Source organism: Rhinolophus sinicus, linkage group LG09, assembly GCF_036562045.2.
Source record: "Rhinolophus sinicus isolate RSC01 linkage group LG09, ASM3656204v1, whole genome shotgun sequence".
In the NCBI taxonomy this organism is placed as follows: domain Eukaryota; kingdom Metazoa; phylum Chordata; class Mammalia; order Chiroptera; family Rhinolophidae; genus Rhinolophus; species Rhinolophus sinicus.
The window spans coordinates 19,129,533-19,193,606 of record NC_133758.1 but is presented as its reverse complement, the minus strand read 5'-3'; the positions used below and the strand labels follow the sequence as shown (position 1 = coordinate 19,193,606).

General features: G+C 44.2%; 3 protein-coding genes and 1 long non-coding RNA gene across 49 annotated transcripts; 1 reads left to right on the top strand and 3 right to left on the bottom strand.

The window, feature by feature from the left end:
- Positions 1 to 3,680: 3,680 nt before the first annotated feature.
- CFAP53 (cilia and flagella associated protein 53) lies at positions 3,681 to 30,453 on the bottom strand. The gene is made up of 8 exons (XM_019721721.2): positions 30,320 to 30,453; positions 26,172 to 26,401; positions 25,512 to 25,685; positions 18,281 to 18,584; positions 14,338 to 14,556; positions 9,183 to 9,399; positions 7,291 to 7,393; positions 3,681 to 6,911 (listed from the first exon to the last, which is right to left on the bottom strand). The coding sequence occupies exons 1-8, from the start codon at positions 30,386 to 30,388 to the stop codon at positions 6,683 to 6,685; spliced, it is 1,545 nt and encodes a 514-aa protein (XP_019577280.2). The 5' UTR covers positions 30,389 to 30,453; the 3' UTR covers positions 3,681 to 6,682.
- Positions 28,510 to 46,828, bottom strand: MBD1 (methyl-CpG binding domain protein 1). Of its 46 annotated transcripts, none has more exons than XM_019721595.2 (17): positions 46,628 to 46,779; positions 45,296 to 45,430; positions 41,983 to 42,097; positions 41,718 to 41,884; positions 41,549 to 41,631; positions 41,337 to 41,377; positions 40,811 to 40,957; positions 40,584 to 40,712; positions 40,329 to 40,403; positions 40,091 to 40,207; positions 39,940 to 40,008; positions 39,171 to 39,338; positions 38,538 to 38,837; positions 38,307 to 38,444; positions 37,854 to 37,979; positions 37,706 to 37,767; positions 28,510 to 31,739 (listed from the first exon to the last, which is right to left on the bottom strand). In XM_019721595.2, exons 2-17 carry the CDS (start codon positions 45,403 to 45,405, stop codon positions 31,667 to 31,669), a joined length of 1,920 nt encoding a protein of 639 aa, XP_019577154.1. In that variant the 5' UTR covers positions 45,406 to 45,430; positions 46,628 to 46,779; the 3' UTR covers positions 28,510 to 31,666. The 46 variants fall into 46 exon arrangements, with proteins under 46 accessions (XP_019577154.1, XP_019577222.1, XP_074196096.1 ...); XM_074339973.1 differs by lacking the exon at positions 28,510 to 31,739 and adding an exon at positions 32,548 to 33,485 and having other exon boundaries at positions 38,307 to 38,399; positions 46,628 to 46,785; XM_019721535.2 differs by lacking the exon at positions 28,510 to 31,739 and adding an exon at positions 32,548 to 33,492.
- Positions 46,829 to 48,900: 2,072 nt separating this feature from the next.
- On the bottom strand, positions 48,901 to 54,982 carry CXXC1 (CXXC finger protein 1). The gene is made up of 15 exons (XM_019721732.2): positions 54,291 to 54,982; positions 53,325 to 53,443; positions 53,123 to 53,223; positions 52,602 to 52,837; positions 52,331 to 52,510; positions 51,897 to 51,920; positions 51,574 to 51,819; positions 51,301 to 51,408; positions 50,979 to 51,163; positions 50,473 to 50,680; positions 50,287 to 50,397; positions 50,107 to 50,156; positions 49,864 to 49,960; positions 49,398 to 49,550; positions 48,901 to 49,319 (listed from the first exon to the last, which is right to left on the bottom strand). The coding sequence occupies exons 1-15, from the start codon at positions 54,291 to 54,293 to the stop codon at positions 49,173 to 49,175; spliced, it is 1,968 nt and encodes a 655-aa protein (XP_019577291.1). The 5' UTR covers positions 54,294 to 54,982; the 3' UTR covers positions 48,901 to 49,172.
- A 75-nt stretch (positions 54,983 to 55,057) lies between these two features.
- Positions 55,058 to 63,133, top strand: LOC141573143 (uncharacterized). Its single transcript, XR_012498750.1, has 2 exons — positions 55,058 to 55,317; positions 57,404 to 63,133. It is a non-coding gene; the product is annotated as an uncharacterized LOC141573143 (long non-coding RNA).
- Positions 63,134 to 64,074: the final 941 nt, after the last annotated feature.

The window sequence follows — 64,074 nt, the reverse complement described above, 5'->3', positions numbered from 1 at the left end:
CTCTATTATATAAAGTTTGGTTGTCATGATTGAGCTAATTAATTAGAACTGAAAGATAGAGGGAAAGGTCAATCTGAAACAGAAAAGTCAGAATGACTCAGGAAATGCAGTGCTGTTTATGAGCGTAGAAAGCAATTCAAATGAACTGTTAACAAACTGTTGCCACATGGAGGCCTTGCCAGGTTTTCATTAACATCTTGGTAAAGTCACCGGTAGTTAACACACTGGTAACTTCTAAGCAAATCAAAGGTTAAAGTGAGTGAAAATACTTTGTCCTTTTAAACAGTATTAAACATAGTTTCTCACTGTCTTGTTTATAACACAGTGGTAGGGCCTGCCAAGGACAAGGGAGTTGTGCCTCCATTTATTCGATTGTGCCTGGAGGGTGGGCACTCAACTGTGGGCTGCATTAAATGAAGTATAATGCACCGATTAAAGGAGGTGATGGTCCCACTCTGCTCTGCTCTGCAGACCTCTTCTGGACGGCTTTTACCTAGTTCTGAGCATCCTGTTCTAATACAAGCCTGGGAAAGTGAGGTGTGACCACCAGAGGGCAAGCTGGTGAAGAACGGTCTAGAGTAGATGGACAAATGAGAGAGGCGTGTACCTGGAAAATAAATGGAGCGAGATATCATAGAAGCCTCCAAATATTAGATTTAGTCTGTAAAGCACCAGAAACCAGCACCATGACCAATGGTAGGTATGTCGGGGAGGTTGGTTTAAAAAAAAAATTCAGTGGAATTATAAAACCCGTACAGAAAAGAGTACAAATCTTAAATGTACGCTTGAAGAATTTTCTCAAGGTGAACACACTGAATAACCACCACTCAAGTCAAGAAACAGAACATTAACACCCAGAAGTGCCCCTCCAGTCACTCTCCCCAAAAGAGTTAGAAATCCCGATTTCAAACACCAACATTTTGTTTTGCTGCTTTCGAGCTTTTCGCCCTCATAGCACATGTTGTTCTATGCCTGACTTATTTTGTTCATTATGTCCGTGAGGCTTGTCTATGCTGTCAAACACAGCGAAGTTCATTCTCATTATGTACAGCATTTTCCATCCTATCTGGATGGGCATTTGGACTATTTCTAACTTGGGGCTATTAGGAACAGCAACACTATAAACAATTTCATACCTGTCGTTTGCTGGACACACACACACACACACACACACACACACACACACACGCTTTTCTATTGGGTAAATACCTAAGAGTGGAATTTCTGGATCACAAGGTACATGTATTTTCAACTTTAGTAGATACTACCTAATATATCCCAAAGTGAGTGTGTAAATTTGTACTCTTACTATCAGTGTATGCGGGTTCCAATTGCTCTGCATCCTCACCAACACCTGACGTGCGCGTCTTTTTCATGTCACCCATTCCGTGAGTGTGTAGTTATTGCACGGTAGTTTTTACTTCATTTCCATGACGAGCAATAATGTTGAGCAGCATCTCTTCCTCTGTTTAGTGGCCATTTTCCTATTTTCTTTTGTAAAGTGTCAGCATAAGTCTTTTGTCCATTTTTCTGCTGGGTTATCTTTTTCTTATTGATTGTAGCCATTGTTTATATATGCTAGAAAAGACTCCTTTGTTGAATAGGTTTTGCAAAAATCTTCTCAAGGAGAAAGATTTCAGTCTGATACAAATCATCTCCCTATCACTGAAGAGTTCAAGGAGGGTACAGGTAGGCACACATTAGGGGTACTGGGGGAGAGAATCCTGCACTGAGTGGGTGGGTGGGCTAGATAATAATGCCCAGGTATTATAACATTTCATACTTCATCAAATCATTTACACAGATCATTACTTGACTTCATTTGACCCTTTATACAACCTGGCAAAAGAACACTCATGTCTCTGCTCATTTTCAAATACCTGTTGCATGTTTAAGTTTGGCTTCCCAGGGTCTGCTCTAAGCCAGTGTAGTGGTCATTGTGATTGAGCGAGTAAGGCCTCCACCTTTTCTTGCTGATGGAGCGAGAAGGTTGGGGAACACAACCGAAGTTTAGGCCCTGTGCAAATCTGTCCCAGCCCTTACTTTCTGCATGTGCAGGCCTCACATCTGGCCAAGGACCAGCAGACTGCCAGGGCCTGTGCAGGTCTCTCCTGAGCATGAACACACGGGAGCTCATCAAAGCCCACTATGGCTGTCATGTCCCCCCAAATCTTCCTGTTAAATTTCCGGCTGGTCTGTCTGTTGCTTGCCCCGACCAGTATCATGACCTCAGGCTAGCTGTGATGTTGGCCTTCCCTGATGGCCAAGACCGCCGCTATTTTGACAATGCCCCAAGCAGGGATTTTGCCAAATTCTGCTCCCAATCAAGTCAACCCCCTCTGGCATGGCAGCGGGGCTACAGGTCCTCACAACCTGCCCTGCCCTGGTAGAGCTGCTGCTCCATGCAGCTCAGGGGGATACGGAAAAACATGCCACAGACGCCCACCATTCTAACCAAGCTTTAGCAGATTTTCTCGAATAAATGCTTCTAAGTTTATTGCATGCCTTTGGTCAATTTCCAGAGTTTTGAAATGGCTGTTTTTGACAATGCTTCCCATTGTATCATTGCCTTTTGAGGAGACGATTTGCAGAGCTCCTACTCAGCCATTCCAAAGTTTCCTCCTCTCCCATTGAAGGAGACTTCCTAGAAGGCCCATATAACACTTAATATCTTTGGCCAGAATTTAGGCACCTGGACACACACTGTCTGAAAGGGAGTATAAGAAGGTAGTCTTTATTTGCACGGCAGTGTGCCCAGCCACTCACACACATTCACAGATACACACACATGTGAACATGCGCACAGTAAGCAAAACAAAAACTAAATCGTGCTAATTCAAGAGAGGAGAGGAGAGGAAATGGAGAATTGGTAGGCAATGAAGAGCGCCACACTGTGATTTATAGATAGGAAAAATAAATATGGTAAAGATGACCACATCCCTGAACAATCTAGAAACCCAATGCAATCTGAATGGAAAGACTAGTGGAATAACCAAACGATACTAATATTGATCTGGGAAAAAATGATATGATAGCTATGAAAAAAAATTTACAAAGAAGACCAAAGACGTGAAATCAGTCCTTCTAGGAAATAAAATATCCAGGCCCTTTACAGCTTTCTGCTCTGCCACCAATAGGGCAGAAAAACAAGGGAAAATGTTTGCATCCATATGATGAAAGGCTAGTTTTCTTTACACAAAAATAAGTCTGAGAAAGACGAACAGCATAATTTAACACTGATGTAATTTTTACTTTTTGTGTCTTAAAAATTGCTTTCACCATCCTAGTACCACACTCATTGGTAGAGAGTTATACTAAACTGGGGTCAGCAAAAGGCACTGGATGGAGAGGCCATGATTTCCAGTAATTTACTCATCACAGAGTACAAAAAAATAACCCAAATCCAAAATGAATAACAGAAGTACATTACTATGCACCCCTTAGAAATTAAAACAATTATAAGGAAATTTTATGAACTGCTTCATGTGTTTAAATTAGACAACTTAGATGAAGTAGGAAAATTCCTAGAAAAATACATAATGATGTTAAGAGCTAAAATTCTGAAACTTCTGGAAGAAAACATGAGAATATCTTTGTGACCTTGGGTTAAGCAAAGATTTCTTAGATACGTCACCAAACGTATGGTCTAAAAAAGAAAGAAAAAGAAGATAGACCTCATCAAAATTTAAAACTTTTGCTCTTTAAAAGACACCATTAAGAAAATGAAAAGACAAGCCTCAGACTGGGGAAAAATATTTGCCAGTCATCTAACCGATAAAGAATTTATATCCCGAATATATAAGAACTCTTATAAATCAGTAATCAGAAGACAAACCAACCCAATTAGAAAATGGGGGAAATATTTGAACAGACACTTCACAAAACAAGATCTATAACAAAGGGTTAATACACTCATGAAAAAATGATCAACATCGTTAGTCATTAGAGAAATGCAATTTAAGAAATAAAACATATGTTCCTAGCAGCCATACCTGGAAATAACCCACATGTCCCTCAATTAGTGAATGATTAATAAAATGGGGTATCTTCATAAAATGAAATATTACAACAATAAAGAGGAATGAACTATCAATGCATTCAATATCATACACAGACCTCAAAAACATGCTAAGTGAAAGAAGCCAGACACAAGCAACTACATAGTGTATAATTCCATTAATAGGAAATTTCAAGAAAAGGCAAAAAACTATAAAGGCAGGAAACCTATCAGTGGCTGCGTGGCACCAGGTAAAGGAGCGGGGATTTACTATAAACGTACAAGTGAACTTTTGCAGGATGATACATGTGTTCTAAAACTGGATTGTGACGGTGGTAACACAACTCTCTAAACTTATCAAAAATCACTTACAGTGGGTAAATTTTATGATATGGAAATTATACCTCAATATAGCTGTTAAAAGTGAGTCTAAAAGAATAAATTTAAGTTGTCTAAAAATTTTACATAGAACATAGGCTAGAAATAAAAGTTTTATTTAGAAAAGACTGTCCTGCGGAAAGCTTCTCTGAATGTTTTGTGGGGAATGATGTAATAAATAATGTGAACATGTAGAAGAAAGGTGAGTACATCCCAAAAGGTATTGTAATCAATACAATGAAAAATTGGATTTCAGGATCAAGTGGGGGTAACAGAGGGTTAAACAAAGGCAGCTGGCTTCCATTATTTAGGGTTTCTCGGAGTCTAGATAGTTCTACGTGTCTAATGACTCTCCAAGAAAGGGATCTAGACTGTAGACTTTTCCAAATTTCTCTTTCTTGGAATATCTCCAAAACAGGTATACCACACAACACACTTCCATGTATGAAATACGCTTTGCAGAGCAGAACCCAGGGATAGAATCCCAAGCAGAATACTGACCAGAACTACCCAGTAATTTCCTAATTTCTTTGAACTCATTTGGCTGAGAACACTTCAAAATTAACAGCTTGAGGGGTGTAAACTGTTTCCCAGCACAAATGCAGTTTACTCATCTGTTGCTCAGATCTTAAGTATGGAGATTCTATTTGACTTCCTTTCTACGTCTACATTCAGCACATCCATCCATCAGCAAATCTAGGTGGTTCTACTTTCAAAACAGTGACAGAATCTGACCTCTCCCTCGGTGCCCCTAATACTACTCTGATCCCAGATACCTGTATTAGTTACTTAGCAGGGATCTAACAAAATACCCCAAAACTTAGTGGCTTAAAATCATAATAAATATTTATTATCCCTCTTAGTTTCTGGGGGTCAGGTATTCGAGAACTTCTTAACTGAGCACTCAAGATGTCAGTCAAGGGCTACAGTCATCTTAAGGCTCAACAGGTGTGGGAGCTAAAGGGTCTTCTTCCAAGGTGGCTCACTCACATGGCTAGCAAGGTAGGTCGCCTCTTGATGAGACTTCAGTGCCTTACATGGGCCTCTCCAGAAGGCTTCTTGAGCATCCAATCCTTACAACATGGCAGCTGGCTGGCTTCCCTCAGAGGAAGCAATCCAAGAGACAAAGATGGAAGCTGCAGTGTCTTTTATGACCCAGACTTGGAAGTTATACCCTGTTGCTTCTGCAGTATTCTATTGGTCACATAGGGCAGGCACGATGTAGGATGGAAGGGGACTACACTAGGGCAGAAATACAGAAGGAGAGGGTCATTGGGGTCCATCTTGGAGGCTGGCTGCCACACTACCATCACCCTCACCTGGGTTACTGCGATCACTTCTCAACTGAATCCCTGTTGCTGTCTCCCTGAAGTCTATTCTCTACACACAGCAGCCAGCAACCCTCTTACAGCACGCCATGTTTCTCCTCTGTTCAAAACCCTCTACGTTTCCTATAGCCACGTCAAAGCCAGTCTTTACCATGACTCCAAGGCCTTACATCATCTGGCCCCCACTACTTTCCTGATTAATCTTCTACCTCTCCCTCTTCACTCACGCTCTCCTCACTCACTCTCCTCCAGCACAAGTACTACACCTCAAATGCACAAGCAGACTTTTCCCCTGGTACCACTGCACTGGCTCTTTCCTCTGCCTCGGATGTTTTCCCCCCAGCTAATCACATGGCTGGTTCATTCAAATATCAACTGGTCAAAAAGGTTTTTTCTGACCACTGCATATAAAATAAAATAGGACTCCTGCCATTTCCTGCTTTACAGCTTTTAACATATATCTTCTGGTTTCCTCCACTAGGATGTAAGCTCTGTGAAATCAAGAGGTTTGTTTTGCTTTGAAGTCTCAGGATCCAGAACAGTGTCTGGCACGTGAGAGGCACTCAGTAAATATTTGTTTAATGACTGTATAAGTGGGTTAATTAAAGTGGCCGACAGTTCCAGCTCGCCTGCAAAAATGCCCTGCTAATATTGTGAGTCACGTCTATGAGAGAGAAGAGAAAGGAGGCAAGAGGACACGGGCATATGGGTAGAGAGATACAAGAAAGTGTAGCTATTAATAAAAAGAACAAGAAAGGTAGGCAAGGGGGTAAGTCAGGAAAATAACTGTGTGCTATGAGGTAGATCATTCACATTTGTAAGTCTATGAAATCGATAAAGAGGAATATTTAATTTGATGTATCATTATGCAAATTCAGAGGAGAAAAAAACAGTTTATCCATGGGTTAAAAGGAACATAGAATCAAACATAAATAGTTAAAAGTGTGAAAACACTGAAAAAAATGTGATGTTTACGAAACTATGGTGGCAGCGTATTGGGGCATGCCCTCCTCATGGGATGGATGTTTCGAGGCAGCACTTGATGGGTGGACAGAATCTCCTGGATCTTTTCCTGGCAAATCTTGTTTGCTGCTATCCCTGCTTCCAACTCTCGGCGTTCCTCTTCCTTCTGGGCTTCCCGGGCCTGCTGCTGGTAAGACATTTGCATCTGAAGTTGCTTCCTGTACTCCTGGGCTAACCCAGAGCGTCTAAAGTGTTGGAAATGTCAAAAGATAAAGTTATAAAAGTAAGCATTTGGATTTATTTTGGGCATTACAATTAAAAGGTAATTTGTGATGTCAAATTTAAATACCCATTAAAATCAGGGTGAATGGGGAATAGATGAAAAATTCAATCATGTGTTTATTACACAATAATAATTAAGATAATCTTAGAACAAATGTTGATTTTTAGGGAGGGAATATTTCAAAATATTCACTGCAATGCGGAGAGCGTCCTGGGCCTTTCTCCATCCCCTTTCTCACTCCTCTTCAACATTGGATAAAACTGGGAACAGGCTAGCCTGCCAGTTTTCTAGCCCTTTTTTTGTTTAGGTAGTAAATAATAATAAAGAAAACAAAGTCATACCTTGCAAAATTCTCCTTCTCTTCACGATTAAGCTCTTTCAGACCTTCATTTATGACTTCCTGCTCCATAGCACGTTGTTCCTGTTCTTTTGCTTTTCGTTGCACTAGGGAAGACAGTAATTTTTGCTAAGCGACTTTTTCAGACAAGACTTGCTGACATCTTTCTGGGCATCAATGCCATATTGTTTTTGGAAAGGCAGAGCTTAGAATTACTGGGCTGGATCGCCATTGAGGACAGAATAGGGTTTTACGTCATATGTGCTGTGATCTACATATGTCTCTTAATCATTTTTTTGTGGAGTATCTACAACTAGCTTTTTTCAAACCAGATTATCACTCTTAGAACAGTCCTTACCTTTCTTTTCTTGAAGACAAATAGTTCTGTTGCCATTTTTTACGTTAATGAGATATTTCATGCAAATATTAAAGAAAGCCTTAAAAGGCTTTTATAAATTAAATAAGAAAAACTGAACTATACCAGTAGGAAAAAATGAGGGGGGAAAAAAAACCCACAACAGATTTCACAAAAGAATAAACACAACCGGGCAATATACATCTGAAATGTAGCTATCTTTGGTCCCAAAATCCACTTACAGGAATTTATCTTAAATAATCATACATGAGCCAAAAAAAAATTATTTACAGAGATAATAACCTGCAATGCTAAAGTAGTAGTAAAAAGATTCAAAACAATCTGAAAGTCAATTAGTTATGTTTAGGTAAAATAAATTACGGTCCATTTTTATAATGGATTTTTAAGCAGCATTACAAATCTTATACTTGAAGAAAAATGACCTAGAATAATGTTTATGATAAGTGGAAAATTCAGGATGTTAAACAATATATACAACATGATCCTGACTTGTGAAGAGAAATTATACACATAGAAAAAATACTGGAAGGAAATACGCAAAGTTGTAGCAGCTATTCCTGGGTTAATGGAATTATGGTTGATCTTGTTTCCTTGTTTATAAATGGTCCCAAATATTTAAATTTTGTAGGTTTCCTCTATATATTCTAAAACATTTATCATAAGGGAATACAGAAATCTTTTCAGCTTATTAGTGTTCTTCTCATTTTCCTAAAACTCCATCTAATGCTGACTTAATTTCCAAGTGCTGTTTCAATTCCTGGAGTGGAGAATTAATCAATGGAACCAAGAGGACTTTTGTCTTATGAAGACGACTAATGTGGAGTCTAATGGGACCCTAACAGTAAATCTATCCGTCTACTGCCTCTCTGGTTCACTGGGCTGGACGTGGAATGGCGGAAACCTGGAGGTGGCTGTTCATCCTACAAGTACTTCCCTTTGTAACCAAAACCTGAGGGAATACAATTGTGTGCTGAGACATCAGCAAGACGCAGGGAGAGCTCCAGAAAGAGGATTTATTATGAGTAGGGGAACACAGAGGGCCTCTCAAGGAATGAGACGTTTGAGCTGTCTCGAAGGATGTACAGAATTTCTCAAGGTCAAAAGCATAAAAGGCAGAGGAAACTACCCAAGCAAAAGTATGCACGTAGGGAGGTATGGAGATACCTGCAGAAAGAAAAGAGGAACAGATAAAAAGGGGGTTTGGGGAGGAGAGATGTGTGTCTCTGCCCTACCTTCTCACTGTCCTTTACAATGACTAAGGCACAGAGACCAAAGGACATACTGTTCCTTTAACTTTGAGAAAATCTCCCCCGTGACTGCTCAGAGTCTGCCAGACTATAAAACTCTTTATATGTTTACACTTCACGTATTCAATTAGATAAGTTCTGCAAAGCAGGTATCTTGCCTTCATCCTTTTTACATCCCTCATAGTATTTCATACATAATGCTCACTTAGTAAATATTTTGATTGCTCATTAAATTGAATTAAGTCCCAACTAAGATATAATTCACTTCCTTACACTTTTCTTGAACTTGAAGTTTTCTTGTGCACATGACCTCATCCACAAGTTGTTTCCTTGCCTCCTTTTCAAGTTTCAGCTGCTTGTTTTTCTCAGCCGACTTCTTTTCCTTCTCTTCCTCTAATATTCTGTCCAACTCCTTCTCCTGAGCTTTTTCTTCCTCTCGCCGCTGTGCCAAATATTGACGATATATCTTCTGTTCTCTTACCATATCTACCTATGTAAAATAAAAATTACTTCATGTTGTTAAAACTATTAGGTGTGATAATGAGATTGAGGGTGTTTACAAACAATCTTTCAGAGCTACAATCTCAATGTTTTAGAACTACATACTGAAACATTTATAGATGAAATACTATGTTCAGGGTTTACTTCAGAATATTCAGGTGTGGTGATAGGGAATGGGTAGGGAATGACCATCAGTTGATGGTTGTTGAACCTAGATGAAGGACACATGGGGGTTCATTGTACTATTCTTTGCATCTGTTTAAAATGTTTAAAAGCACATTGTTGAATAAGTTAATACAAACACTTTCCCAAAGTGTTTCTCAAAGCAGTTCCCAAATAATTTGCAATTATACAACTTTATTTTCATTTATTTTAATTTAGGTAGATGGAATCTTAACCTGATAAACAAAATAAGTCCCTACTATTATATCACCATCTCTGACGAGAGGATGAGTCACTGATATTTTATAAAAGCAATTCTCAGTCTTAGCTACACTTCGGAAGCATCTGGGGAACTTTAAAAAGTACTAAGGGCTGAGTCTCACCCCCAGAGATTTCTGTTTAATGGATAGCTTTTAAGTTCCCTGGATAATTTTAATGTGCAGCTAAGGTTGTGAACTGGGCTTTAAAACAAAAATATTTTCAGTTGGCTTCTCCGTCTTTCATGGTATTATGTTTGTGTTGTTCCGTCCAATCTCTAATCCGAACATCATTGATCTGAGGAGGACCAGCAAGGTCTGAGGGTGTAGCTGCACCCTCAGAATGGCTTGAATACATAGTCTCATACTTACTTAGGAATAAATTTAACAAGAGAAGGGCAAAACCTACACTCTGAAAATGAAGAAACATTGTTGAAATAAATTAAAGAAGACCTAAGTAAATGGAAAGACATCCTATGTTCATGGATCAGTAAACAATATTGTTAAAATGGCAACTACCCCCAAATTGGTCTATAGAATTCAAAACAATCTCTATCAAAATCCCAATTGGCTTCTTTGCAGAAATTGATAAACTGATCCCAAATTCATACCGAAATGCAAGGGAGCCAGAATAGTCAAAACAATTTGAAAAAGTAGAACAAAGTTAAAAGATTCACATTTCCTGATTTCAAATTTACTACAAAGCTACAGTGATCAAGACATATAGATATGTGATACTGCATAAGGATGGAAATATAGATGAATAGAACTGGGTCCAAAAATAAACCCTCACATTTACTGTCAACTGATTTTTGACAAGGCTGCCAAGACAATTCAATAGGGGGAAGAAAAGTCTCTTCAACAAAGGGTGCTGGGACAATTGGATATCCACATGCAAAAGAATGAAGTTGGACCTCTACCTCACACCATATACAAACTTTAATTCAAAATGGATCAAAGGCCTAAATGTAAGAGCTAAAACTATAAAACTCTAAGATGAAAACATAGGACCACATTTTCGTGGCCTTGAGGTAGGAAGTATTATTTTAGTTAGATATGACACCAAAGGCAACAAAAGAAAATATAGATAAATTGGGCTTTATCAAAATTTAAAACTTTTGCACTTCAAGAGTCACCATGGGATGAGAAAAAATATTTACAAACCACTTAGGTAAGAGGACTTGTAGAACATATTTAAAAACCTTACATCTCAATAATGAAAAGGCAAATAACTCAATTAAAAATTGGGCAAATGACTTCAATAGACTTTTTCTTGAAGAAGTCTATACAACAGACTTCAAATAGACTTCTTCAAAGAATATATACAACTGGCCAATAAGCATAGGAAAAGAGGTTCAACATCATTAGTCATTAGGGAAGTACAAATCAAAATCACAATGACATACCATTTCAGACACACTAGGATGGTTAAAATAAAAAAGACAGACAATAACAAGTGTTAATTAGCATGTAAAAAATCAGAGGGCCAGCCCAGTGGCTCAGGAGGTGGGAGCGCAGTGCTCCTAAGGCCTAGATCGCTGGTTCGATTTCCACATGGGCCAGGGAGCTGCGCCCTCTACAGCTAAGATTGTGAACAACAGCTCTCCCTGGAGCTGGGCTGCCATGAGCAGCCAGCCAGAGGTTGGTGTGAGCAGCCGCAGGCTGCTGTGTGCTGCCATGAGCGGCCATGAGCTGCTGTGAGCGGTCAACCGATGACCAGAAATCGACTTCCTCAGCGGGGGGGAGCACAAGGCTCATAATACCAGCATGGGCCAGGGAGCTGTGTCCTACACAACTAGACTGAGAAACAACAGCTTGAACAGGGGTGGGGGGAGAGGCAGAAGATGGGGGGGGGGAATCAAAACCCTCAAATACTGATAGTGAGAATGTAAAATGGTGAAGCCACTTTGGAAAACAATTAGCAATTACTCAAAAGCTTAAACATAGAGTTACCCTAGGACTCAATTACCTTAGGTATATGGCCAAGAGAAACAAAAACACATGTCCAAATAAAAATCTACACATGAATGTTATAGTAGCATTATTCAAAGTAGCCAAAAAGTAGAAACAACATAAATGTGCATCAACCAACAAATGGATAAACAAAATGCAGTATTTATATACAATGGAATATTATTCAGCCATAGAAAGGAATGAAGTGCTTATACATGCTATAACATGCATAAGCTTTAAAAACATTATGCTAAGTGAAAGAAGCAAGTCAAAAGGTCACATAATATATGATTTCATGATGCTTTAATAGTGTGAACAATTTATAATAAGGAATATATATTTGGTTTTTGCCCCCATTTCTGGCACCTTAAAAATTTCATAAGCGATTAGAGCAAAAAAGATATCTTATGTTAATAAGGTGACTTTGGGACAGCACCTAAAGTTGGGGGGCTGGTTGCCATGGGAACCAATCGTGTTTAGAGGGTTAGAACTTCAAGTCCTACTCCCTGACCTCCTGAGAGAGAAAAGGGCCTGAAGGCTGAGTCAATCACCAATGGCCAATGATTTAATCAATCATGCCTATGTAATGAAGCCTCCATAAAAGTCCAAAAGGAGAGGGTTCAGAAAGCTTCCAGGTTGGGGAACACTTTCATGTTCCACTCTGCTGGGCCCAAACAACAGGAGGACAGAAGCTGCTTTGTTTAGGACCTCACCCTATGTATCTCTTCATCTGGCTGTTGATTCGTATCCTTTACTATCCTTTGTAATAAACCTGTACCTAGTGAGTAAACAAATTTCCTGAGTTCTGTGAGCTGCTCTAGCAAATTAATCAAACCCAGTGAGGGAGTTGTGGGTACCTCTGATTCATGTTGGTCATAAACCTGAATGTGCCATTGGCATCCTGAGTTGGAGAGGGTTGTTGGAAGCTCCAATTTGCAGCCAGTTGGTCAGAAGGACAGTTAACCTGGGCTTGCAAATTTATATCTGAAGTAGAGTCTAGTCTTGCAGGACCAAGCCCTTTCCCTGTGGAATTTGATGCTATCTCTGGGTAAAGAGGGTCAGAGTTGAGTTGAAGGGTAGGACACTCTGATGGTGTCCCCAGCATTGCTAGACAGTGTGTGGGGGGAACCCCCACCTCTACACACTGAAATTGGGTTAAGAACCCGTAATGCTCCACATCATATGTCATCAGAGAAACACAAACTAAAACAACAGTGAGATACCACTACACGCCTATTAGAATGGCCAAAATCCAGAACACTGACAACTCCAAATGCTGGTCAGGGTGTGGAGCAACAGGAACTTTCTTTGCTGGTGGGAATGCAAGATGGTACGGCCACTTTAGAATACAGTTTGGCAGATTCTTACAAAACTACTCCTATTCTTACCATATGACCCAGAAATCATGCTCCTTGGTATTTACCCAAATTAAAAACTTAGGTCCACACAAAACCCTGCACATGAAAGTGTACAGCGACTTTACTCATAATCACCAAAACGTGGAACAACCAAGGATGTCCTTCAGTAGGTGATGGATAAACAAACTGTGGTCCACCCAGACAATGGCATATTATTCAGTGCTGAAAGGAAATGAGCTATCAAGCCATGAAAAGATGCGGAGGAAACCTAAATGCATAGTACTTAGTGAAACAAACCACTCTGAAAAGGCTATATACTCTATCATTCCAACTATATGACAGTTTGGAAAAGGCAAAACTATGGAGATAGTTTTAGGCCATTGGAGTACTCTGCAGCATCATGTTGTCATGGTGGCCACATGTCATTATACATTTGTCCAAACCCATAGAATGGATAACACCGAGAGTGAACCTTAACGTATGGACTTTGGGTGAGAATGCTGCCAATGCAGGTTAATCAATTATAACAAATGTCCCACTCTGATGAGGGATGTTAATAATGGGAGGGGGCTCTCTGGGGGCAGCAGGTGTATGGGAAACTTCTGTATCTTCTGCTCAATTTAACTGTGAACCTAAAACTGTTGCAAAAAAATTAAGTCTATAAAAAAATCGTACTGTAGGAAAAGCACAACACCCTCAGGAGTGCAACACAAATTTCAAAGGAACAGACAGCTAAATAAATACTAGAAGGTGTTTCTCTACTCTCCTTGCCTGACAAAACTGTACATATCCTTCAAGGTCCAACTCAAATACCACTTTCTCAGTGATGTCTCCCCCAACTTCCAGGCATATTTAATCACCCCACTTCCTGCAGTCCCCTCCTGCTATCGCTGTGCTAACACCATGTGATAGATCAGGAGTTCTCAAAATTCAGTAAGCATCAGAATCACCTGGGGGAGCTCATTAAAACACAGCTTTCTCACCCCAGCCTAGATCTAGATTTGTAAATTCTGATGCTGGAGCTTACGGATTTCCATTTCTACCATCCTCCCAGGGGCTGCTGATGCCGTTTGTTCCTGGACCACACTTAGAGTAGCACTGCTATGGCTCATTCTGCATGTGGCTGGCTCCCGTAAGACTGACAGCTCGACAGGGACTCTCGTCCAGCACATAACAGGCACTGAATAAACGTCTTACTCTCTTTTGCTTCTTTTTATCATCCTCTTCCTGTAAGTCTTGCAGGGCCCTTTGCACGAGCTTCATGTTCAAGTCCTGCTCTTCCCTGTATTCCTGCTGAGCATGTTCCATCTTCTCTTGGAGGGCTTTCTGCAAAGTGGTCCTAATTTCCTGTTTTGTCTTCTGTTTCTTTAAATTCTCCTGCTCGTTCTCAAGTTTCACCTGAACTTTGTCATTTTCCTAAGGTAAAACAACAATGAAGACAATGCATCAGTACAGTTGGACAAAACCAATAAATTAATGCACTTCATTTAAGCGACGGGAATAAAGGGTTTTTTTAGAAATACGCACACCTGGATTTAGCGGGACTGTAAGAAATAAAACTCACCTTTTCATTGCTGAGTCAGCAACAAGGCTTTGTAAAATTGCTCTCTGCGTATGTGTGTGTGATTATAAAGTAATAAATAGTTGTTGAGTTCAAAATGCAGAAAAGTATAAAGAGAAACCACCTTTAAACCTAGTACTCATCACACACCACGGCCCTCAAAATTTCAGTGCACTGGCCTTCTAGATTTTTCTATGCAAAGTTGCACATTTAGATTTGGATACATTACTAAAGAGCAAGAAGAGTCCAAACATGGAAATGTGCACATCAGCTAAATATACAAAACTTAATGTTAAGCATTGGGTTTTTTATAAGTATTCCCCTCTTCCTCACATATTCTTATCTTTCTGATGCTCCAGGCTGGCTTAATTGCCTGGCCAATCAAGCAGTTTTAACCAGAGCACCAATGCTGCTGGGCATTCTGGGTTTGGTAGAAAATCTGGGTACGGTACAACTAAGGCATTCGTCCTCCTGCTAGAGGCAGCAGAACTCTCCTGAAGAGAGAGGTACTTACCTAGCTGGGACAGGAGATGACGTAGTAATAGTGAAGATCAAATACAAATCCCAATTTAACTTGATTTAACCAAGACTCACAACAGCCACGATTACTGGTTTGTGACAGGGGAGTTATGTACTAGACTTTTCCATTAAGGCCATGAGCAGTACATCCACACTGAACTGGGAGGGTCAAATGAGATAACGTACGTGAAAATACTCAGCAGGATCTGAGGAAAAGCAAGGGGTATGGAACATGAAAGCCAGTGGAATAGCAGGCCATACTTTTTTAAAAGTAAAGTTAAGCACACCAGGAGGAAGCAATCAACCAAATCCAGACCACGAGACAGGTAGAGATGGGATGGGGGAAAACTTCAAGACGAAGAGCCCTAAAGTAGTTTACCATGTTTTTGTTTCACCAGGGTAGTTCTAATTTAACACCTGTTGTCCCGATGCAATGAATTTATTGCACCCCTTTCTATTTCAAATGTGCTGTGGTTTGAATAATAAACAGCCACTCTTAACAACCGTGTACAGATCCTGATTTAAATATCAAATAATTTAGACAATGATGGAAACTTGATGCTGATTTTAGATAAAAATGATTATTAATATTTTTAGGTCTGATATTGGCACTCTGTAAGAAAGTGTCCTTAATTATGTTGTTGCCGAGATGCACAGTTGAGATGTATTTAAAAAGGAAATGAGCTGTCTGGGATTTATTAAAACATTAAAACAGAGGGTATGGGAAGGACAGAGGAAACCAATATAGCAAAATAGAACGGCCACTGAAGCTGGGAGATGGGTACATGGAGGTTCATTGTACTCTCCACTTCAGTGCTTTTAAAAATGTTCATAAAACATTTAAAAATGTGGAATTTATATAACATTCTCAAAACCACAAAATAATAGTGACAAAGAACATACCAGTGGCTGCCAGGGGTTAGGGTTGAGGGAGGTTATAACATAAAGCAGTAGCTGGAAGGAGTTTCTCTGGGTGATGGAACAGTTCTGTATCCTGATTTTGGTGGTAGTTACATACATCCATTCATGTGATAAAATTTCATAGAATTATACCTCTTCCCCCAAAGAATGCATGTCAAAACTGGTGAAATCCAAAGAAGGTTTTAATTTAGTTAAATAAGGAATAACTGTAGCTGAAACTATTACAGCAATGTTAATACACACACACACCAGGGGCGCCAAACAAATGTATACACATGATTTGTATTCATCTTTTGTTATTGGTATATGTTAAGTATTACAGTTTTAATAGAGATTTTTATTTTCTTAAAATGTGTATACATTTTTTTGGCACCCTCTGTATGTGTATATGTGCGTGTGTGTGTATATATGAATGTTAGGTTATTAAGGTCACACAGGAACACTCTATTTATTTTTTGCAACTTCTTGTGAGTCTAAAATTATTTCCAAAAAACTTTTCAAAACAAAAAAAGTTTTTAAAGACATGTAGAAAAAAGAATAAAAAACAAAATAGAATTTTTTTTGAAAAGAACAATAACAAAAATAAATGTAGAAATAGATAGCTAGCTGTGGTATAATGGAAAATAAATATTTGGTCTTTGTCCCGCTTCCTGGCACAGAGCTCCTAAAACCTTTGGAATCTCCAAAGTGATAAGACTAACTTTTGTAATCTGAGATGAATGGTGGCTGGAGCTTCAGGATAGGGACTGTTAACTAGACAGACCAAACCATGTGATTAGAGGTTTGGGACTTTCAGCTCCACCCCTCGATTCCCAGGAGAGGAGTTGGAGATGGAGTTTGGTCACCAGTAGCCAAGGATGTCACCAATCATGCATACATAATGAAGCCTCCACAAAAACCCCAAATGATGGGGCTCGGGGGGCTTCTGAGCAGGTGAACACATCGAGGTGGTGGGAACATGGTGTGTCCAGAGAGGGCACGGAAGCTCTGTGTGCCACCCCCACACACACCTTGCCCTATGCATCTCTTCTATTTGGCTCTTCCTGAGTTAGATCCTTCACAATAAATCAGTAATGGTAAATGAAGCCTTTTCCTGAGTTCTGTGAGTTGTTTTAGTGAATTATTGAACCGAGGGGCAGTCACTTTGTAACCAGAAGTGTAGGTAACCTGGGGACCCACTACTTGTGCCGGGTGTCTGAAGTGGGGGCAGTCTCATGGGACTGAGCTCTTAAACCTGTGCAGTCTAACGATATCTCTGGGCATTTAGTGTCAGAATTGAATCAAGCTGTAAGACACTAGTTGACATCCACACAAAATCAGAGAATTGTATGGTGTGAGAAAAAAACCCACACATTTTGATGGCAGAATGTTGTGAGTAAAAATGCCTCACTAGGTACTTTACACCAGAGGATGGGTAAATATCAGGCAGTTTGGGGCCCACCATTTTGATTTTCTTTGAGAAGTGAAAATAGTTAGATATCTTCCACTAAACTCTTCAAAAGGAAACAGTTTCAAACCCGGAGAAGGCTTCCAGGACTGTAAAATACCTTACCTTTGACAATTCTTATAGTTCTAAATTTTACACTGGAGATTTCCCAGGAAAACAATACCTTTTCCCTAAATTTAGTGGTAATAAAGTACCAGTTGCTGCAAGCTGTACAGACATATAAAATTGCTACTTGTTCGAGTGCTTTCACATATTTCCAGTGACAGCTCTACTTTCTATACAGTAGGGGCAGTGATCGTGTGGGAAAAAAATTATCTATGCTGATGGCTAGAGGGTCACAGTAGCTATGGTATCGCACTTTGCATAGGGTTTAGAAACTGTCCATTTCCCTATCAATGTTGCCAAATTGTCACTAGACCTCAGTAGCACAGCCAATGATTATCCCATTTCATCTTTACAACAAAGACATTTTGCCTCATATTTCATATGAAGAACTGAGTCACAGTAGTGAAGTAACTTGCCCTAGTCAATGGGATGGCACTATTAGCTGGACCTTGAAATCCAAGGCTCTGCCCATGGTGCCCTGTGAACGAGCCCAGACCATTAGGCAAACTGTACAGTAACAAGCCTGCAAACTGCATACTCGTCCCACTAGGCCGATCAGCCTAAGACAAGCATTTTGAAAAGCCCACCACAAGGCGCGCCTCTTCTTCCTTCAGCTGCTGGGCTGCCCGCCTTTGTGCCTGGATGTCGGTGATCTGGGCGTTCAGCCCCAGGCGCGTGTTCTCCACTAGCTCCTTCTGTCTCCTCGCCTCTTCGGCTTCTCGCTTTTCCTTGGCTAATCGATCTGCCTCCCAAAGCTTTGAGAACATCTGCTCTTCCACTAGTCTTTCCCTTTTCAGCTCCTCATTAAATGCAATCTGTGTTTTCCGCTCCTCGGACACCTGCTTCTGGCGGATACAAAACAATTCACCACGGAGCTCCTCACAGCGTTCCCTGAAAGGACAATTTTAAAAAGGCAAAACCAAGCCTTTCGTGAGACACTGCTCTATTTAGGTATATATCTGTAGTCAGTATGTGTAGTCAGACCCTGAAGTGAGGAAAATTCAAGATCTGGACACACACCATCCGAGCAGAGGAAATATGTGAGGGGGCAGCGGGGAGGCAGGCACTGTGACGTCACAGACAAAATACAGGCACTGGAGTCAGACAGAGCAGGCTTTGAATCCGAGTTTTAACATTTCCTATGTGACCTTGGATCAAAAACTTAACCTCTCTGAGCTTGTTTCTTTGTCTGTTTCAAGGTTCTAGTAAGGATCAGAGCTAATGGATATAAATATCTGGTAGATAATAGGAGATCAATTAGTGGTAACTGATTATTACTGTAGAAGAGATAGAAGCGAGACGAGTCCCTGCAATATTACAAGTGGATTAAAGCTTTGGTAGGAAGAGACCCCACATGGACAGCCAAAGAAAGATCCAAGGGTATAGAGTCAGCACATCATGGTGAAGCTTCCCCACTGCAACTGGACTCACTCTCGGTAGAGCACATGTCCGCTGAAAGGGTTTCCGCCAGACTTGAGAAAACAGCCCCACTGTTGCCTTTTGACATTCATGCTTATGTCCCCATTCCATAAGAAATCCTCTCTCAATAAGTGTTTAGACCATATCCTTTCTTTCAGTCTTAGTAATTCAAATTTCTTCAAAAGTTCTTCATCGATTCCTTTTTTTGTTTGTTTTTCATCGAGCCCCTTTTCAATTTAAGGGTTGTGAAATTCAACAATGTCTGCACTTTAGAATTACTTAGGGGTGATTTCGTACTCCCTGATGAGACACGTAAAAAGTTAACAGGAGCGGGCTTGTGAGCTGACAGGATGGGACAGGCAAAGAGTTAACAGGAGCGAACTTGTAAGCTGGCAGGAGCGAGCTTAAACAGTAACTGCTTGGCTCTGACTCCCCTGACCAGCACTGCACCTGCAGGCTGACAGCCCCTTACATCCATCATAGGTGGGAAGAGAACGGTTCCCAATCGCAACAGCAACCCCCTGCAAGCTAATATCCATCATAGATGGGAACAGGGCAGTTCCCAGGAGAAGACAATTGTAACAACAGACCCCTGCAAGCTGACAAGCACCCTACATCCTGCTTAGAAAAATATAAAACCCGAGCACTCCTTCTCATCAAGGCAGCTGTACCTATCGGGCTCTGTCCTGGCAAAACTTCCCTTTGCCAGCACTCTTTCTCTCTGCCTGACTTTCAATAAAGCTCTTTCGCTCTCCCACTTTGTAGAGTCTCGTGAATTCTTTTCGCATTCTGCGAATGCCCAGGGGTTAATTCTACGCCAATACACTCCCCACTTCTTCCCTTCCCACCTCCCAGACCAGACTAGTTAAATCAGAATATCTGGGGGTAGGACCCAAGAATCTGTATTCTTTTTTAGAGTGTCTCAGGAGGCTCTGGCAAGCAGCCACGTGTAAGAACCTCTGATTGAAGGCAACGTTAATAAACATCAAGTCTTCCTGGTTCTAAATCAAATTCCGTACCAAGAAGCTGAAGTTTGAGAATGGGCTCAATAAAGAACTTCTGATGAAATTTTAGTTACTAAGATTGAAAGAAAGGATGAGGTCTAAACACTTATTGAGAAAGTGGTCAATACCTTCCAAATTGACATTTATAAATACTGTTGAGTATTGTTCACCATTTGGCAAGGATTAATCTCATTTTCCTAACTAAACTGGAATCACTTTGAGTGATGGCACTCAGGAATATATTTTAGAAATATGTGCCCCATACTACCTACCCAATGTCCAATAAATAATTGTTGTTTTATTTGTTATATAGCCATGCTTATTAGCAACATAAATGATAACCAGCAGTTATTCATATTCTGCGGATGGCTCAAAAAGACAACAGAAACTGAAATTGCTAGGTTATCAACAAACAAAACAAAACACTTTAACATTGAAAAATAAATTCATCTGTCTGAAATTCATCAGTGAAATTCTGTAAGAATAGACCATGATAATTTATTAAAGTCCTTCCCAATCCTATGATTCATACTCTAGGAAAGTTATTCAAATAATGAAAATGTAAAGCCTAAGAATAACAAGTATGGCTTATGACATTTTTGCCTTTAAAAAAAACAACAACCTCTTTTTTCCTAATTACAAAACTAATACATGTTCATTGCAGAAAAACTTGAAAATATAGAAAAATATGAAGACACTAAAAATACTTACTCACACTACCACGAGATAGTTAGTCTATTAGCACGTTAGTGTAGTTTTTCCCAGTCTTGTGTGTGTGCGCATTTTTACTAGAATTGGGGTTATTCCGCATGACTATATATCTATATCAATATCTCCTTGTATCTTAATTTTTCTACCTAACATTATATTGGGAATGTTTCCTCATGAAATACTCTTTAAAATAATTCTTACCTTCAAAACTTTATTATACTTTACGAAGCTGTGTAATATAGGTGGGAGCCTATAAATATATGATAGTTCATTTAAACATTTCCCTATTTGATGAACATATGTGTTTATTTCTGACTTTTATTATAATGCCACAATGAATCTACTTAAATGTAGTTCTTTCTGCTTATCTCTGATGATTCCCTTCCTAATATAAAATCAGAGTACAAAAACATTGTTAAGGCAGTTTGTGATGCACGCTGCCAAGACAGCCTGTCAACACTATAGGAAGGTGCCCATATCACGTATTTCTTTAGATCAGTAGGTCTTCAAACTATTTTGATTATGTATCCATTCCAGTAAAAAAAATTCTAAGTATGTACAAATATGACTATTGTTTACACATTATTCAGTTATTACCATAACATAAATTATTAAATATACGCAAAAATAAAAATTAAAGAGATGAGATAAAAAATGAACATCAATTATTTTCCCCTATAAAGCTCTCTCACTGTCCCACTTTGTAAAGTCTCGTGAATTCTTTTCACATTCTGAGAACGCCCAGGGGTTAATTCTACGCCAATACACTCCCCACTTCTTCCCTCCCCTCCTCCCAGACCAGACTAGTTAAATCAGAATATCTGGGGGTAGGACCCAAGAATCTGCATTTTTTTAAGAGTGTCTCAGGAGGCTCTGGCAAGCAGCCATGTGTAAGAACCTCTGATTGAAGGCAACGTTCATAAACATCAAGTCTTCCTGGTTCTAAATCAAATTCAGTACCAAGAAGCTGAAGTTTGCGAATGGGCTCAATAAAGAACTTTTGATGAAAGTTCCTATATCCTAATGATTTACCTACTCACTTGACCTTAGGAACCTTTCATTTAAGGATGCTCACTTTTATCTATAGATTGATAGAACAGCTATCTATTTTAATGATAATAATCATTGATAAGAGAAAACCTTTTTGTTTGTGAGTGCTTTACATGGTACTTTCGCACATAAAATCTTATTTCATCCTCACAAATATAACTTAGATGTAATAGCAAATATCTGCAATTTGTATGCACAACTCCCTGCAATAGCTTCCTTCTCCTTTGGGCCTCTACTATGAGCAGTTAGGGCAGTCTATATGATTAATAGCAACTTCACGGCAGACAGAGACAGAAGATGGCAAAAACTTTGTCTCTGAACCATGTTTTGATCCCCCCGTGACTGGTTTTGCAGCTTTCTCACACTTGTTGACCTTTGGATTTCTCACCTATTCAAATTTCATGTGCTGTGAAAAATGAACTCTTGTGTTTCTTCTGTATTCTACCAGACTTTAACTCAAAGTTTACATTTTACTTCATCTTGGGCCATTCTGTTACTGAATCTAGAGTAACATGACGCACAACCTACCCCACTCATACTTGGGGTGACCTGATAGGGTAAGTGACATTTGTTTTTTGTTTCGCCAATCAATAAAAGTACCATCCTTCTCAATGCTTCAAAAAAAAAAAAAAAAAAAAAAAATTAAAGAGAAAAGAACACTTCCAAACTAATTTTACAAGGCCAGTGTTACAAGGCCAGACATGAACACAAGACATGAAAATTACAGGCCAATGCAGAACAGAAATGCAAAAAATCCTCAATCAAATACTAGCAAGCTGAATTTAGCAGCACATTAAAAGGGTCATAAACCATGAGTGAGTGGGATTTATCCCTGGAATACAAGGATGGTTCAACATATGCAAGTCAATAAATGTGATACACCACATTAACAGAAGGAAAAATAAAAATTATATGATCATCTCAATAGATGTAGAAAAAGCATTTGATAAATTTATGATAAAAACTTTCAACAAATTAGGTATATAAGGAATGTAGTTCGACACAATGAAGTCCATATATGACAAGCCCACAGCTAACATCATGCTTGACAGTGTAAAATTGAAGGCTTTTTCTTCTAAAATCAGAACAAGACAAGGGTGCCTACTCTTTCCACTTTTTTCAACATAGTACTAGAAGTCCTAGACAGATAAATTAGGTAAGAAAAATAAATAAAAGGCATCCAAAATGGAAAGGAAGAAGGAAAATTGTATGTTTGGGGATTACAGGATCGTATATATATAAAACCCAAAGACTCCAAAAAAAAACACAAAAAACTGTTAGAAGTAATCAGTAATTCAGTTAAATTGCAGGATACAAAATCAATATACAGAAACCAGTTGCATTTCTATAAACTAAAAACAAACTATCTGAAAGAGAAATTTAAAAAACAATCCCATTTGCAATAGCATCAAAAACAATAAAATACTTAGGAATAAATTTAACTGGAGGTTAAAGATCTGTACGCTGAAAACTGTAAGACACTGAGGAAAGAAATTGAAGAAACAAATAAATGGAAATATATCCTTTGTGCTTGCATTGGAAAAATTAAATTTGCTAAAATGTCCATACTATACAAGTGATCTACAGATTCAATGCAATCTTTATTGAAATTTCAATGACATTTTTCACAGAAATAGAAAAACAATCCTAAAATTTAGATGAACCACAAAAGACCCTAAATACCCAAAACAATCTTGAGAAAGAAGAACAAAGGTGGAGGAATCACAAATTTGATTTCAAACTACATTACAAAGCTATAGTAATCAAAACAGCGTGGTACTGGCATAAAAACAGACCACTGGAACAGAATAGAGGGCCCACAAATAAACCCATGCATATGTGGTCAAATAATCTTTTACAAAGTGGACAAAAACACAAAATGGGGAAAGGATTGTCTCTTCAATAAATATTCTTGGGAAAACTGGTATTCACATACACACACACAAAAAATGAAACTGGACCCCTATACACACAGTTTATAAAAATTAACTCAAATTGGATCAAAGAATTAAACATAAGACTTGAAACTGTAAAACACATAGAAAACAGGGGGGAAAAACTCGACATTCGTCTTGACAATGATTTTTTGGATGACACCCAAAGCACAAACAACAAAAGCAAAAACAAGTGGGACTACAAGCTAAAAAGCTTCTGCTCAGCATAAAAAACCATCAACAAAATAAAAACCTGGGGTAGCCGGATGGCTCAGTTGGTTAGAGCACGAGATCTGAACAACAGGGTTGCCGGTTCGATTCCCACATGGGCCAGTGAGCTGTGCCCTCTACAACTAGATTGAAGACAACGAGCTGCCACTGAGCTGCCGGAGGGGCAGCTGGATGGCTGAGTAAGTTGGAGCGTGAGCTCTCAACACCAAGGTTGTGGGTTCAATTCCCACATGAGATGGTGGGCTGTGCCCCCTGCAACTAAGATTGAAAACAGCGACTGGACTTGGGAGATGAGCTGCGCCCTCCACAACTAGATTGAAGGACAACGGCTTGGAGCTGATGGGCCCTGGAGAAACACACTGTTCCCAAATATTCCCCAATAAAAATTTTTTTTAAAAAATGAAAAGGCAACCTAAGGAATGGAAGAAAATATTTACAAACCATCAATCAGATAAGGGGTTAATAGCTAAAACATATAAGAAACTCATTCAACTCAATAGCAAAAGAACAAATAATCCAATTAAAAAGTGAGCAAAGGTCTTCAATAGACATTTTTCCAAGAAGACATACAAAGGGCCAGCAAGTACATGAAAAGATGCTCAACATCACTAATCACAAGGGAAATGTAAATCAAAACCACAATGAGATATCACTTCATACCTGTCAGGATGGCTATTATCAAAAAGACGACAAATGTTGGCAATGGAGGAAAGGAAAATCTGTACACTGTTGGTGGGAATGTAATTTGGTACAGCCGTTATGAAAAACAGTATGGAGGTTCTTCAAAAAATTAAAAATAATGTTCCCATATGATCCAACAATTTCACTTCTGGGTATATAGCCAAAGCAAAAAAAATTAGTATGTTGCTATCTGCAGTCCCGTGTTCACTGCAGTATTATTCACAATAGCCAAAATTTGGAACTAACCTATGTGTTCACTGATGTATGAATGGATAAATAAAATTGTTTTACATATATATAATCAAATATTATTCAGCATAGCATAAAAAGAAGGAAATCTTGCCATTTGAGACCACATGAATGAACGTGGAGGGCATTATACTAAGCGAAATAAGCCAGACAGAGAAAGACAAATACAGTATGATTTCACTTACTAAAATCTAAAAAAAAAATTAAATAAAAAAGTCGAACATAGAGAAACAAAGTGTAGAATGCTGGTTCCCAGGGTATAGGGGATGAGGGAAATGGGGAGATGTTGATCAAAGAATACAAACTTTTACTTATAAGATGTATGAGGAAGTTCTGGGGATCGAATATAGTATGGTGACCACAAGCAATAATACTGTACTATATACTTGAAATTTGTTAAAAGAGTAAATCTGAAGTGTTCTTACCACAAAACAAAAAACCCCCAGTGCCTACATTTTACAATAATGTCAATTAGCATTCCTAACATTTTTAATACACCAACTTCAGTTTCTGTGTGTGTGTTTTTCTGAATTCATTACCTGAATTGCTGGTCTAGCTTTTCAGCCACAAAAGCCTTTCTTTCTTCTTCTTTCTTCTCTTTTAATAATCTGGTTTTATCTTTCATTCTATTTTTTTTCTCTTCAACTGTTTCTTCTTTCAATTGCATTTCCGTAAAATACTCATTTTCTTCTGATGCCAAAAGTTCACGTAGCCTGAAACAAAATGGAAAAAAAAAACAAAAAACTGTAATGCCACATGCACCATTTTACTAATTGATTTTTATTTTGTTAAATTTGATTTCAGAAGTATGCTTAGTCATAAATGTTGTAAGAAGGAAGAGATCATTGCAGTCTTCCATAAAATAAAACGACTTGCCATGTAAAGCAATAAAAAGACTGACCTGTGCCATAGTTTATTTGATCACATACAGATGAGATGTGTAAATGTATATCTTCAACAAAAGAAGAAAAATGAGCAGATTTTAATTAAAGAAACAAAATATGAAACAATTATTCTTTTGCTATCATAATACAGGTTTATCACAAGTAAAATATAAATAAGCAACAGCTATTGATTTGGTAGGAATATGAATATCTCAGCCACGATTCTTACTCTTAAAATTCACTTGATTTTTGATTGGTCAGTCTCAAGTTTTAGAGACTATTTCACAGTCTGGGCATCAGGTCTGTGAGCCTTACTTATTGCGTCTTTCTTCAGTGTTGATGATAAACCCTTGCATGGCATCCTTGACTCTTGCTTTCACAAGACTATCCATAAACTTGCGGTCATTGTGCTGTTGCCACTCAACTTTCAAGCGCTCCCGCTCCATTGACTTAATGGAATCCAAAACAGCATGATGTTTCTGATAGTTGCGTCGGATTCTTTCCAGATGTTTCTCAGTCCCATGGCCTTGAGGAGGCTTGGCTCTCTGAAAACAAATTACAGCTATCACTTATGATAGAGCTGAAATCAATAGCATATTTTCAATTAATCATGACCTCCACCAATACTCATACTAAATAAAACCTGGTATATGGCACTACCACATCCTGCTACACCTGCAAACAGCTTAAGTGGCTACGGTGTAACCTGTTTGATTCTTTGAGCCTATACCTAAGATGGCATTAAATTAGTCTCAAATATTTCTCAAGTGCTGTTGGAGCAAATGTTCATAGAATTCTAAAGTAAAAAATTTGAATGGTACTCTAAAGATGATCTAGTCACACAAGAGACATTAAGTGATTTGCCCAAGCTGCTTCAAATAGTTAGGGCAGACCTGAATAGAACACGAATTAGAAGTCTTCTAATTCCTAACCTTTATCTTGCCAGCCAGTATCCCATGGTTTCTCAGGGGTAAGCAACAGTTACCACCATAAATATTTTCAGTTAAGAGACGCTGCTATCTAAGTACAGTTGACCCTTGAACAACATGGAGGGTTAGGAACACCAACCCCTATGCAGTCAAAAGTCCACGTATAGTTTTGACTCCCCCCCAAATTAAGCTATTCTTCAGTATCTGCAGATGATTGGTTCCAGGACCTGCCCCCCCAGATACCAAAATCTGCAGATGCTCATCTGTATAAAACGGTGTAGGTCCATGCATACAGTTGGCCCTCTGCAACGCTGGACTCCCGCCTATAAAACCAGTACAGGCATTTATTGAAAAAATCCATGTATCAGTGGACCCAGGCAATTCCAACCCGTGTTGCTCAAGGGTCAACTGTATATAGGATATACATAAAAAGAGTTGTGAGAAGAACAGAAGAAAGAGAGGGAGAGAGGAGGCATAGAAGGAGAAAATATGGGGACAAAAATAAGAACTAGAGGTAGAACTTTATTTCTATTTCTATTGTGCCCAGAAGTTGAATGCAAGTATTGTGATCCTGACATTCTGGATAACTTGAAATTCTGTAAATATGTTCGTTTTATATGAACATCTACTAAGAAGTTGGAAATGCATACACCATTTTGAATGCATATTGGTATTTAATAAAATCACATGGACTATATCTTTTTCATTTCTGTATTACAAGCATAACGCTTACCACTATCAGAGTCTCGATTGGCGGGGAGAGGAGGCAAAATGGAGGGAAGGGGAAGGAAAGGAAAGAAGAATGAAAAAGTGTTTCTGGGTGGGCTTGCTGCAATTTCTGCTCCTCCTAGGGCCACCATGGAATCCATGGTCTTCAGCTTTGTATTTCCAGCCAGTTTTATCAAGTCACCTTTCGGTGAGTAGTGAGAGTCTGGGGTTCTGATTCATAGGAACAAAACTCAACTCATATGGCAGAGACAATCTGATCATTTACACTTAACATCACTGTCAGGGTTACCAGAACACTAGGGTTGGGTCTTGGCAAAGGAGTCACCAGGGGAAAGAAAACCGACATTTAAAGATAGCTTAATAAAAAGACCCAGGGTTCAGGCTACACATGTAACTACCTAGATTTAGTAGAACAAGATAAGGCAGGGCTGAGTTGGGGAGAGATGATGATGTTGGGGTCCTATCATGGGAAGTAGCTAATCTTTATCAAAATTAGAGTCTGGAGCCAGTTAACAAAGTACTTTTCTCTAATATGTATAGCATTTTATGAATTCAGTGACAACACAGCAGAGCAGGGTCAAGAATGCACCTTAGGCGGGATAAACACAGGAACTCGGGCTCCTGTTAGACGTATGGGCTGAGAACAGGAACCAAGCAACAAGGTTGTCTCATCAGGGCAAGAACCAGGTTCTGAGGTACATTTTGACTGAAGATGGGAATGGGGTTAGAGGTGGAGACACAGTAGCAGTAGCCCGGGGCTCAGGAAGCCCTGTAAGGCTCGGGGCATCCTGTGCAGGACGCTGTGGTCAGGAAGGACCCAGTCTCTAGATGAGTAAGGTATGACCTGGAGTTGTCTAACAAGGTGATGCCAATCCAGGCACAGTCTTGGCATTAGTCAAAACTGCACTGTTCAATAGAAATATAATGTAAAACAGATCTGTAATTTCACATTTTCTAGTAGCTGTGTTTTAAAAAGCAAAAAGAAACAGGGAAAATTAATTTTAGTAATATATTTTATTTAACCAATATATCCAAACATATCATCTCAACATGGGACTAGGCATATTTCAAGTGCTCAAAAGCCATGTGTGGACACTGAGCTCTAAACCATGCTAACGGCAGGAGAACAAAGAATTTTATAAATACCTTATATTTTAAGTCACTGAAGGCTTTTGTTACTGTAACATGTCAAATTGTCGTTTCTAGCATTACAGTTTACAGTTAATGTCTTAGAGAACAATGTCTTACATCCTAGGTTTGATTCTGACCTCTACCCCTCTACCCATGATCAAAATAAATGTCCTTCTAAAACTATTTTGAGAAGTAACTGGGTCTCTAGGAGGCACTCACCAAATAGCGGCTTGTTTTGCTTCTCCATTCCTTCAGATGTGACATCTTTTATTGCTTCCTCCTGGAGGAGTTGTTTAGCACCCAAGTCTCATCTCTGGTGGCTTTTATTATTCCTCTCCCACCACAACTCTGCAATCTCGAACATCTACACTTCTTATCACACTGACATCCGAGATGCACGGACTCTGACCTGTTCCTTTTTATTCTTCTATAAGCTCAAAGTATTAAATAGGCCTACTTCTCTGGTTTGGTGGTCATTTGGTGGAATAGAAATCCATACTGGTTCCCAATACAAATAATGGCACCTGACCAATGGCACCAGCCCCTGAGCTCTGTCTGGATACTGAACCCAAAGGAGATCAGTTTCTGTCCCTCGTGAACTCTATCTGTAATTACCACCTTGACTCCTACAGTCTGTAGAAGCCTCCTGTGTACTGATTTCCAGACCCAGACCCTACAGTCCTTGGATCTAGAGAAGAGTGAGCAGGTCTATAAATTAATTGAGAATTGCTATGTGCACCATGGAGCATAAACGTGTATCCTTCATTACCCCTGACCTTTCTCCCATAAAGTGCCATCACAGACAATACAGCACATCATTATCTATGGTTAACCTTTAATGGTTTTATGCATGAGAGTAGTTTCTGCAATTAGATGATACGCGAGTCAAAGGCAGGGATCAGACTTCCATTGAAGGGTAAACCTCCCAAGGTCATTGTATTCACCCTTTTATCTCCCACAGTGCTGTGCACACAGCAGGTACTCAAGTAATACCCCTGTAATTGCTAATTACACGTGGACTAGCCTGTAGATACAAAGGAATCCAGGTGCATGGACCAAGTGTCTGAGGTCCTGAGCAGGACCAATCAAATTCTGCGGCAGGCAGCATTCGCCCAGCCTTACAGGCCACAAACGATCCTATTTCCATCCAGGCCTACAAGGACACTTGTTAGTTTGCACACTTCTTGAGTTAGCACAGGAGGGGCTCTATAACCACTCATACTTCACAGCCCAATCCGCCTTCCACAGATAATTTTCCTAGGGGTGCAGGACCAGCCCAAGATCATTAAACTTAATCACCACCAGCTCAGACCCCAGATTTCCTTCCTGCTACATGCCCGATCACCCTTTTTGTGACACACACTCCACATCGCATGGCGACAACTTTTCAGGTATCTCGGAGACTGAAAACCCACAAGATCCCAAGTGGTGATTCTCCATATAAAGAATCTACATATTATAAATGACGCAAGGGATTTGGGGAGTGGGGGAGGGATGGAGTACGGGAGCTAGATGAGCAATCTTATCCTTCCTTCCTCTAAAATCCAACCCACCGCGTCAGGCACCTGCTCCCCTGAGAGAGCCCGGGCTGGGGGCCAGGTTGGGCTCAGCTAGGCCTGGAGTGCGGGAGGATGCAGAAAGCGGTAGGATCCCGCACACACATCTTGTGCTTACCACGATCACCACTTTGGGAGTGGGACCCTTAACCTCCCGCTGTACGATGCCAAACCGCTGGCTGTACATTTTCAAACCCCTCGGGATGGGGGCGGTGTTCGCTGGGGTTCCCCAACCGTGGCAACCGGCCGGACCAGCTTCCGCGACGCAGAAGTCTGGTTGCCATGGAGCGCCTCGCAGGGCGATGGGCAGGTGGGTGGAGCGGAAGTTGGTCCCGTTACCATGGTGACCATAGACGCCGGCACTCGCGATTTCCTCTTGCAGGGGAGAAGCTGAGTCTGCGCGGTCTTCACCCCGCCCTTGGCCAGGCCTCCGGCCGGCCTCGCCCCCTTTCTCTAGGGTTCATCAGAACAGCAGAAAAAAGCCTCCTTTACCAGAAGTCGAAGATCTAATTACATTCCAACTGACTGCTATTTATATCCTGTAATCAGTCTAAAAACATGAGAAAGGTTAGTGGACATTTTGTGGAAGGTTCAATTTTGTGGACATCGCTGTTAATCTTGATGATGCAAATCACAGGACCACCTTGTATTTGTGTAGTTCTTTACAGTAATCTGCAAGGTATTTTCACACATAAAACGTTTGGGCCCCATGAATATCTTATAGGGCTGACAGAACAGCAGAGCGGGTGTTATCCTTATATTACAGCTAAGACAAGGCTGAGAGAGCCTAACTGCCTTGTCTGCCTACCCAACCAGTAATGATAAATCTATTATTAATAAAACCTTACTGTACAGGGCAGGAACCAGGGCTTAGATTCAGGGTACCCTAGGATGGGGGCAGATCAGATGAGCTGGTAGTACAGTGACACGACTGGCTGGGCACAATAAAAACCAAGTCTGAGTCAAGGGTCACAGTGGACCAGGACAGGACACGGGGATCAAAAGTGCAGGTAATCGGGCCCGAGAATCTGGATTCCAGGCAGGGAACTTAGAAGGGGCCCTCAGCACTGATGGAGACCACAGTGGTACTTTCAGCCGAGAGCACACTGGTGGTTAATACCTAAAAGCCAATTAAGAATGACACTTTGGTACTCTCATTCTAAATTAGGGGCAGACATAGAACAATAGTATAGAGCACAGAAAGAAAATCAGTACCTAGTCAGTCACTGTCATGTAACAATAACCAAAGTACAACTATTGTACACACCATCTTAAGGCTGCAATTTACTGTAAATTAGCATTCCTTAATCATTTGTAATCCACCCACTTCGGATTTTGTATATGGTACGTTTCTAGCTTTGGATTCCATTTCCTGAATTGCTGGATCAGCTTTTCAGCCACAAAATAATGTCTCTTTCTTCTCTTTTAATAATCTTTTAATAATGCTCTCATTGTCTTTTTTCTCCTATAATGCTTCTTCTTTCAACTGCAGTTCAGTAAAATACTCATTTTCATTGACTGCTAAGAGTTTATGTAGCCTGAAACAAAGAAAGAAAGAAAGAAATTAGATGATGGTCTCGGTTCACTGGACAGAGTCCCGAGGGCGTTTCCTTGATCTCCACGTCCCACGGGTGCCTGGCCTACCGGTTGGTCTGGGTGGAACCACCCGACACCACACCCTTGAGGAGGAAAGGAGGCAATGAAAACGCCCTCAAGCAGGCGCGGAGGTTTGGGAGAAGCAGCTGAGATTAAGGGGCACCAGTAGGGCATCCCCGAGGTCATACAGCCTGGAGGGTCCTGTCGAAATGAGTTTTGGTGACGGGGGAAACCGTCCCTTGTGAGGGGAAACCCGGCTGTCCTGCGTCAGTCCAGAGCTCGTGGTTCCGCGCCCTCTCTGGGAGAGCTCCGTAATTTAACTCCCGCTAGGTTTGGCCTGTTTTACCACTTTGTGAAGGGGAGTCGACTTCCCTTCGGGCCGCACAGGAACAGACATCTGGAAACCTTGCAACCACGCCCCTGGACCGCCCAGGCCAGGGGTGAGGGGCTGTCCCCCAAGCCCAGGCGGGATGACCCCCGGCGCCCTCTGGTGGGCCTATTCCGAGGGCGGAGGGGCCGGGCTCCGCGCTCGGTGAACCTGGGCCTTCAGCCAGACGGAGGCCAACCCGCGCCCCCCCCAACCCCTGCCCCGTCGGAGGCCTTAGGTGATTTGCCCACGGTTGCTGGACAGAACCTGACCTTTGTCTTGCCACCCACTATCCCACTTTCTCAGATGCAGTCAACACTCTTACCATCATTACATTCCCCAAAGCAACACTAAATATATGAATCAGTAAATGGGACAATAAATCATTTAAAAATAATTTTAAAATAGAACAGCTTAGAGACAGAAACTATTTATATTATTTCCAATTCCTATCGTGCCCCAGCAAGGTTCACACAAGGGCTGTCCTCCAGATAGTTCCCTGAATTCTGTATTTTCACCATTAAATTCCATGATAGAGTTGGAAATCCATTCACCATTTGTAGTACATATTGATGTATTTAATAAAACTGCATGGACTATATCTTTCTCATTTCTGTATCCCAGTATTAAGTTCAGTGTCTACTATGGGCCAGGTGCTCAGTACTTGAATGACCAAAAAGAGCCAAGATCAATGTTTTAATGAGTGGGCTTGACACAATTTCTGTACTTGCTGGAGTCACCATGAAACCCATGGTCTTCAGCTTTGCATTTCCAGCAATGTGGCTTTATCAAGTTATCCTCACGTGAATAGAGAGATCCTTGGAAGCGGATTCATGGCAGAGTGGTTTTGTACTTTTGTACTGTCACCTTGACGAGTCTGTTTCCCAGGACTCCCTTCCCCATATGCTTCCGGTTGGGCCACAGGAAACATTTTACATAATAGTTGGAGGGCAGAAGTGAAGCAGCAGCAGTTTTTACACTTGGAAGGGTGGTGCAGGGGCACCAGGCACTGTTACAGTTCACACGTGGTCATCTATCTGCTGGCTCGCCGCCTTGGTGTGGGGCAAGCCATGCCTGCAACCGTGCCACCTTCCCCGGGATCTTCCTGCAGCTTTTGATTCCCAGGCCAGATGCCTATTTAACTCCGTGATGAACGGCACCAGCTTCGCCTGCAGGACACCCACATCATCGAAGCTGGAGGTGGCGTGCGACTGACATGGGTTCCAGGCCATCCTCGGGGATTCCGGCTGGTGCTTGCGGGCGCCAATGTGTCCTCGGTCTCCCACACTTTACATCCATCTTCCTTTCCCGACTGCCTGCCCTGTAGACTTCAAGCTCCAGCATTAGATGCAAAGACAACAGCCTTACAGAGACTGTTTAACCAGCTCCCACAATTGCATATGATCAAATCCCTATAATAAACTCCTTAAATAATATACATATACACGTATAAATATATATATATACACAAATCTTTATATTAGTGGTGCTGCTTTTCTAATTGTATCCTGATACACATGGTAACCAGACTCTTATCTCATGAGTCAGAATACCAATCAAATAAATTTCATTGTAAAAATTATCGGAATACTAGGGTTGGGTAGTTGGATCTTGGGGGGAGCAAAAACAATAGCAGAAAATTATCCGGTCAACTCTGGATGAAGTAGGTAGGATGAAGCAAAGCAAGGGGCAGAGGAGGGGGGCAGGGGGCTGTATCATGAGTTACAGTAGAGAAATGGCTAATCTACATCTGAATTATGTCAAATTGCAGGGCTGGGAACTGGAGTAAAGCAAGGGAGGCACATAGGCTACAAAATTTAAGGAGGCACACACTTAGTCCCAGCCCTGTAAGGCTGGCTAAGCAATGGATCCCAAGTCTAATCACTTTTAGCACGATGCAAAGAACTGGAAAGTGAGACGGTGAGCCAAGACTGGCCCTTTGACAGGCCTTGAAGCAGGAACTCAAGACTCCTAGTCAACAGGGTTGAGAACAGAAACCAAGCACAAAGGTCATCAAGGGTCAGGGGACACAAGTTGTCAGGGAAGATGAGCCAGGCTGGGAGCTTTATGTCTAAAGACTGCTTTGGCGGAGGAGGAAGAATGAGGTAAACAAGCAAAAAACATGACTAGTTGGGAAGGACGACCTTTAGGGTCTGAGGAATCCTATGTAACATCCGAGGCCTGGAAAGAACCCAGTATCTGGATACACAGATGCTCTGACACGGTGACCCCGCCCACACAGCCCTGGTACTCCTTAAGCCATGCTAGAGGCAACAGTGTAAGGGATTTGTTATAAGACTTAATCTATCTTGTTTTCAGGGTCACTGGAAACTTCTGTTACTGTATTATTACACATTACTGAATATAGGACTACAGTTTACAGGTTAGTGGCTTAAAGAACAAGGCTTTTACAACCTGGGTTTGATTCTCGGCTCTATCAATACTAGCTGTTTGACACTGGACAAGTTATTTGAATCAGTTTTCCCATCTGCAAAATGGGCAAACTCAGTATCTTCCTAAAAGGACTGTTTAGAGGAATAAACTGTATCCATAGGAAGAACTCACCAAACAGCAGTTCCTTTCCTTCTTTATTCACGTTACATTTTCAATTGCTGTCTCCCAGTTACTTAGAGACACTGCCAGGTCTCACCCAAAAGCCATTTACTATTTAAGAAGATGGCTTGTTTAGGTTATTTGTGGCGGCTCTAGTTCTAGCCCCAGCCCCAAGCCCAGCTCTTCCACCCCTAACATCCAAACTTCTTATCACACTCAGGCTTCTGAGATTTGCACCAGTTGGAGAAGACACCAGCTTCCTCCTCTCTCTCCCTTTCTGCTTACTTCATCTATAAGCTCCAAGTACTCAACAGGCCTGGCGCTCTGGTTTGGTCGTAGGTTTTTCCAGTTCCTACGACTCCTACACAAGCCCTGGCCATCGCTCTCTGGTCCAGCCTGAGCACATCAGTGTTGTCTCTCATAGAGCCGGTCTCTATGTATCACCTTGAATCCTAGTCTGCAGAAGCCTCCAGTCTACTGGTTTCTAGTTCCAGGTTTTTTAAGGTCCTTGGACCTAGGGAAGAGGGAGCAGTTCTGTATGTTGAATGAGGTTTGCTACGTGCAAAATGGAGCATCACAAAACCATTTCCTACTATTTTGTGTCGGCCATCCATTTCCCCTTAACTATTTCTTCTCTCTTCTCTCTTCTAAAATCTTCCATTACAAACAACATAGCACATCATTACCTTCTGCTATATGTAATGATTTCTCGTACATGGGGAAGTTGACTCCCTACTTAGATTTTAAGCTCCCTGAAGGCAGGAAACCTGTGTCTCCTGAAGGATAAACCTTCTACAGTCATTGTATTCACCACTGTATTTCCCACACTGCAGTGTATCCAGCACAGATTCAATCAGTATGAGGTCTGACAATTAAGTTCGCGAACTTGCAACCTTGCTAAAAATGGCAGCATTGTACAAACAGCTCGGTAAGGTTTCATAACCTTGGGATATCTGTGTCTCACAGCTGTGTTCTTGTTGATGTGTGGCGGTGTCTTGCTGAATGGAGCTCACTATTGTGGTTGCATGTTTTTGGGTGTCGTCGTGAAAAAGTGTGTGAGCTTATATCAGAGCTACAAACAAACATTAAATTTCTTGTTAAACTTGTCAAAGGTGGAAGTGAAATCAGGGACATGTTAGTCCTAGTTTATGGGGAGAATGCCATGAAGGAAACAGCAGTGTACAAATGGATTAAACGTTTTCCTGAGGGGAGAGAACGCATCATGATGAAGAGAGGTCAGGGCAGCCAGTAACGAGCAGAACTGACGAAAACATTGCAAAAGTTCATTGAATTGTGCATCACAATTATCCGCTGACTGTGAAAAGCATAGCAGACGAAGCAAACATCGATAGAGAACAGGTAGGAAAATCTTAACTGAAAATCGTGGCATGAGAAAGGTGTGTGCAAAAATGGTCCCAAAGGAGTTCACCAATGAACAAAAGCAAAGGAGAGTCGAAGTTTGCCAAGACCTTTTTGAGAGACAAGACGATGTTTTGGGCCGTGTTATCACTGGTGATGAAACACGGGTGTACCAATACGACCCTGAAACAAATCGTCAAAGTGCGCAATGGAAGTCAGCCAATTTTCCATGACCAAAAATGTTCTGTCGGTCCAAATCAAGAGTCCAAACAATGTTGCTAACCTTTTTTGATATCAGAGGGATTTTTCATCATGACTTTGTACCAACTGGACAAAAAGTTAACCGAGTTTATAATTTGGAAGTGCTGAAAAGGCTGCATGAAAAAGTTAGATGAAATTGACCTGAACTTTTCACCAACAATTCATGGCTCTTGCATCACGACAATGCACCAGCTCACACGGCACTGTCTGTGAGGGAGTTTTTAGCCAGTAAACAAATCACTATATATTGGAACACCCTCCCTACTCACCTGACCTGGCCCCCAATGACTTCTTTCTTTACCCAAAGATAAAGGAAATACTGAAAGGAAGACATTTTCATGACATTCAGGACATCAAGGGTAATACAACCACAGCTCTGATGGCCATTCCAGAAAAAAGTTCCAAAATTGCTTTGAAGGGTGGACTAGGAACTGGCGTCGGTGCATAGCTTCCCAAGGGGAGTACTTCGAAGGTGACCGTAGTGATATTCAGCAATAAGGTATGTAGCACTTTTTCTAGGATAAGTTCGCGACCTTAGTTGCCAGAGCTCATCCCTCTGTAATCGCCCAAATACAGATGGAGGAGTTTCTGGCCTACAGAAGTTAGTCTGCAGGAACAAAGGAACCCAGGTACTGCAGCCAGTAGTTTCTGTTGCCTGTCTAGGGCTCTGTAGGGCTTGTCAACGTCCTGCACGAAGCAGCATTTCCCTGTCCTCCTCCCACCATCCCAGTCCTCACAGGCACCTATCCTTCATCCTATTGCCAAGCCTACATGGACAGTTCTGCACAGCAGCTGAAACTGTTAATAACCTCTCAAAAGGCTCAAGAAAAACAGCGTAACCCCCTCCACAGAGGATACTCCAGAAGGTACAGGACTAGACCAAGACCACAGAGTTGCATGTGGCCCGAGATCACAGAGCCATCTCAGGACTCAGAGCTCCTGCCCATCCGCCACTGCCCAGCCCACCTGGTCATCTCTTGGAGACTCCAAATGTATTAAAGTCCCCAAAAGATGATTCTTTGAGTAAGAATTTGAATGTTAATTCTGACCCCTGCTGGTTTTTCTTAGGGAGATGGGCACCAGGTTTCCTTCCTTTCTCTTCCTCATCTCACCACACTGCACGGAGTGCTCTCCCTGGACTCCACCCCCCGCCGGCCCCCTTTCAGCTCCCTACCAGGGAGCCCTGACCTGGACCTCAGGGAACCTCTGGGTCCTCCACAGACCTCCCCACTGACCACTATCAGCGCAGTGCTGTGGGGCCTCACCTCCTACTACAGCACGCCAAACTGCTGGCTGTCCTTTCAAAATTCAGGGCCCACGTCTGACCGGCACCCACCCCACCTCCACCCCTCACTGTGTGGGGCACACCTTGGCAACCAGACTGCTGTGTCCCGGAGGCGGGTTCCACCCAGGCTGAAAATCTCCGTGATCTGGGGAAGAATTAACATTATGGGTCAACATGACTGGTGGGGCTAAAGCAGGGTCAGGGCAGGGTGATGTGTCCCCCAGCACTGACCACTGGCGTGCCAACCCCTGCTGCCTCCTCCTCTGGGGCCGAATCAGAGGCTGAGTCATCCTTGCTCTTCTCCTCCTCAGGGTCAGGTGGCTCTTGCTTCACAAGTGGCAGGCCTGGGTCTAATGCCTGAGGAAGGTGGGAAACGGGCAACAGTCAGAAAGGCAGGGTTGGCCCGAGGAAAGGGTCTCTATTAGCCAACCTGTCACTGTGCTGACAAATCCCACTTGTCACACTTCAGCACAGAAAAACTGTTTGTCTACAAACCTTTCCCATTCCTCACAGGTTTCCATTTTTCTGTTAGCTGGGCAGCAATGCAGGCAAAGCTAGCTGCCTGGGGAAGGTGGGATAATTCTGTGGAGAGGCTGCAATCAGCACGCCTATTGCTCTGCTCAAAGGACCACCATCTTGGCTCACCATCACTCTGCTCACAGATCACCCATCACTGACCCCCACCTTGCTGGGGCAGCCAGGCAGCAATACGGGAGAAGTCAGGATGGCTGTGCCCGGTGTCCATTCTTCCTGGGCATCCACCTTCTCTTGCTTCACCTGGGGTAAGGCCACAACCCAACTCAGGCCAGGGCACTGCGCCTCCTGTGTGAAGGAGGATTGCAGTAGACTTGGTCCCAGCTTTCTGGCACAAGGCTGGGTATGGCTGAGAAGGGCAGGATAAGATGGGGTCCTCACCTGCAACAGGGCTTCTGTGGAAGCTGGGGCAGGTCCAGGTACCTGCACAGGACTGCTTGCACCCTCCCGTAAAAACACAAGGTCAGTGCCAGGTGGGGGCAACACAAAACCACCGCCAGCTTCCTGCTTCATTGGAGTCTGGACATGTTCTGGTGGGGCTGTGGACACAGCCAACGGGGGCTTCAGGGTATGGCCCAGGAGGGGCCGTCGAGTTGAGCCAGGCCTCTTTCGACGAGGGTAAGTTGGGGGCGGCCCTGCCCCATCCTCAGACCCTGCCCAGACACTGGGCAGCAGACGCTTCTGTAAGGAAAGGCTGAATGTCATGGCCACCTGGTGCAATGCCCCAACCACACCATCCTGCCCTGATCGACATGTCTGCTGATCCCCCATTACTACCAGCACAGAATCTGCTTCTATACGAGTTCCTCATCACGGAGACTACCAGTCACCTGTTAGCAATACCACCCAGATTCCTCATTTACCTCAGTATGATGTCTGCTAATGCTTGGCCAAAACCATGTGGGAGACCCACTGGCCTGCCCCACCCACCTACCAGGCCTGCCCACCACTCCCAGGCACTGGGGGACCTGGCCCAACTTATCCCGCCCAACTGATCCTTCCTGCCCCACCCACCATGGCAAACTGCAGGCATTGGCGCCAACGACACTTCTGGCGCTTCTGGTTGCTGCCCCCGAATTTGGGCTTGTCACAGCAGAAGTCACAGTGGCCACAGTCCATCCGCCGCAGGCAGGCTGCACAGGCCCCACACTTACGATTCTGCCGGCGGTTTGTGTAGGGCTGCTGGGGGACAAGGAGAATGGGGGTGCTGTCACTAGGACTATTACAGCGCCGGTCCGCTGCTCCTCCACTAGCCCCATCAGAGGAAACTGGCTACACCCTAGTCTTAGCCTGACTCCCACTAGCCTCACCGTCTGCTAGTCCCACATCAGGTACTGTCACGGCACTGGAGGGCCCTCGATACTGTTAGGGTTGTGGCTGCTTCAACAGTGTCCATCACTATCTGCTAGTCCCCCACTGGCTCCCAAGACAATGTCTAACCCCGCCCCCCCACCCCCCCACCCCGCCTCCAGCAGCATCTTGTTGACCCTCTATCAGCTCCCATCACCACACCTGCTGTGTCTACTCATCCTATGTCAACTCCGGTCACGGTGCCAGCTTTTCCTTTTAGCCCCACCAGTGTCAGTTCATGTGACATTAGGTACTGTCAGCGCACCTGTTGATCCAGTATTAGTCCCTCCCCCATTGTCTGCTTATTCCATACTAGCACCCACTACTGTGCCTTGCTGTTCCCCTATTAGGCCCGTTGCAGGATCTGCCTCTTTGGGCTTAACCAAGTGCCCTGGGAGAGTCTAGATAGTCCAGGTATGATGGGGCCACTCACTAGCTCGTCCTCGTCTACACAGTAATAGATGAACTCGGCAGGTGGCGAGGGGGCCAGGGCTCTGGGGTGCTGCAGAGGCAAATGGGGTGGGTCAGGGTAGGTACTGGGTAAGGTAAGGGTTGTGCCTTCCCCCTGCCCACTAGGGCCTCACCAGCTCTGGGGACTCTGGAGGCTGCGATGGGGGAAGTGGAGGCAGAGTCTGGGTTCGGGGACGCCACCGGGCAGTCAACTTGGAGTCGCAGCCTCCCCTGCGGCGGCTACGTTTACCCTAGGAGAAACCAAGAGTAGTTTAGGCTTGGTCGCATCAGGCAGACACAGAGCCCTCCCCGCCCAGGAGTGCAGAAAGCATGCGTGGGACAGAGAGGCAGAGTATGGGACGGGGCACTCACAGCAGGGGGAGCCACAGCTAAGGGAGGGCGTCGTTGACATCGCTGATGGTGGCGACGGAGGCGATGGGCAAGGTGCTGGCAGACAGGGGCAGGTAGGTGAGGCCAGAGAGGTGAGCGTTGGGTCGGGGAGAAAAGAAGACATGAGGTGGGCAAGGCCAAGTTGGGAGGAAGCAGCAGCAGCAACAAGTTTAATAGCAGAATAAGCTCTGTCCCAGCCCTGGCCCCACCAGCACTGGCCCCTCCAGCCTAACTCACCCGTAGGCAGCGCCGCTGGACGCACCTCCACTGGCGCCTAAGACCAGGGCGGGGAGGGCGGAGGCAGACTCGGCAATGGCCACAGTCCTCTCGGGTCTGACAGCCCCGGCACACTCCACACCCTCGGCTCTGTGAGGGGTGAGGGGCAGAGGCATGATGCACGGGGCCAGGGCTATGAGGGCCAGAGGCCAGGTGAGCCTTGGGCCCACTCCACCTGCCCAACTCACCTTTTCCACGATCCGGAGGCACCGTCTCTGCTCACATTTGCAGAACAGCCCCGAGGCCACATCATGGGGCAGCTGCAGAAGGCAGGTGGAGCAGGCCCCGCAGTCCTCCGTGACCTGGCAGGCTGCACACTCCCCGCAGCCCACACGCTGCCAGGAAGGGGTGAGGCAAGGTCACAGGCCCAAGCAGTAACTCTAGGAGCACAGCCCCTCAAGTGCCTGCTGACCCTACATTAGCTTCCGTCACCATGTCTGCCAGTACCCCATTTGCCTCATCGCTGTATCTGATAATTACTGGTCAGCCACCATCACTGAGGACTTCACAATGTCTATGGTCCACTGTTAACCTCACCTCTGTGTCTCCTAACACCCCATTAACTCCTATTACTGTCTCCTGATCGCGGCCAGTTCCCTGCAAAACGCCTCTGACGCCCTATGGATCCATCACCGTTCCGTCAGACCCTCCCCTAGCCACCATCACATCCGGCTGCCACCGCACACCTGTGAAGAAGAGGCAGGTCGTGCTTACCTTAAACATCCTCTGCTCCCGGTTGAAAGCAATTCTCTGTGCTGGGTGGAAGGAGAGGTAAGAAGAGAAGTGGAAAAGGGAACGTCAGATGCCGACCTCATCCACCACCTCTGCCCCGACAGCCATCATTCGACCTCGAGCCCTCCACCAATGTCCTCGTCGGACACCGGCCTGCTCCGGCTCCTACCACCCGTGCCCTGGGAGCCACTCACCTCGGCAGTCCTTGCACAACGTCTTGAGCCGCTGCCTTCGGGTACCATCTCCTGAGAAGCTGATTCCACAGTTCTCACAGTACCTGGGATTGGAAACATGGGTGTAGTCCCTGAGTGTACCCCCACCCACAATCCTCACCCGCTTGGTCAACTCTAAGCCAACACTCACCCAGGCGCAGGGAGAGAAGCCGGGGCTGTGTCCGTGTCAGCCTTGGTCTCAACTCTTGGGGCCTCCTTCTTGTCCTCACTTTTTTGGGATCCAACCTGACATTTCGGAGCCTTGACTGGCCTCGAAGGCTTCTTCCGCTTCTTGCTGGGGACAGGCAAGGACCGGGCCTGGAGATGAGAGCAAGGGCAGAAAGAATGTAGGTCAGTGGGAGGGAGTTGGGTGGCTCAGCCACCCCTACACCCATGTACCCCACATTGTGTAGTACCTTGGGGGCTGGATAGCAAAGGATGCCTTGTTTGAAGTCGAAGAGAGTGAGGTCGCACGCAGGGCCCAGGTATCGGGTCAGCTCAACTTTGCTTCGGATCCTGTCTCCTGTGGGGCTAGGGGTGGGCCAGGATGGGTTGGTACCCAAGTGGTGCCATTGCCTCTCCACCCACACAACCTCCCCACTGGGTTAGCAAACAGGCCTGCAGGGCTGGTGGAATATAGGAGATAGCCTGGGATAGGCCTGCGAGCTCTGACCAGGCCCTACCCCAACTAACCATGAATAGCAAAAAAATTTAAGATGTATAAATGCCAGCAAGTATACAAACGTTAATAAATAACATAAGTGTAAATGAATATGTCTGTGCTTATAACACATATTACTAATGGTATTCTGTATCAGTGAAAATAAACACAAATATATTAAATAACATGTATATATGTCAATTTTGCATGCTAAATATACAAACAAGAAAACTTACGTAAGAAACAAGTGTTTAAAAACATACATATAAAAATGTACATATAAACATACAAAGAAACAAATGTATAATCAAATAATCGTAACTACATACAAAATAAAGTATAAGTAACTAATGTCGAGACAATACTCCACAGATCCCTTGTACCGTGTTTCCTGAAAATAAGACCTAGCCGGACCATCAGCTCTAATGCATCTTTTGGAGCAAAAATTAATATAAGACCCAGTCTTATTTTAACATAAGACCGGGTGTATAATATCACATAATATAATATAATATAACATCTAGTCTTATATTAATTTTTGCTCCAAAAGAGGCATTAGAGCTGATGGTATGGCAGGTTTTATTTTCAGGGAAACACGGTACTTCTGCATGTCTTGCAAGAGAAGCAATGAATGTCCTTTGCTACTATTTTTTCAAAGATGTTTATACAGCAAACAACCCTAGAAGTTAAGAGAAAGGGTCTCCTTCCAGAGAAAAGGGAAAACATCCTTACTGTCCTAACATTATAGACTGGATTCCTTAAGCTCGGGGTTCCTTTCCCACAATACAACCCAGTTACAGGGACAGGTATGCTAGTTAGCCCTCTTCATGTGACCCTGTGGGAATTGGCATTCTGGGAACCCACACAAAAATTATGATATTCTGGATACTGTTATTGCTATGAGTAATAAATTGTCTTTCATCCCTGACCCAGGAATCTCGTATCTCCTACCAGCATCCACTAAACTGACACTTGTTATCTCAACCTAAGTAGGGTAAAAATCTCAGATTCTCTACAATTCTTGATAATTGCACTTACATTTATAAATGTTGAACGTTTATACAAGTTGTAAATATGTGAATAAATGTACAACTAAATATAAATGTAATTGTATTTGTAATGTTATTATATTCCTCCAGGAAAACAGCAACTTAGACACAAAAAAAAAATCATGAAGAGTGTAGAAAATTTAATAACTAGTATATCACTAGTATATCTTTTTTTTATTATTAATTTCAGGTGTACAAAGCAACGTAATAGTTAGACATTTACACTCCTCACAAAGTGATAAGCCCCCTCCACAAGCTACTACTCCTTTGACATCTTTTTTTTTTTTTTAAAGGAGGGCGCAGCTCACAGTGGCCCATGCGGGGATGGAACAGCAACCCCTGACATCTTATATAACTGTTATAACACCATTGACTATCTTCCTTATGCTATTCTCCACCTCATGTATATCTATCTATCTATCTATATATATATATATATATACACACACACACACACGTACAGTTTACATACAATATTATCCTACTTTAGCTTTACTTGTACATCACATTGATCAGGCATCTACAGTATGAAGTGATCCCCTTGATATGTCCAGTGCCCATCTGGCACCTTACATAATCTTTACAACATTGTTGATTATATTCCCCATACTGTATTTCATATCCCCATGACTATATTGTGTCTACTAATTTGCTCTTTCTAATCCCTTCACCTTCTTCCCCATCCCCTCCCTCACTAATACATCTTAAAATAACTTAAGTCCTTAAGTGTAAATTGTTTATAAACACGTATGTTTGTGTATTTATAGTTGAATTCCATTATTTATCGTAGTTATGTTCTATAAAGTCATCTGGAACCCTGAATTAGTGAATACAGAACCACTGTTCCTTGTGGAACTACAGGTTAGGTTCCTACAAGCCTCTACTCACAACATTCTTGTAAACTAATCCTATGTAACATTGTTTTTTGTGTGTTTCTGTTTAAAGGACACCCTATTTAATATCTTCTTCTTACAAATAATGAACTGCACGGCTTTGACTGATTTAAAGCCAGAAGCTTTGCAGGCCATCTGCATTATACAGATTTCTTTGCCAACGTCCTTATAAAACAAGCCAGCACTGAAAATCTACTCTTCTACCCAACCCTTTTCCCATGTAGCACTTCGCAGGTATTTTTAAAAAATCTTCAGCACTCTTGATTTGCAGAACCTGCCTTGCAAGAAAATTTCACATTTTTAACAACGTTATCACCTTTTGAAACCTGTAAGACAGCCAGCACTAGCAGTAATCGGTTTAACATTTTCTTAACCCTGGGTAAGACATGACCATCAATGTCCTTGGATTTCAGGACTCACAGTGCTGTCCACTACACTTTGTATTTGTTCATCATTTCATGGCTCCATGAATTTAGCCACTTTCCCACCTTTTCCTTAGCTTCATCACGTACTACAGATGATGCTTTAGCACTTTCTGGAGGAGACTCCCATACAAATTGAAAAGTGTCCTCTTTCTTTTCTAGATGTACCATATTTTTTGATTCATTAACACTGAACTCAGCCAAGAGGACAACTCATACCTGAATGAAGCTGACGCGTATTTAACATGTATTTTCTTCTTATGGCACATCAGACTTCTTGTACTTTAGAACACTAGATAGCACTGCAGCACTAAGTTTTAGGACCATTGTAAACAGCAAAATCAGCAACAAAAAGCACAAAAACTCAAAAAGATTGGTACTAAGTAAACCATGAAAAGGACTTGTTTACAGTACAAGTGCTGAAATAACACAACACTTCGTTCAACCTAAGCTGGGCGTGCGTGCACCAGGCGACTTAAATTTTTTTTGCTGTTCTGTGCATGTCCATGAATGACTATGAAAACACAGCTGAGGAATGACTTTGGGGATACAAACAGATTTTAGTGAGTAGGCAAATTTGCAAATACAGAATCTGCAAGTAATGAGAATCGACTATATATGCATAATTTTAGCTCCACCCATCAATTTAACCACACCCCTAACCAGGCTCAGCCCTGCCTGACTGTCCACAACCCACCCAGTACCTCTGGTAATAGGTGTCTGAGCGTCCACAGGTGGCACCTGACTTGCGGAAAACCTCCCGGCGCTTCCAGCCAGGGCCCAGGGCTGGGCAGTCCAGCCACTCCTCAGCCATGGGGAACACCGGAAGGAGCAGCAGCCTGAAACATGGAGGGGCAATGGGAGAAACTGAAGCTCTAGGAGGTGACATGTTATGCCTCAGGCCACACAAACCACTGGTATCTATTAATACTTGCCCAAGACCTGGGACCTGCCAAAGGCAATTGGCCAACATAAGAAAGAGAAAACCCCCATTCCCACCCAACTCTTCCCTGTCCCAGGCCCAGGAGCTTGACACTCCTCACCCTCGTGACCTGATAGCCCCGTCCTCAACCCAAGGGTCCTCATTCCTCACGCGCAGTGTCCTGATCCTGTTCCTCCCCCATCCTCAGCCTGAGAGGCCATCATTTCTGCCCAATGACAACCTAGGAGGCTCTCACTCTTTCCCTTCATCCTCGCTGTCCTTGGCCCACGAGACATTCTCTGTCTGTCACCTATTGGGCCTCTACTCCTCTCCTTTGTCCCTAAGACCTTCATACTCCCCATCCTCAGCCTGAGAGGCCTCGTCCCTCCCATCCTCAGGCCAAGAGGCTCCCATTCCACACATTCTCAGACTGAGGTCCCGGCACTCTGTCAGTATTCTCATTCCCATTCACTCCCTTCCTTGACCCAGGAGTCCCTAATTTCTCTCTTTCGGCCTTTTAACCCTCCCATTCCTTCCCTGTCTGATGTCCTTTTATCCTGCTATCTCTGCGTTACTACATCGGTTTCCTCTGTGTCCTCTGCCAGAGTCCCCAACTCCTCCATATCCCTGACCTAAATAGCCCCTCATTCCTTCTGTTCCTCAGCTAATATCCTCCCCCCTTGTTTCCCCTGTCAGTGTTCAGACCCATTTCTCCTCGTCCCCATAACAGACCCGTTCCTCCCTTTCAGCATCCCAATGCCCCTATTTCTCCCCGTCATCAGCCTGAGGGCACCTCATTTCTTCCCCTCAGGGTTCTGAACACCTATTTCTCTCCTTAACTTGAAAGGCCCCGATGTCTCCCCTGAGCGCTCGGATCCTCCCCCACTCCTCTCCGTCTTCGTCCAGGATCCCGACACTTCCACTGTCAGCGTTCTGAGCCCCATTTCTCTCCGTCCTCCGTCTAAAATCTACCCATTCCTCCCCTTCAATATTCCGACGCCGCCATTCCTCCCACTCATCGGCCCGAGGGCCCGCTCCGCCAGTGTTCTGGGACTCAATTCTTCCCCATCCTCCGCCTGAGCGCTCTCTACTTCCACCCCCACGACTGTCTCACCAGCTCGGCTTCGGGCCGGTAGCTTCCGCCGCTCTAGATCTGCGGACCCATGACGAGGGTCCCGCCTGTACCCCCCGCCTGGCTCTGCTCCTCTTCCTCTTCTGCTGCAGCTTCCTCTGAAACGGTAGCTGTCGCCGCCGCGGCCGTTCGTTGCCCCCGACACCGGAAATCCGGGGCCCGCCTATCGGGTTCCGCTCCCAGCGAGACGCCTGCGCGCTAATGACCGCCTCTTGCTTGCCCTTAATAGGGAGGATCACGCGCCTGCGTGCTGGGTCCCGCAGCTGCGCGCGCCCCTTGCCAGGACGTGCTGCGCTTGCGCGCTGAGTCCAACTACGGCTCGTGTCTCTATCCGAGGTCCGCGGGCTCGTGTCCCTATCCGAGGTCCGCAGCGCGTGCGCTTCTGTCGTAGTCCACCAGCGCGTTCTCCCCGCTCCGCCCACCTCATTTGCGCCTGCGCTCTCTGGTCCCAACCTGAGGGGGCGTAGAGGGTCGGGGTTGGCCGTGCAATTATTTACCTAAGTGGTCATGTTTAGAGCATTAATTATGACTTTGATAGTTATGTCAGTCACAAAGTGACTGTCATGCCAGAGCATGTGAAAGGCATACCCAGTGAATGGCCTAACCAGATAACCAGAACACCCTATCCAGGCGCAGGGTGGAGTGTGACCATCTGGAAGGCTTTATCCGACAGCAGATGGGTGCACCGCACCCAGGCTTGAGAATAAAAAGAGCTCTCTGAGGGCTCAACATTCAGGCCTCAACTGACAGCCACGTTTGCACTAATCTCAGACGGAGCGCTTGAAGTCTTGCCTCCTGATGGCCTCGCCTGCCCAGCCTGACACCCAACGCTATGCACTCCAGCAACTCGGTGAACAGCGGACTCTCACCCTTCTTTCATAAGACTCTGTTCACCTTGCCTAACCCTATTGCTTGCAAACCTGTGTGACCCTCTTGTGTGAAACTGCTCTACCTCGACCATTGGAGGCTATCCTCTGGCCAAAGCCTCGGTTAATGCCTGTGGTAAACCCAGTTGGTACGACTAGATCCATGGCTTTAACTCTAATAAAGTCTAGCATTGTAGAAACACACAAACATGGGGCAGCCCCGTGGTTCAGGTGGTTGGAGCGCTGTGCTCCTAACGCCTAGGTCGCTGGTTCAACTCCCACGTGGGCCAGTGAGCTGTGCCCTTTACAGCTAAGGCTGTACAGCTAAGCTGTAATCTTTACAGCTAAGATTGTGAACAACAGCTCGTCCTGGGCTGCTGTGTTGCCATGGGCTACCGTGCGCTGCCAGTGGCCGGCAGCCAGCGTGAATGGCCGGCAGCCTACAAGAGCTGCCGTGAGCCGCCCACCACCGACTGGCGACCGACTGCCTCAGCCATGGGGGAGAGCAAAGCTCCTAATACCAGCATGGGCCAGGGAGCTGTGTCCTACACAACTAGACTGAGAAACAACAGCTTGAACCGGAGTGGGGATCAGGAGGTGGAACAGACATGTGTGAGACTGATACTTTGATAGTCACGTCCAGCTCACGCTAGGTCTCCACAAGGAGTATCCGGGAAGGAGGCACGGAGAAGCCTAGTCTTGTGCTGGAGCCCTCCTCTCGCCTAGGTCGTGCAGGTGCCCCAGTCCCTGCGAACACCTCCCCCAAGACTTATATCCCGCTCTCTCCTCCCCACTGAACAGCTGCAGGATAGCAGAGACAAGTTACACTGAGCTGGCCCCAGCTCTTTCCCCAGGAACTGGGGAAGGGGGCGGTGCCACACTACAGGTAAACAAAAGGCCAGGTCCATGCAACCGATGAGGGCAGGTCCATCCTGGAAAGGCCAAGCTGTGGGCCCCACTGGACCTGACAAGCAGATTGAGTGAGGTGTGGCTTCTGTCACAAAGTCAGTGGACTCCTGCTGCATACATGTCCCCAACGAGGGGTTCGTGGGGAAAGAGGGGGCCTTGGGTTTATCGGATACACCTTTGGTCTGACGAATATTAACACTCACACAGCAGTAGTAAATCGATTAGCCACACACTGAATGAGTGCTGACTGTACTGTCTCAAAATGAGGCTGTGAATGGTGGGCCACTGGGCTCTTTCCTCAGCAGGTCATATCCCCACAGCTCAAGGGGGGAACCTGCACCAAGTGGATGCCAGTTGTATACTCAGCCTACACATGCACTGCAGTCCGTCATGAGTACAGGTGTGACATGGCCCATCTACCCCAGGGGTTTGGGAATGCAGTTGCAACTGGGTAAAGTTTGGAGACCATCAGTGATTCTCTTTCTTGGTTCTTCACAAAATTTTATTAACAAAACCAGGGAGACTGGGAGCAAGAGTGAGCAGCTTCCACAGTCCCACCCAGAAACAAAAAATGGAGAGAAAAAGGGAAAGACAAGGACAGGAGGAAATTCTGAGACCCTCTGGTAAGGGCTGATGGGCAGTCAAATGGTGGGCGGGCACAAAGAAAAACTCAAGGACCATTACAAATGGAGGATTCCAGCAAGCTCTCCCGCCTGGAATGCAGGGTGTGAGGACGTCTGGGCCAGTGAGGCTCAGCGGTCAGCACTGGAGCGTAGATCGGTAGTGAGTGGGTCATGCTGGATTGTTTGGTGCAACATCAAGGCCAGTAATCCTGCCCGGTTTGTCATGGCTGTGCGTACATTGCGCTCCTGCTCAAACAGCTCGTCCAGCTTGTACCACTGCCAAGGGAGAAGAGCCATGAGAAGGAGTTCTGGAAGACCCACCTCACCCTGGCCACATCCGGCATCAAAACCTACCACGCGCACACGCTCCAGGTCCACCTCAGCACGCCGCAACTTCTCCCAGCAGTAATGACGGTTGCACTGGCGCTTGGGCAGGCGGCAGAAGTCACCTGTGAGCTCAAAGACGTCACGTACAAGGGGGCATCCGCATACCTCGTCAGCTGGCACCTGCAGGGAGACGGAGTGGGGATGAATGAGGGGTGCTAAGTCAGGAAGGAAAATAAGAATGGGGAGTGGTCAAGGAGTGAAGGAATGGAGAGTTCAAGGGAGAGTGAAGAATGGAAAAGGAGAGGAACAGAGGATGAAGAGGCAGGGAAAAGGGGAGGAAAAAGAGCTGAGACAGAACAAAAGAAGATGAATGAAGGGTCAAGAGGCAGGGAAAGTGTGAGTTATGGAAGTGGTCAGGTGGGAAAAGGAAAGGAAGTGGGGCAGTGAGAAAGGCAGGAGGGACAGAATGGGGGGAGTTGAGGGAAAACCTTACTTTGGGGTCCCGTGAGTGCTCGGGGCACAGCACTTGGAGCCGCTTACAGTATGTCTTGCTCTGAGGATTGTAGACATCACAGAAGAGTCGTGTGGCCCTGGGTATTGGAAAGAGAGCGTAGTGGGGGGAGAGAAGGAAGAGGTCTCACTTATCCTTGCCCATGCCAATATCCTGCCACAACATTCCACTTCTGACCCCAGCTTTAACTTTGCAGCCCTAACCCTACATAGTACCCACACTCACCCTTCAATGCGTGTGGGGTACATGGACCCAAAGGACGTCTGGCTCTCATACTGGAAGGATGAACACAAATGGAGGGAACTGTGGATGTGCGCTGCATGCCCTCCCAAGACAACACATCTGTCCCCCACGGACCCAGTGATATTCCTGCACCATATGCCCCTCTCAGGCTGACACCCTGACCTTGGCATAGCAGCGCTCCATGTGGCGCAAGGCAACACGCGGGTTGATGGGGTGCCCGCAGGAGACACAGAAGATCTGCAGGTCCGTGTCATCACTGTCACCCTCGTTGCTCTGCATGGAATAGAAGGAATGAGGCCAAGCAGGACAAGTACCGGGCCCTGCGCTGCCATGTGCATGCTTGCTCACCTCCTCATCCTCACGCACAGCCTGCTGCTTGGCACGTGCAATGATGGACTCGAGTTCATGGAATCGGCGCTCCATTTCCTGAAGGCGGGTGCGGGCACTCTGCTGCTCACGGCGGATGCGTTCGAGCAGCTTCTTGCCATGCTCCTCAGCAATGCAAGGGCTCTGCTGCCACTGCTGGATACGCTGGGGAAGGATCTCGTAGATACGGCTGCAGGGAGCAATGGGTTAAGTGCAAGTGGGAAGGTGGCAATCAAGAGATGAGCAACTGGGGTCAGCCAACAATGGCAGAATGAATGGGTGACTAAACGGTGCAAGGTAAGCAAATAGGTGACTGAAGGGTAGATAGATGAGCAGATAAGTGACCGAATGGTGGATGGATGGAGGATGGATAGGTGTGTGGTTGACTGAATGGTGGACAGGTAACTGACTGGCAGACATACAAAGGGATCTGGTCAAGCCCTCCCCTATGCTCCCTTATTGCCTTGAACCCTCCAAGAATGACTCACTTGGCTGCCAGCTTCATGCCACAGTCGTCTGAGCAATACTTGGAGCCGGGCTGGGCAGGGCGCACACAGCCAGGTCCCAGGCACTGTGGGAGTGACGCAGGGTCTTTGACATCTGCACGCTCTGGGTGTTTCCATTTGTCCTTGTGCTTCTGCTTTTGCCGATGCCGCTTGTATCTCTCTTCCTTCTATGGGACAAGGCAGGTCAGGACAGTAGAAGTCAGCCCAGACCCCCGTCTCTCCCTGCATTCCACCCCTTTCTGGCTCTCGCCCCATTCAGCCCCTGCCCTCTGCCTTTCCACATCCATTTCACCCTCTCCATCACCTTCTTCTCAGATTTCTTCTCCCGACGCTTCACATGCTTCACTTTCACTGCCCTCTTCCGCAGCGCAGGGTCCAGGAATGGGGACTCTTCTGTGTCACTCATCCAGGGCTGCAAGTGAAGCATACAGTGACCCACCTGCCCCACTCATGACTTCCCCACCACCTACTCAGTTCCCAAACAGCCTTCCATACCCTCTGCCTCCTCTCTCCTCATTATGGATACTCTGCTTCTGTAACCTCCCCACTTCCACCCTGGGTCGCTCTGCCTGCTCACCAGGCCGTGGTCATCAAAGGCTCCCGCACAGAAGTCCTGGTAGAGGTCAGGGTCCAGTGGTAGGTCCTCATCTGAGAGTGGCTCAGGTGTGGCCGTAGCCTCAGGTGGCTCCTTGACTGCGGATGACGCCACTGCCCCCTCGTCCTCACGGATGCGTCCCAGCTTCTGTGATGGCTGTGGCTGCTGCTGGGTGGGCAGTGGCCGGCGAGGCCTTGGCAGGGACTCTGAGGGCGTCACTGGCGAGAGCTGCAGGGCAGAATCTCAGGACTGGCCCTGAATAACCTGCCCGCATGCCCCGCCCCGCCCTGGGGGGCTGGACTCACCGAAGGGAAGTACTTGTACGATTCCTGTGCCGGCAGGAGAAGGCCCAGGTCAGCCCCAGGTGGATGGAGGGTGGCCCTGCCCTAGCCTTTCCCACAACTGGCCCCACCAACCAGCCCCTACCTTGCCTACCCAGGCACACCTGCCCCCCTACCCCTCATCACTAGGACATGCTGAGCCCTGTTCCACCTGCCCTGACATGACTGACGACCTAGAAACATCTGGCCCTACCCTGACTTCCTGGGTTTGGGGGGCTCCCCTGCTAGCCCAGCACACCTGGCCAAGCCCCATTCATCTGGACAGGCCTGGCTCCTTTCCACCTGTCTCTATGCAGTTAGGCCCCACCCCACCTAGCCCACCCATCCTAGGCTCAATGAGCTCTTCCTGAACACACTGGCCCCCTAACCTGACCCTGCCCAGCTCTGCCCATGCTCACCCGGGCCCGAAGCTGGCACTGACGCAGCCGGCACTTCTGCCGGATCTTGTTGGGGCCCCCAAACTTCTTCATGTCCCGGCAGAAGTCGCAGTGGCCACAGTCTTCAGTACGTCGGCAGGCCTCGCACTCGCCACACATGCGGGCTGACCGTTTGATCTGCTGCTGCTGCTGCTGGTGATGCTGAGGGAAGGGGCCCAGAACACAAGTCAGGAACCCAAGTAGGGCCTGAGATGGGATCACCTTACTTATCCCTGCCACCACAGCCACTCACCTGGCTGGGTGTGGCCACCAAGGGCTGTGGAGAGGATTTGTGGGGCGAAGCAGAGCCCCGAGCAAGCAAGGCCCCAACCCCTGTCCCTGACCCCGCCCGGCGCTGCAGGTCTGGATCCGGGGCAGGCCTCTTGCGCCCTCCACCCTCATCCCGGGGCTCACTGCCGTCTCGCTCATTGCTGTCCCGTTCCCGTGATTTCTTGTGCCGATAGCGGATCTCCAGCTTGGGGTCTTTCTCTGTAGAACAGAGGATGAGGCCGGGGGGGCTGACATTGGGGGATTTGGGTTGTCCCAGAACTCATTTTCCCTCTTCTCTTCTTTCCTGTCCCACCCAATGGTCTCTCCCTACTCCAGAGCACAACTGCCCACTCCAGTGTGACTCTCTATTATCGCTCACTACAGAACAATCACTCTGCCCACAGACACGTATCACTATTCCCTGAGACCCAGTCTCCCACTATGGCTCCTTCTCCTCCCTCAAAGCCCCACCTGCTTACCCAGGCCATTCCACGCCCCCCTCACCTCGGCACTCCCGACAGTACCATTCCCGGATGGCCTTGGCCATCTTCTCAGTGATCCGGATGCAGTCCCCATGGAACCACTCATTGCAGTTGTCACACCCGCTGCAGAGGATGAGGCGAGTGGTGCAGATGTGAGGGGCGGGACCCATCGGCCTCACCCAACCTTGCCAGCTGTCAGCCCCGCCCACCTTTCCCTGGCTCACATCATGAAGCAGTTGATGTCTGGTTTGCGGCAGATGCAGTAGATGGGTGCATTCTCCCCATTCTCCGACTTGCTGTCCTCTCCAGCATCTGGAGGCTCTGGGTCTGAACCATCCCCCTCCTGTGGGATCCCCCAATTATGGCTTCTTAGAGAACCCCCATCATAGCATCTTCTCCCTCCATTATAATTCCACCATTGCTCACCATAGACCCCAACACTCTGCCAATAGAATTCCCGTCATGGCGCCTCATAAATTCCTCCGTCATGGTCCCCACAGACCCACCCATCAGTCACCGCTGACACCCCATTACTCTGCTTATAAACCCCCATTATTCTGCCCCAGACCTCCCATATTTACCTCACTGACACTCCAACATTCTAGCCACACTTTCATAAAAGCTCGTTACGAACACCCTACCGCTCACCACATATTGTCCCCATTGTGGCTCCTCACAGACCCGGCCCACAACGAGTTCTCACAAACATCACGTAATTTAGCTACAGACTTCCCATCACAGTTCCCCACACAGCCCGCGTTATTAACCCCACAGACACCCTCGCCCCCGTCATGGTTCCCCATGGACCCCTTGATACAGAGTCACCACGGTGCACTACAGACTATCTAACGTGGCTCATCGCAAACTCCTTACCACTCTGCCCAAAGAATCCCCCATTCGGACTCCCAAGGAACTACCATCAGAGATCCTGACTAAACTTCTATTACGGGCACCCACAATGGCTCATCACAAAATTCCCACACGGCTCACGTATCAGAAAAACAATCAGACCACCGACTCTCGTCATTCCTCCCACAGAACCCCGTTAAGGCTCTCCACAGGTCCCCTCAATTCTGCCCAGACTCCAGTTACGGTTCACCACAGACCCCCCACGCGTCTGCCGAAGGACCCCACCATTACCAAACGCACCAACCTCTACCGCCAACCCTCTCCCGGGACCCCGTACTCACCATCTCTCGACTCTCCGCGCACTCCTTCGCGGTCCCCGCCAGCGACGCGCGAACCTACACCACCCTACGGTGTCCGCGGCGGTTGCAAAGGTGCCCACAACTACTTCCGCTTCTGATCGTGCCTCCCGGGCACCGTACTCCTATTGCGCAGGCCCAGCGCATCGACTCCATAAACAAACAAGTGGTCGCCAGCCTAGAGCCCCGACTGTCTCCCAGGCGCCGCCATTTTGACTACCGAGGCCGTTTGGCGGCCGAGTCCATACATTTCGCAGGAAACATGGCCGTGCCTGAGCGCGCTTATTTGTGGGCGCCGCCACCTTGTTGGGCGAGTCCGTACGGTGACCGCTCGTACGGTCTCAAAGTTGGAGGCAATATGGCCGCGCCTACTGAGCGACTTCTATGCAGACGCCATCATCTTGGAATGTGATTCCGTAAGATGGCCGAGTCCGTACGTTCCCAGGCAGCACATGGCAGCGACCTATTCGTGGCCTCCACGGGGCGCCGCTATCTTGAAGGTCGATTCCGTACGCCTGTACCTTCTACTGCAGAGAAGTTCACAGGGAAAGCGGCCGCTCTTAATAACACTACCTGGAGCCAGTCGCACTCATTTCGCCATTTAATCACTTTTCCCTTCCGCATGTGTTAATGGGGCTCCGGCACAATGTCTTGCGCTGCGAAGGAAAGCAATCCCACTATTAGGTTTTGCACGTCACTTCCCGCCACTCTTTCCTGCTCTCATTCCTTGCAGTTCCTTAACCAGCCCTTGCACGGTTCGGCCGCTGGCCCTTTGCAAGAGCACTCTCACCACGCAGAATTGGTCCCGAGTAAAATGGAAGGCCATAAACGATGGTGGCCTGACCATCTTTGGTGAGAAGTAGCCGGACCGAAACATTTTGAAATCAGAGACAAACGGCTTCACCAAATCCTCCCCTCACGCCACCACCGTCAGAATGTAGATTTGCCTGGTTCCTGATGGTGTCCACTTTGGTTCTCATTTCATACCTCTCCAACAGTCGCTTCAATAAAGGTAAATTAACGTTTTAAAATTTAAATCGTGTACAATAAAGAAAATCTGTGCAGCTCACAGAGCTAGACGTCTCCTCAGAGTAATGCTCTAAACTGGGCGACTGTGAAGGTTAAATGAAATACAACGTGTCTGCGTCCTTACATATGCCCCACTTTAACCATACTCCTCTCCCTCCAAACATCACCCCCCAAACACACTAGAGCGGGAATCGCCCTCATAGTAAATGTCCACATTCAAAGTCAGGACTTCATTTTGGATTGAGAAGAGTCTGGAGAAGATGGGATTTTTCACCATTTGCTGACAGTTTTTCTGGATTTCTTGGCTCTGGAGGTAGTAGCAACTTATTTGCTACTGAGGATTCTGCTGCTGGTGGCTTAGGAGGTCCGATTTTTTATCCCCACCTTTCCTAACATTTTTCCTCATCGTCCTCTCCACACTGTCACAGACGCATAGACACAGGGGCCACTACGTAGGTTCTGTGACCTTCTCCTCTTAAAAGAGGTTTTTAGTATTTTCCAAGGATTAACTCTTTGTTTCATTGTTTTTCTCATCCCTATTTCATTAATTTCCACTTTAATCTTTACTATGACTTCCTTCTGCTTTGGTTTAATTTGCTTCCCTTTTATTTACGTTGGAACTCTAGATTATTGATTTGAGTGGAATGGACTCTTAACAGAGAAACTAGATAAATGAGCAATCAAAACTCAGCTTCCAGTAAAGCTCATAATAAAATACATAGTAATGTACCAATTCCAGGAAGCGCACCTCCAATTTGATAGAATATTCAACCTCTTTTTTGGGAAAGGTAATAAGAGACCCCAACTGGCTCTAAGATCCAAAGCACATTATTAACCTTCCTAGCTCTTCTTTTATCCTCCCATTCATACCTCTGGGAAATTGTGCTACTACCTTATTTGCTATCAGTGGCAAATAAGAGCAGGGTAGGGATGGGAGACTCAAATGTGCTGCTATTGCCACTTGACCATGCATAGCTGAATCTGGGCAGTTGTGCATATTGTTTACAATGATTGTGTGTATGGAAGTGCTAATTTTATCATTGGCAACAAATACCATCAATTGTTTTATATGAAGTGACGGTCTCACTTGGTTCATATTTTTTTAAATATCTGCCAAAATAACAAGTCTAAATAACTTGTTCTTTCAGATAAAAATGGTGTTCCATGAAAAAAGGTGGTTAGTTCAGCTCACAACTCAAACCATCACAGAAGTACTTTTCCTCAAAACAACCCTTCCACTGTGGTATGCAGTAGTGCTTCATGCTGCTCATTTCATCACACGTAATATTAAAATGATAGATGTATTGGGAGTCGCTCAGTCACCTCAGGATCAGGGCAGCTGGGTTCTGAATCCGGGTGGCCACAATCTGCTTCATCCTCATCCAGAACAGGGCAGGCAAGACATGCCCGGCCAAATGGTACATGCAGTTTGATGATGATGAGAAACAGAAGTTGATCGAGGAGGTGCAAACCGTGGCCACTGTCCGAGATGCCAAACAAACCAATTTCCATGATGAGACAGGTAAAGAGTTAACAGGAATGAGCTTGTGAGTTAGCAGGAATGAGCTTAAAAATTAACCACTGGGCTCTGAATCCCCCGCGGCTAGCTGTGGGAAGAGAATGATTCCCAAGGGAAGTCAACTGTACCGGCACTATCCTGCAAGCTGACAAACAACTTATATCTATCCCACACTTAAAGTAATCCCACAGGGAGATCTGATCACAAATTCCTAACTGAGCAGGTCCTGGTGGGTAGTCACACCCCAGTCATATAACTTCTTTAGTAAAAGATTTGTCTTAAGCAAGCCCTGTCCATGGTTTTTGTACATCTAGGTTAACACATCTTTGAAATAAGCTTAGCCACCCTCAAGAGAGCATATAATCTTAACTATCCTGTAATCCTACCCCCAACTTGCTTTTTCCTGCCTTCATGTAATCTTCCTTATGTTGCCTCTTTAATTCAAATGCATAAAAGAAACCAAAACTGTTACTCTCCAAAGCATTAGAGATTTTGCTTCCTGGCAATTATCAGTTTGGCTTAAATAAATTCTTATAAAAATTCTTTACAGGTTTGGATGTTTCTCACGTTGACAGCTACTTGGAGCAGTCGGCAGGATTTTGAAGAAGGTGGTCCCCAGGACCACCCTGTTGACTCAGGCCCAGTGCGAGGTACAAGCAAAGGCCCACTGGCTCCCCTCTTCACCTCCGGTGAACTTGATTGAGTTTTCTCTTGGAATCCTGGGCCTCCTTGCTTTCGGTAGTGGATCCTGACTTAATTTGAGTTGTTCTTTGAAAATCTTTGAAGTTGATAAAGGTCAAGACAGCCCAGGGAAAAAAGAAATAATGGGGGGCTGCTTTTAATTTTAGCCTTTTAATTGGATTACTTACTGAGAGTCTGAACAGAATCTTTGCTGGTTAAATGAGAGATTGAACTTTTTTTTTTTTAAATTGGGGAATATTGGGGAACAGTGTGTTTTTCCAGGACCCATCAGCTCCATGTCAAGTCGTTGTTTTTCAATCTAGTTGTGTGCAGCTCAGCTCAAAGTCAAGTCGTTGTTTTCAATCTAGTTGTGGAGGGCACAGCTCACTGGCCCATGTGGGACTCCAACCGCCGACCTTGGTGTTACAGTACCACACTCTAACCAACTGCGCCAACCAGCCACCCAAGACTGAACTCTCTTTAGCTCCAAAAAAGAAAGGACATTTTCTTCCCTAACCTGAATAGCCAATGGGTGTAGGGAGCAGGCTGTAAGCTGACAAGGGCCTTGCAGCCTCAAGGTCACTCCCATGGGAAGCCTCGCCTCAACATCTTCCCAGAAAGTACAAGATAACACTAATGCAGCCACAGACACACAAACTTGCCAATTCACAAAACAGAATGTTCTACTGATACCTGCTTGTTCTGCTAATACTTGCTTGTATAGACAATTGTTCTAAGACTGTATATAAACCGTGTGTGAAACAAAGACTGTGCCACTGCTCCGCCATCCGTGGGTGGTGGACCTCCCGATCCCAGCTTTCCTGTCTCCGTGTCTCCTCGCCCTTCCCCCTCAGGCCGAGCCCTCCTGGCCATGCAGGCCATGGCAAATGGGGTGATGATAGTTGTTTCGGAGTAGCAGAGATAGATGCCACGAGCAGTCCACTGTGGTAATACAGCATATCCCAGAGAAACTGGTGGGAGCCACGGGGAGAATGGCAGGGCACTCTGGAGTGGATTCACCCAAGAAAGGGGTGTGTGCCTGGGAAAGTGCCACAGTTCTGGTTACGTCCAGTAAGCTTTCACTGGCTTTTGCTCTGGTATTCTTGGGTGACTAAGAATCTTTGGGGGGTTGCCTGAATTTCCTTTAGGGCATGAAGGAGTCCTATAGGGATATTTACCACATTTGGCTTGTTTGGAGATAGGCACGTAAAGGCTAGTTCTCCCTAGAATTTTGTTCAGATTTTACAGATCTTAAGGGAAGAACTAAAATTGATGTGGGAGATTGTGTCTCTGAGGTTGACAAGCCCAAGGAGAGTCAGCCTCCCATTAATACTAAGATGGCTAAGACAAGGATCCTTTGATACTTTTAAATTAATCTTTGTGCACACAATTAGAAAAGGCAGCTATAAAATTAAGCAGACTGAATGGAAAACATATATTTAGACAGTTTATTGAAACTTTAAAAAGAGGATTTGGATAAATGGATCACCCTATGATGTGATTTACGTGTCGACCCAATTCTTTGAGGTATTAAAAGTGGCTGTCCTTATGTTAAAAGGGGAAAGGTCATTTGGAACTTGACTTGTCAAGGACAGATATAAATTGTAAATGCCTCCAAAACAAAATCTGAATCCAACTGGTCTCTTATAAACTAGTGAGTTTTTCTCATGGCTAAAAGGTCTCTGTGTCTATCTATGTGTGTCTACATATGTATTTTGTAAATGTGAGATAATTTTATACCTCTGGATGGTATTGTTAAAATTAATTGAAAGACAAGTGCTTCTAAGGATTGGATATGCTAAAATTCTCAGATATATAGAAACTAACTCAAAGGCTTTTCAAGATCTAAGATTAATCTTTAGTAGATAAAAGTTAGTTTAAGTGCATTTGTTCAAGTAGAAGTTATTGATATTAAATGTAATATATTTTACCCGTGTTTACAAAAATAAGTCCACGTTAATAGCTAACTGACTTTTGATGTCTATGAAATATGTTTTTAGAGGTTATAAAATGTTTTCATCAATTTGCCAAATGAAAGAATGCTAATTGCTTACTTCTTAGTTTTCATTAGAAATTGAGGTTTTAAGGGTTAAAATCTCAATATAGGTAGGAATAACTTTGCTGTGTTCTAGAAAGGCCCCTGGAACACCTCAAAAGAGTTGTCTTTTATGTTAAACTGCATAGGAACTATTCTAAAATAAGTGATAAAAAAACTTCTACAGTATATTGTATGGGTAAACAATGGGTGTAAATTAAATGAATAGTTGGGGCTATGGGAAACCCAGCACAATTGCTTGGTTCTTTCAGGCTCCCTGGCTAACCCCATTTTTCAGTTTTTGTATTCCCTCATGCATCATCGTGCATTTAAGTTGGTCTTAAATTAGACGAAGGAACTTACAAGCTGACATTATTAAAAGGAGACATCTCACACTATTGCCAAATGTTAATAAAATAACTTCAATAAAATGCCAAGTTGGTATCTGCCTCCTTTCACAGTGAGCTCCCAAGAGACAAAGACTTTGAATATCATTGACTGGCACCTGGAGATATTGTTTACTGGAAAAGACATCAAATAAAAGACACTTTCCAACTCTGTTGGAAGGGAACTTATCAGGTCCTAACTACAAATGGACATCTACCTCTGTCTCCAACACTCACCTCCACCTGTAATAGACATCAAAGACTCAGCAGCAGATGAGAAGCTGCTGACATCAGAGGTAGACAGCTACTCCAAGAAATCCACAAGGCTGGTATACCTACAAATTGATGTTGAACTCAGAAACCATTTTGTCTTTACCTGTCTGCTAGTAATATCAGTCATAATAATAGTTATACCTGTTCTTTGGGTTTTCCTATATAGTCCAGCTGTTTATGACTACTGAAGATGCATAACAATTAACACTCTTTTTATGGCTTATGTAAATGTTATACTAAATGCAAAATACAGAAATATGAGACAGACTTCCAAACTCAGATCACGGTAGTTTCCACTTACTTCCTCTAAAAACAAAAAGGCCTGCTCCTCCGGTTTTGTGGTAGACTTTTCCTCTTACTGCTGGTTGCCACACAAGCCCTGGAAACCAACTTCTTGTCCAGCCCCTAAGTTGGTCCATTTCTATCCCTCATAAATCTGGTCTGTAAATACCACCTTGAATCCTATGGTTTGCTGATGTTGAGGAAATGATATCTGTTACTACCTCCAGGGGAGCAGTCCCACCACATGAAGGATAGCAAATAGCATGACAATGCCTGTCACCGGGAGTAGCAGTCTCAGGATGTCAACACATTCTATAGTGGGTGTTGGAGTTGCCAAGAAAGACATTACTTCCAGAGGCACTGGTTGGAACAATGCTGCACTCACACAGAGAAGAGACAAAGCAAGATCAGTTTCAGCAGTGGGCATTGGTCCCCCACGGCTAGTGGAACCCTTACTATCTTATGTGGGAATCTATTTCCGTGTTTCCGACTCCTTTGTTCTGATTAAATACAGCACCTAGCCAACCTCACTATTATATCCCGCCAGGAATGGAGCCCTTCGCCTGCAGCATAAGAGGGGTGCACATAGCTCATCACTCACATAAGGATAGACATATATCTTACTTCTGTTGAGTACTTGTATATAAGTGAGAGTGGAATTGCTGGGTTATATGGTAACCCTATGTGTAACTTTGAAGAAATTGCCACAGTTTTCCAAAGTGACTGTGCCATTTTACATCCCCACCAGCAGTGTATGAGGGTTCTAATTTTTCCACATCTTCCTCAACATTTGTTATCTGTCTTTTGTATTACAGCCACACTAATGGGTGTGAAGTGGTATCTCATTGTGGTTTTGATTTGCGTTTCCCTGATGATTTCGAACATCTTTCCATGTGCTTATTGGCCATTTTTATATCTTCTTTGGAGAAATATCCAGATTGTTTGCCTATTTTTTTCATGTGTTATTTGTTGTTACTTACTTGTAATAGTTCTAAAAATATTCTGGATACATGTCCCTTATCAGGTATAAGATTTGCAAACATTTTCTCCCATTCTGTAGATCATCTTTTTACTTTCTTGATGGTTTCTTTGACATACAAAGTTTTAAATTTTAAAGATGTCCAGTCTATGTATTTTTTCTTTTGTCCCTTGTGCTTTTAGTGTTATAGCTAAGAAAGCATTGCCAAATCCAAGCTCACAAAGATTCACATCTATGTTTTCTTCTAAGACTTTTACAGCTTAAGCACTTACATTTAGGTCTTTGGTTCATTCTGAGTTAAAAGGTCAATTCTGAGTTTTCTGTATGGTATGAAGTAGGGGTCCAACTTCATTTTTATGCATATAAGTATCCAGTTATCCCAGCACTATTTGTTGACTATTCTTTCCCCAGTGAATAGTTTTGGCACTCCTGTCACAAATCAATTGACAATAAATACGAGAGTTCATTTCTGGAGTTTCAATTCTATTCCAAATCTGTCTGATGCCAGTACTACATATCTATACGTCTTGATTACTGTAGCTTTGTAGTAAGCTTTGAAGTCAGGAAGTAGGAGCCCTCCAACTTTGTTTTTAAATATTGTTTTGGCTACACTGAGGTCCTTAAATTTTATACAAATTTTATCATCAAATTGTCTAATTTTGCCAAGAAGTTAGTTGGGATTTTGATAGGGGTTGTGTTGAATCTGTAGATCAAATTGGGGGAGTAATGCCATGGTAACAATATTTAGTCTTCCAATCCACAAAGATGGAATGTCACCCTTTCCTCTTAACATGAGCCCTGACTGCAGGTAGAGTTGGGCTAGGCTGGGCCTAGGAATGGGGGCAGCTCGACAAATTTCTAGAGTCTAGGGCCCAGGTCATTAAGGCCCTTCTTTCCTCTTCCTCCTCCCACTTCCACCTCCCCTCCCTTCCAACCCCTTAATTGCTACCCTTACCACTGTTGCCAAGTAAGGAGCATGAGGCCTTTCACCTCCTCTTGCCCCACAAAACCAGAAAGTTGTCTTTATATTTTAGAGGTCTCTGGTACTCGCAGCCACCACCGCATAGGTAGGATCCCACAAATCGCAGCGACAGGTGAGGACTGCTTCAAGGCGCAGCGCTCTGATCACCATGGGCTTCCCAGTCCCTGAGGAAGATGGTTCGAGTGTGTTGCCTTCTGCCGGAAGTGGGCAGCATCACCATGGGGACCGATGACGCCGAAACTAGCTACTTCCTCTTGGCCCTGAAAAGCTGAGTCTGCGCGATTCTCTCCTCCAATCTGGCCACTCCAGCTGGAATTTTACGGGTTCTGCCTGGAAGGCAAATTAAATCCAGTACGTCTTTCCTCTTGGAAAAGTCAAGGTCTAAATACAACTGTAATTTATGCACCTGGAATCCACTGATTTGTTTTCTGGTCCTAAAATTTTGCCTTATCCAAAATGTCATATAAAAGTAACCCTTTACATAGGTATTTTTTACTTGGATTAATGCTTTTGAAATTTATCCAAGTTATTGCATGTATCCATAGCGCCTTCTTTTTAATTGTGGTCGTGTTCTTTGTATGAATGTCCCTTATTTTATCTATCTGTTGAAAGACATTTAGGTTGTTTTCAGTTTGGGTTATGAATAAAAGTACTATAAATAATTGCTTAAAATTTTTTTTCTGTGAACATAAACTTTCATTTTTCTTGAGTAAATATCTAAGTGGGGTTGCAGGGTGATGTGGTAAGAGTAGGTTTAACTTTTTGAACTCCCAAACTTTTCCAAAGTGTCTGTACCAATTTCACCAGCAGTGTATTTTATTTCCCTCATTGTTTTTTTAAAACAACTTTATAGAAATATAATTCACATGTCATAAAATTCACCCATTTGCAGTTCACAATTCAATGATTTTTTAGTATACTCACAGTTGTGCAAAGATTACCATAATCAACTTTAGAACATTTTCATCACCTCAAGAGAGAAATTCTACCCATTAGCAATCACTCCTCAATTCCCCTCAACCTCCCCAGCCCAGGGTAATCACAAATCTACTTTTTGTTTCTATAGATTTGCTTCGGCTGGACATTTAATATTAATAGAATCACAACATGTAGTCTTTTGTGACTGGCTTGTTAGCATAGTTTCAAGGTTCATTTATGTGGTAGTATGTATTATTACTTCATTCCTTTAGATGACCAAATCATCATTTGGATATACCACATTTTATTTATCCATTCATTCACTAGTGGACATTTGGGACATTTCCACTTTCTCGACAATTATGAATAACGTTGATATGAAGATTTGAATACAAGTTTTTGCATAGACATATGTTTTCAACACTCTTGGTTATATACTTAAGAATGGAATTGCTGGATCACATGATAACTCTGTTTAATTACTTGATGAAGTGGAAGGCTGTTTTCCAAAGTGGCTGCATCATTTTACATTGCCACCAATATGGGATAATTGTGACCACATGAGTGTTCCATCATGTGTACACATTGCTGGGGCTAAATTACTATCTCTGTAATTACATAAGTACAGACGGCGAGGTTTCTGGAGCACTGTACTGGCTAGACAGAAACAAAGGAATTCGGGTGC

Bases quoted from the DNA above. Each gene is read 5' to 3' on its own strand.
- CFAP53 (XM_019721721.2), bottom strand. From the start codon at position 30,388: ATGTACAGCCAGCGGTTTGGCATCGTACAGCGGGAGGTTAAGGGTCCC. The intron at 9,400-14,337 runs GTAAGACGTTTA...TATTTTACATAG, and splicing joins ATAAAAAGAAGCAAAAGAGA to GTAGATATGGTAAGAGAACA. The intron at 6,912-7,290 runs GTATGACTTTGT...CCAACACTTTAG, and splicing joins GAGAAGGAGAATTTTGCAAG to ACGCTCTGGGTTAGCCCAGG.
- MBD1 (XM_019721527.2), bottom strand. From the start codon at position 45,405: ATGGCTGAGGAGTGGCTGGACTGCCCAGCCCTGGGCCCTGGCTGGAAG. The intron at 41,632-41,717 runs GTGAGTGTTGGC...TTCCAATCCCAG, and splicing joins GCTTCTCTCCCTGCGCCTGG to GTACTGTGAGAACTGTGGAA. The intron at 40,208-40,328 runs GTGAGTGCCCCG...GGTTTCTCCTAG, and splicing joins TAGCTGTGGCTCCCCCTGCT to GGTAAACGTAGCCGCCGCAG.
- CXXC1 (XM_019721732.2), bottom strand. The intron at 50,157-50,286 runs GTCAGGGTGTCA...TCATCCTTCCAG, and splicing joins TGGAGCGCTGCTATGCCAAG to TATGAGAGCCAGACGTCCTT. The intron at 49,320-49,397 runs GTAGGTTTTGAT...CTCCCTTGGCAG, and splicing joins ACCTGGAGCGTGTGCGCGTG to TGGTACAAGCTGGACGAGCT.